The sequence below is a fragment of the Budorcas taxicolor genome, chromosome 6 (assembly GCF_023091745.1).
Source record: "Budorcas taxicolor isolate Tak-1 chromosome 6, Takin1.1, whole genome shotgun sequence".
In the NCBI taxonomy this organism is placed as follows: Eukaryota; Metazoa; Chordata; class Mammalia; order Artiodactyla; family Bovidae; genus Budorcas; species Budorcas taxicolor.
This window is the reverse complement of record NC_068915.1, coordinates 115,621,555-115,689,735: the sequence shown is the minus strand read 5'-3', so window position 1 is coordinate 115,689,735 and position 68,181 is coordinate 115,621,555. Positions and strand designations below refer to the sequence as shown.

The 68,181-nt window shown below is 58.7% G+C and overlaps 2 protein-coding genes across 4 annotated transcripts; one reads left to right on the top strand and one right to left on the bottom strand.

Annotated features, from left to right (window-relative positions):
- The first annotated feature begins 23,989 nt into the window (after nucleotides 1–23,989).
- On the top strand, nucleotides 23,990–59,507 carry SH3BP2 (SH3 domain binding protein 2). Of its 3 annotated transcripts, none has more exons than XM_052641850.1 (13): nucleotides 23,990–24,082; nucleotides 49,329–49,468; nucleotides 50,583–50,685; nucleotides 52,277–52,394; nucleotides 52,598–52,668; nucleotides 53,890–53,978; nucleotides 54,207–54,275; nucleotides 55,721–56,363; nucleotides 57,381–57,504; nucleotides 57,712–57,767; nucleotides 58,008–58,089; nucleotides 58,555–58,614; nucleotides 58,942–59,507. In XM_052641850.1, exons 2-13 carry the CDS (start codon nucleotides 49,333–49,335, stop codon nucleotides 59,077–59,079), a joined length of 1,689 nt encoding a protein of 562 aa, XP_052497810.1. In that variant the 5' UTR covers nucleotides 23,990–24,082; nucleotides 49,329–49,332; the 3' UTR covers nucleotides 59,080–59,507. The 3 variants fall into 3 exon arrangements, with proteins under 3 accessions (XP_052497810.1, XP_052497811.1, XP_052497809.1); XM_052641851.1 differs by lacking the exon at nucleotides 23,990–24,082 and adding an exon at nucleotides 24,488–24,510; XM_052641849.1 differs by lacking the exon at nucleotides 23,990–24,082 and adding an exon at nucleotides 41,689–41,778.
- On the bottom strand, nucleotides 27,167–36,137 carry LOC128049565 (uncharacterized). The gene is made up of 4 exons (XM_052641792.1): nucleotides 36,005–36,137; nucleotides 29,915–30,031; nucleotides 29,623–29,815; nucleotides 27,167–27,509 (listed from the first exon to the last, which is right to left on the bottom strand). The coding sequence occupies exons 1-4, from the start codon at nucleotides 36,135–36,137 to the stop codon at nucleotides 27,167–27,169; spliced, it is 786 nt and encodes a 261-aa protein (XP_052497752.1).
- Nucleotides 59,508–68,181: the final 8,674 nt, after the last annotated feature.

The following is a 68,181-nucleotide window of genomic DNA, read 5'->3' as shown; positions in this document are numbered from 1 at the left end:
TAAAACTGACACTTGCCCATGGTCGAAATGAATTTGGGCATTTACTTTAGACAGTAAATCTCTTCCCAGCAAGGGTGCTGAACACTCAGGTATCACCAGAAAGGAATGAGTCACTTGGTGGGTCCCCAAGTTCACATGCCGTTTTGTAGTCCATATCATTTAGTCCCGGTTGCTCCCTGCACCCAGCTACTTTTCTTAGACATGGGTCCATCTCTTTGGTTTAAGACTGAGTATTGAGCTCCCGTATCCACCATGAAGTCAACCGGTTTCCCCTCCACATTTATAGTTACCCAGGACTCGGGGAGGGGCGTCAAGCCCTGACCCCCCAGTCACTATCCTCACCCGCGTAGAGGATATGACGGTCAGGAGAGGGAGTCTCGTTCTTGGGATTTTGGGGCCCCTCTTTTAGGTTTTTCCTGGGGCTTTTATCTTTCCAATGCCCAATCTCCTTACAAAACGCACATTGGTTTTTTTCAAGCTTGCACCTTGCAGGTTTTTCCTCAGTCTTTGAGTCTAGCTTTTTCCCTTTTTGGAACCTATTTTTGTTTTCAATTCCAGCGAAAAATATCTGAGCCAGCTCTTTTTGGTTCTTACGGTTTTCTTCAGCTCTAAATTCTCTTTCTTCCCTTCTAATGTGGTCCTCTCTCTCCTCTGGGGTCTCTCTATGATTGAAAACTCTCTCTGCTGCCCTCACTAGATCTTGCAGGGACTGGTCACCCAGCCTCTCTATCTTTTGTAACTTTCTCCTAGTATCGGGGGCTGCCTGATTCACAAATGCTAGCATAACTGCTGCTCGAGACTCATCTGCCTGTGGGTCCATCGGAGTATACTGTCTAAAAGCTTCCATTATCCTTTCAAGGAAGGCTGCCGGGCTCTCATTTGGCTCTTGCCTCACTGAATTTACCTTGGCCAAATTAGTTGGCTTTCTGGCGGCCGCTCTAAGGTCAGCCATGAGAGTCTGACGGTACACTCAGAGACGCTCCCCACCTTCAGCACGTTCGAAGAAGTCCCAGTTGGGTCGCACCAAGGGGAAACCCTCTTCAATGAGGTGAGGCTGTATTGTGGGCCTCCCATCCATCCCTGGCACATTTTTCCGGGCATCTGACAGGATCCGTTCGCACTCTTCTGTAGTAAAAAGTACCTGTAACAGTTGCTGACAATCATCCCAAGTGGGATTGTGAGTAAAGAGGATAGATTCTAAAAGATCAATAAGACCCTGTGGTTTCTCAGAGAAAGAGGGAGTTTGAGTCTTCCAATTGTACAAATCACTAGTGGCAAAGGGCCACTACTGATATGTCCGTTCCCCACCCTCTCTGGCTGGCCCCGCCCGGACCGGAAACACGTGAACAGTGGAGGAGGGAATTTCCGGGCCTTCTTCTTCCGCTGCGCTGGCCATTTCCCTTGCTCTTCCCCGAGTTCCCTGGGCGGGGCCCCCTTCCCTAGGAGGAGCGGAGGGCTCGGCCCTCCTCTGGGCTTCTCCCGATGAAACTTGTGGAACCTGTGGAAGCAAGGGCGGATGTGGATCCGCGTACGGGGGTGCGAACAACTCGGTTTCCAGGTCAATCAGATTAGGATACAGAGAAGAAGATTCCTGGAACACCGGCTTAGGTCGTTTTTCGTCCTGTTTTTCTTTTTCTTCAGAAGCCTTCATGACTAGCACCTGTGGGTTTAGCGAGGTTGGAGTCGGGGAAGAGGGACGGGGAGGTTTAGGAGGTTTAGAAAAGCGAGAACAAAGGGTTTAAGCCATTCCAGCGGGTTCCTCACTAGATCCTGCCAGACCAGAATGTAGGGAGTCTGATCTGGGTGCCCAGCAGGACTAGGGGTAAGCACCCTCTCTTTAACTGCCTGGATAATTTGGGGATTGAGGGTTCCCTCTTGTGGCCATCCGACATCAAAGGTGGGCCACTCGGCGGAACAGAAAGTCACCAGTTTGCTCTTCTTCACCAGTAACGAAAGATTCTGAGCTCTAGACTTGAAATCAGAGAAATGGTCAGTCATCAGAGACAGCGGAGTAGAAGTAGATTGCCCCATGGGTACAGAGAACACGGACAATGACAACAAGACTGACACGGACAGTGCCGGCACACAGAGTCACAAAAATGACACAACAAACAGATTCCAACTCTCAATATTACTTTCAGTCTCCTTTATAGCACTAGAGACCCCTTCTCTACTTGCAAGTGTCTTACCGTCAGGACATCCTCAGTGCCAGCTGCCCTCCTGGTTCGCTACCGGGGACCTGGCCTTACGCTGGACTTGCCTCTGCACTTTACACCTAGATGCCTCCCCAGTACGATACTGGGCCCCGGACTTAATCTAGGCCTCTGCACTGCTAGCACCGGTGCTCAGAGCTCTCAACTCCTAACGAGATTATTCCCTTCTACCAGGGGAGTTGTCCTCCCTGGTAGGCTGGAGATCCTGGACGAGCCCCCAAATGTTATGCTCCGAGCCCGTATCTCCAATCCAACCGCGAGAGTGAACAAGTCCACCACAGTAATGCAAAAGCAAGAAGGGAAGTTTATTTCTCGCGCGCTAGGGCTCAAGCCTCACCCGACGCAGCGGAATCAGTCGAGAGCCCCGAACAAAGGAGTATGGCGGCTTACATACAGGCAGTTCTTTGTCTCAGTTACAGGAGTAGCTGGCGTTACATGATTGGCCAGGCAGGATGAGCGCATATCCTGTCTCTTTCTGGTAAACATGACTCAGGTCCTAGAGCCCATCGTTTGGTCCCTAACAGATAGGTTTGAATAAGCATGTTAAAATCTTCCTCAAGAGCTTCCCTGGTGGCTGAGTGGTAACGAATCCCCCTGCCAAGCAGGAGGCATGGGTTTGATCTGTGTCCAGGAAGATCTCACATGCCTGGGAGCAACTGAGCCCGTGTATCACAACTCTGGGGCTCCTCTGGGGGCTCAGACAGGAAAGACTCCGCCTGCAGTGCAGGAGACCCGGGTTCGAGCCCTGGGTTGGGAAGGTCCCCTGGAGAAGGAAATGGCAACCCACTCCAGTATTCTTGCCTGGAGAATTCCATGGGCAGAGGAGCCTGGCTGGCTGCAGTCCATGGGGTCGCAAAGAGTCAGACATGACTGAGTGACTAAGACTTTCTGCCGGGGTCCAGCCCCGGTGGATCCAGGGAATTCGAAGGTGGGGACGGCGTCTTTGGAGATAACTTACTTAATTACAGATAGAGAGGGATTAGAAGATTAGCAGAGAAAGAGAGGCTGAATAACTTGGTTCACATGGATTACCAATCACCACCTACGCAGGCCGCAGGCGTCTTTCCATTTTCCCGAAGGAGAGGAGGCACTGAGGCGCCCCCCGGTCTGATCTTAGAAGCCCAGGCAAAATTAATAGGCTTGGTGGGTACCCATGCACTAGATGGGAATTCGGCCAGAAGACAGTAGGAGAGAAAAAGCGGCTGAATAACTTGGTTTACGTGGGATACCAATAAAATTCCAAGACAAGGAATTTGCACCATCTACGTTGGGCCACCAGCGCCACTTGAATATCGGAAGGTGCCCCTCCTTGGGCTCCTTCTCGCGTGGGCTTGAATACCGGGGCAAGTAAGTAGACTTGGAGGGCACCCACGCTCCAGATGGGAATTCAGCCAGAAAAACGGGGAGCAGAAAACAACGACATGAGGGAATCAGTCTTTCCGGAAACTGATCCGATTTCTTTATTTTGGGGTTTGCTTATATACCTTTTGTTACATATAGGGATGAATACAGAGTCACGCGGGGGTCAGCAGTCCTGACCTTTATCAAAATCAGGTGCTTCACATTAAATGTATAAAAAAGGTCTTAGGGATATTACATCATCTTCTAGCCATGAGTGAGACCTGCTGACATTTTATGATCCTTTCTTTCTGATAACCAAAAAACTTATTTCTTCCAAAGGTGTTCTTTCTTAAACCAGGCACCACCCTCCAAATAAAGTTACATTCCTATAGGGTGAGGGTGTAGTGAGTTACAATCAAGAAAGGAATTTATTTAACCCAAGGTTAACATGATTAATCTTAAAGGTTAATGCTTCTTTCTCCTATATGCTTAAAGGTTAATACTTACTTCTTCCTATATGCTAGTTATATTCATTATAAGGGTAGGGAACATGGAGATTTAGCAGCAAACATCAGCCCAACAAATGAAAATCCTTTCACCAATGCTCCCCTTAAGATCTATTTAGTCTTAAGATAGTGATAAAGTTACATTGTTACATAGCAAGGACACAGTGATTTATAACAAAGTACAGTGATCTATTACAAAAGAGAAAATCCATTAACTCAAAAAGTCTAGTATTGCTAACATCAAAAACTACTATATTTCCTTTACTATATTCCAAATACATTGATTAATATATTCCCAGGTGCCTAAGGATATGGAGGCCTGGCGGCAATCATTGACTCAACAAGAAGAAAAAGCCCTATGCTAATTAAGACTCTCAAAATACTCCAAAACTCTCTGTGCTGTTTATGGTTGAGAGATAGCAAACAATCATGTGGCAGGAGTATGGATAATCCTGTCACACAAGCTAGTCTGTCAGCAGAGAGGTTTGACCTGAGACATCCTTGTCCCACCCAGAGCAGGGAATTAGCAGCAATATTGACACAACAAATGAAAAACCCTTCACTAATATAATTCCTAACCAACCCACTATACTAATAATTTCTAACTCCCCAAAAGAATTTGCCTTTAGTAAGTCTAAAACATCTCAGTGCCTCTCAGGTTGGGAGGCTGTAAACAATCACATGTGGCCTGACAAACCTATACAGGTGGGCTAGGTAACCTTCAGAGGAGTCCGTAAGCTGAAACACTCTTGTCACGCCCAGGAATTTTTATTGCCTTGGAGCTGCACGTTTACTCCTTCTCCGAGAGAAACGGTTATGGGGGAGAGCCCCCCGTAAAGTCAGAGGTGTAGGTGAGAGCATAAAACAGACTCTGGTTTTGGGGTTAGATGCTCGGGAACAGGGGGTTTCCTGAGGCTTGATCACGCCTTTGCGTATCCCAAGCCTCCTTTCTCATGACCTTTGCCATGGGCGGAGCTCCTCACGCTGGCCCCAGGCAACTTTCCACAACTATTAAGCCTGTGCTCTAGAGCCTGGGAGCTGCCACTACTCACCTGGAGCCCGTGCTCCCCAACAAGAGAAGCTATCACAGTGAGAAACCCATGGGCCACACCTAGAAAAGCAGCTCTGAGCACAGCAAGGAAGACCAGCACAGCCTAAAATGTCTTCTCTGGTGGCTCAGAGGTTAAAGCATCTGCCTGGAATGCAGGAGACCCAGGTTCAATCCCTGGATCGGGAAGATCCCCTGGAGAAGGCAATGGAAACCCACTCCAGTACTCTTGCCTGGAGAATCCAATCGAGGGAGGAGCCTGGTAGTCTACAGTCCATGGGGTCGCAAAGATTCGGACACGACTGAGCGACTTTACTTACTTACTTCACTTAAGTATTTAAAAGAAATCTTCAGCACAGGAGGAGGGAGTGGATGAGATGTATGGAGAGAGTAACGTGGAAATTTACAATGCCATATGTAAAACAGATAGCCGATGGGAATTTGCTGTATGACTCAGGGAACTCAAACAGGGGCTCTGTGACAATCTAGAAGGGTGGGGTGGGGAAGGCAATGGGAGGGAGGCTCAGGAGGGAGGGGACATGGGCAGACCCCTGGCTGAGTCTTGTTGATGTTTGACGGAAAGCAACAACATTCTGTAAAGTGGCCAAAAAAAAAAATCTCCAGCAAACCCAAGGGTCCTCAGTTACTCTCTTGTTTAGTCGCTCGGTCCGATTCTTCTTGCGATTCCATGGACTGCAGCGCATCAGGCTACCCTGTCCTTCGGTATCTCCTGGAGTTTGCTCAGATTCATGTCCACTGAGTGAGTCAGCGACGCTATCTAACCATCTTATCCTCTGCCGCCCTATACTTTTGCCTTCAATCTTAGTTACTTTCAGAAATTCTTAACTATGACTTGCAATTCAGCCTTAGGCCAGAGGACATACGTAATCTGGTGTTTAAGGCAGATCCTGTCAGGTTCAGAGGAGGAAGATACGCAGGAGTGGAGTCTGAGGCAGAGGAATGTGGAAAGCCATCTTGTCTTTCTTTTATTCACAGGTAATTTAATTGTGGCATTTTATAGAAAGTCCATTTTAAATTCTTGAGAATGCCCGGAAACCTCAAAATACCAGTCAAGTTAGGCATCCAATTCTGTCTAGACTCTTTCCGAACCATGGCAATCTGACACAGTTTTAAGAGAGTTAAGTTTGGGGAGCTGGAAAGTTCTTCATAACAGCAATGATGTGTAACCAAGCACATCATACCGGGCCTTCCAGGGACAGACCCGCCCTCGCCTTCTCCACCCGCCTCCTGTTTGTAGAAGAAAGAACTGTAGTCTCCTAGGCCTTCCCCCAACCCCATCCCAAAGAACAGATGTAATCACAGAAGTGGGAAAACGTAGAGAGAGAGGAAAACAGTCAAGCAAAACAAAATAGTAATAGTTTAGCCATTCAAGTCAAAGACCTTGAGTTCCTTCTCAAACACTATAGATAACGTCCTGAGCCGTGTCCTCTGGGCGGTTTTGCAGATACTGAAACCCAGCCGGTGGAAGAAGTAACTAACCTGTGTGCTGCCCACAAACAGAGCCCCGGAGCAGCAGAAACCAGAAGGGGGATGATGTTGACCCTCGATGACCTCACGACCAACCAATCAGAGCCGTGTGCACCAGTTTATGACACAACCCGCCTCCCTCAGTCTTCAAAAATCTCCTGACCTTATTACTGACTGAAGAATTTCACTACTTTTTAAATAGCACTGAGGCTCGTACCTCCACGTCAGTCTCACGGGGGTGAAGGATTTCCTGTGTGATTTGATGGCACGAGCGTTAGTTTTGTTCTGATCAGTGGGCTTAGGTATAGTTACTGTGATTGTTTGTGGAATCTCCCAGCAAAGGTTCCAGCCTCTTGCCAGAAGTTAGGGGTCTGTTCTTTTAAATCCCCTCTAGGGTGTTTCCTTTGGGCTAATTTCACCTGATGCTTGAGCTTCACCAAAAAGCACATAGACTATCTGATACAGATCTGAGAAACCAGGTTAGTAGGTTTGAATAAGCATGTTAAAATCTTCCTCAGGGGTTTCCCTGGTGGCTGAGTGGTAAAGAATCCCCCTGCCAATTCAGGAGACACTGGTTCAATCCCTGGTCCGGGAAGATCCTACATCCCTCGGAGCAACTGAGCCCACGCACCACAACTCTGGGGCTGCCCTGCTGGCTCAGACAGTGAAAAGGTGAAAGTGAAGCCGTGCAGCCGTGTCCAACTCTTTGGGACCCCATGGACTGTAGCCCACCAAGCTCCTCCATCCATGAGGTTTTCCAAAGAGTGCTGGAGTGCGTCGCCATTTCCTTCTCCACAGACAGTGGAGAGTCCGCCTGCAATGCAGGAGACACCCCGGTCGAAGGATTCTTCTTCCCCTGGAGGAGGGTATGGCAGCCCACTCCAGTATCTTGCCTGGAGAATCCCATGGACAGAGGAGCCAGGCAGGCTACAGTCCATGGGGTCGAAAAGAGCTGGACATGACTGAGCAAACAAGCACGCTGGGTTTTGCAGCCTCCCCCTGCCCTCTTCCTCCTGCTGGTGGTAAAGTATTCTCACTTCCTCAGGATGAATCTCTTCCCTTGGGATCTGCGTGCATGCCCAGTGGTTTCCAGAGCTCCTTGGTGGATGGCATCACCACTCGATGGACATGAGATGGTCGCAAAGAGTCAGACAGGATTGACTGAGTGACTGAACACCAGTTCAGTTCAGCTCAGTCGTGTTCGACTCTGTGACCCCACGGACTGCAGCTCGCCAGGCCTCCCTGTCCATCACCAACTCCCAGAGCTTGGTCAAAAGAGTCAGTGATGCCATTCAACCATCTCCCACCCTTCTCCTGCCTTCAGTCTTTCCCAGCATCAGGGTTTTTCCAATGAGTCAGCTCTTCCCATCAGGTGGCCAAAGCATTGGAGTTTCAGCTTCACCATCAGTCCTTCCAATGAATATTCAGGACTAATTTCCCTTAGGATGGACTGCTTTGATCTCCTTGCTGTCCAAGGGAGTCTCAAGAGTCTTCTCCAACACCACAGTTCAAAAGCATCAATTCTTCAGTGCTCAGCTTTCTTTATGGGCCAGCTCTCACATCCATACATGATCAATGAAAGAAACCATAGCTTTGATTAGGTGGACCTTTGTCTGCAAAGTAATGTCTCTGCTTTTTAATATGCTATCTAGGTTTGTCATAGCTTTTCTTCCAAGGAGCAAGTGTCTTTTAATTTCGTAGCTGCAGTCACCATCTACGGTGATTTTAGAACCCAAGGAACTGAAGTCTGTCACTGTTTCCATTGTTTCCCCATCTATTTGCCATGTAGTGATGGGACCGGATGCCATGATCTTCGTTTTTTGAATGTTGAGTTTTAAGCCAGCTTTTTCACTCTCCTCTTTCACTTTCATCAAGAGGCTCTTTAGTTCCTCTTTGCTTTCTGCCATAAGGGTGGTGTCATCTGCGTATCTGAGGTTATTGATATTTCTCCCGGCAATCTTGATTCCAGCTTGTGCTTCATCCAGCCCAGCATTTCACATGATGTACTCTGCATATAAGTTAAATAAGCAGGGTGACAATATACAGCCTTGATGTACTCCTTTCCCAATTTGGAACCAGTCTGTTGTTCCATGTCTGGTTCTAACTGTTGCTTCTTGACCTGCATACAGATTTCTCAGGAGGCAGCTAAGGTGGTCTGGTATTCCCGTCTCTAAGAATTTTCCAGTTAGCTGTGATCTACACAGTCAAAGGCTTTGGCATAGTCAATAAAGCAGAAATAGATGCTTTTCTGGAACTCTTGCTTTTTTGATGATCCAGCGGATGTTGGCAGTTTGATCTCTGGTTCCTCTGCCTTTTCTAAATCCTGCTTGAACATCTGCAAGTTCTCAGTTCATGTACTATTGAAGCCTGGCTTGGAGAATTTTGAACATTACTTTACTAGCGTGTGAGGTGAGTGCAAATGTGCGGTAGTTTGAGCATTCTTTGGCATTGTATTTCTTTGGGACTGAATGAAAATTGACCTTTCCAGTCCTGTGGCCACTGCTGAGTTTTCCAAATTTGCTGGCATATTGAGCGCAGCACTGTCACAGCGTCATCTTTCAGGACTTAAAGTCGCTCAGGTGGAATTCCATCGCTGCTTTGTTCGCAGTGATGCTTCCTTAGGCCCACTTGGCTTCGGACTCCAGGATGTCTGGCTCGAGGTGAGTGATCACGCTATCGTGGTTATCTGGGTCATGAAGATCTTTTTTGTACAGTTAATTCTTCTGTGTATTCTTGCCACCTCTTCTTAATATCTTCTGCTTCTGTTAGGTTCATACCATTTCTGTCCTTTATTGTGCTCATCTTTGCATGAAATGTTCCCCTGGTATCTCTAATTTTCTTGAAGAGATCTCTAGTTTTTCCTGTTCTATTGTTTTCCTCTATTTCTTTGCACTGATCACTGAGGAAGGCTTTCTTATTTCTCCCCGTTATTCTTTGGAGCTCTGCATTCAGATGGATATATCTTTCCTTTTTTCCCTTTTACTTCTCTTCTATTCACAGCTATTTGTGAGGCCTCCTCAGACAGCCATTTTGCTTTTTTGCATTTCTTTTTCTTGGGGATGGTCCTGATTACTGCCTCCTGTACAATGTCACGAACCTCCGTCCATGGTTCTTCAGGAACCATGTGTCTATTAGGTCTAATTCCTTGAATCTATTTCTCACTTCCACTGTATAATTGTAAGGGATTTGATTTAGGTCATACCCGAATGGTCTAGTGGTTTTCCCTACTTTCTTCAATTTAAATCTGAATTTGGCAATAAGGAGTTCATGATCTGAGCCACAGTCAGCTCCTGGTCTTGTTTTTGCTGGCTATGTAGAGCTTCTCCATCTTTGGCTGCAAAGAATATAATCAATCTGATTTCGGTGTTGACCATCTGGTGATGTCCATGTGTAGGGTCTTCTCTTGTGTTGTTGGAAGAGGGTGTTTGCTATGACCAGTGCGTTCTCTTGGCAAAACTGTTAGCCACTCACTAGCATACGAAATTACCCAGCCTATAAAAACTAACCCTGCCTCACTTCAGGACCTCACTGGCCCTCTGCGATGCCCCACAGTCTGTCTGTGGGGTGTGCGTCTCCCTGACTTGAATGAATCCACTTCTTACCCATCACTTTTGTCTCTCACTGAATTCTTTCTGCGATGAGGCATCAGGAACCTGAGCTTCACTGGGTCCTGACACCAGGTTCTGTTGGTTGTGGCTGGGTTCTCATCCCAATCTGAGGTAAACGTTTCGCTCCTGGCTTCCACTCTCCCGCCGTCAGCTCCAGAGAAGGGGGTCTAACAAGGCCACCTTCGCCTTGTCCAGCGGGTGGTTCCCAGGTAAGCAGGGGAAGGGAGGACGCGGAGATCGCCCGACGGCTGTGTCTGAGCAGCGGCGCGCCCCCTGAGAGGCAGGCAAGAGAGGCGATGCCGGCTGCGGAAGGGCCCAGGTCCCCTGCAGAAGGGCCCCGCGGAAGATGCCCCTGCGGAAGCGCAGGGTGAGGGGCGGTGGCAGCTGGCGGCGGCCGCTCCGCCCACATGCGGCCTGTGACCTCGCCCCTCACCCAGTCCCTCGCGGGGGTACAGGCCCTGGGAGCGCCCTCGGGCCGCCCGACCTCTGGACGCGCCGCCGCCACGCCCGGGGCCCACCGGCGACCCACGTGGAGGAACAGTCTCTGACCAGGGGCCCACAGTTCGTTTCTTGACTTGAGTGATCAAAAATGCGAATTCTGTGGGACCCCTATTTAGTTCCAGGTGAGCACGGGCGCCCCAGGGCAGAGCTCAGGGGCATCTGACAGCTACGCAGGGGTCCCGGCACAGCGGACGAGACCCTGGGCCCCGGGCCCGCCTCCAGAGACGCTCTCCGGCCCAGGGCGGCCGGGGCGGCGGCGGCGGCCGGGCGCGGGCGGGGGCCCTCCCGTGAGTGCCCGCAAGGGGGCGGTGTGGGCTAGCGCTTCCAGGGCCGCAGGCGGCCGGCCGCAGCCTGGGGCAGAACCCAGAGGGCGTCGGAACAGCCCTCCCCACGTCCGGGGCAGCTCCCCACTCCTGGCTGCTCCTGGGCACACGGCATCCACCCCTGCTGGCCCCCAACCCCTCCTTACGTTGCTCGCTACCTTGTTCATCTCCAAGGTCATCTCAGAGGCAGGGACGTCACCCTGCTTCCCCTTCCTGGGCACTTCCGTCCTGTGGTTGTAAAGTGGGGTCCAATCCAGAGTCTGCCGTGGCCCTAAGGAGGTGTCCCCACACCTCAGGCTCCCTCCCTGGGCTGGGCTCACAGAGGGTCTTTGGACTGGGGGACCCTCAGGAGCAGGGCAGCCCAGTGTCCGTTTACAGGACGCTGAGACCCCAGGTGTGTCCCAACCACCCACCCTCAGAGCCCAGAACACTGGGAACCGGGTCTGCCCTCCAGGCAGGATGTCACGGGGTTTCTTGAGGGAATCTGATCATCTAGAGATCCTGCCAGGTCATCGTGTGCTAAACCTCACAGTGCAGGACCCGCCCCTCCTGCCTGAGCACTAGGCCAGTTCAACTGGACCCAGACGTCGGAAGGAGCCTTGCGTGAAGATCAGGACAAACAAACAGGAAAAAGGGGACTGGGAGGAAACAGAGACGGCTGGGAGAAGAAGGCTTAGAAAAACTGGAACTGTTCACCTCAGATTGGGAATTGAACCCACGTGGCAGGGACTTGAACCTGGACAACACCCACAGAACCTGCTGTCAGGACCTAGTGAAGCTCAGGTTCTTGGTGTCTCATCACAGAAAGAATTCAGTGAGAGACAAAGTGATAGGTAAGAAGTGGATTTATTCAGATTCAGAGAGAAGCACGCTCCACAGACAGAGTGTGGGCCCTTGCTGAGGGTGAGTGAGACGGTGAAGCTTGGCCTGATTAGTTTTTATCAGTTCAGTTCAGTCGCTCAGTTGTGTCCAACTCTTTGCGACCCTGTGACTGCAGCATGCCAGGCCTCCCTGTCCATCACCATCTCCTGGAGCCTGCTCAAATTCATGTCCATCAAGTTGGTGACGCCATCCAATCATCTCACCCTTGTCATCCCCCTCTCCTCCCGCCTTCAATCTTTCCCAGCATCAGGGTCTTTTCAAGGGAGTCAGCTCTTCACATCAGGTGACCAAAGTATTGGCGTTACAGCTTCACCATCAGTCCTTCCAATGAATATTCAGGACTGATTTCCCTTAGGATGGACTGCTTTGATCTCCTTGCTGTCCAAGGGACTCTCAAGAGTCTTCTCCAACACCACAATTCAAAAGCATCAATTCTTTGGTGCTCAGCTTTCTTTATGGTCCAACTCTCACATCCATACATGACTACTGGAAAAACCATAGCTTTGACCATACCGACCTTTGTCAGCAAAGTAATGTGTCTGCTTTTTAATATGCTATCTAGGTTGCTCATAGCTTTTCTTCCAAGGAGCAAGCATCTTTTAATTTCCTGGAAGCAGTCACCATCCGCAGTGATTTTGAAGCCCAAGAAAGTAAAGTCTGTCACTGTTTCCATTGTTTCCCCATCTATTTGTCATGAAATGATGGGACCGGATGCCATGACCTTAGTTTTTTGAATGTTGAGCTTTAAGCCAATTTTTCACTCTCCTGTTTCACCTTCATCAAGAGGCTCTTTAGTTCCTCTTTGCTTTCTGCCATAACGGTGGTGTCATCTGCGTATCTGAGGTTATTGATATTTCTCCCAGCAATCTTGATTCCAGCTGGCACTTCATCCATCTGGGCATTTCAAATGATGTACTCTGCATATAAGTTAAATAAGCTGGGTGACAATATACAACCTTGATGTACTACTTTCCCAGTTTGGAACCAGTCTATTGTTCCATGTCTGGTTCTAACTGTTGCTCCTTGACCTGCATACAGATTTCTCAGGAGGCAGGTCAGGTGGTCTGGTATCCCCATCTGTTTAAGAATTTTCCAGTTTTTTGATCCACACAGTCAAAGGCTTTGGCGTAGTTTTTAGTTTTTATAGACCGGGTAATTTCATCTACTAATGAGTGGGGGGATTATTTCAGTTATTTTGGGGAAGGAGTGGAGATTTCCAGGAACTGGGCCGCCGCCCGCTCCGTGGTCTTACGACAGTGCCTTGGAACTGTCATGGCGCCTCTCTGTGTGTCATTTAGCTTGCTGATCGAGGTTCAAGTTCTAATCAAAGTGGACTTTCTGCAGTCTTGGACCCACTTGATTCTAATCGGTTCATGTTGTCCTTGGGCTATGCCATTCTCTCAGAAGCTGTGCCCGGCCCCTTGCCCTCTTGTTACAAAACCTTCATTAATATCCTCAGGAAGGAAAGAGAAAATTATGTATTCATGAAGCAAAAACCAGCTGCTTTGAAGAAGGAATGTTACAGAATACAAGAGCTCTTGGGAATTAAAAAGACCATCATAGAAATTGAAAATTCAGTAGAAGAGTTGGAAGATAAGGTTGAGGAAATCTTGGAGAAAGTAGAGCAAAGAGTTGGAGGGGATAGTTAAAAATAAGAAAAAAACAAGAGAAGAAAGCACCATATTAGAGAACTTACCTAACAGACCCGAGGCTCCCCTGGTAGCTCAGCTGGTAAAGAATCTTCCTGCAGTGCTGGAGACCTGGGTTCAGTCCGTGGGTTGGGAAGATCCCCTGGAGGAGGGCATGGGAACCCACTCCAGGGTTCTTGCCTGGAGAATCCCACAGACGGGGGAGCCTGGCGGGCTGCAGTCCAAAAGGGTCGGACATGACTGAGCAAGTAAGCACGACACAGCTCGGAGACCTGACATCTACTCGAAAGGAATTCTAGAAAGAGAACTGGAAGGAAGAAAATCATCTAAGAAACAGTGGGACAGAGATCACAGAAATTTGGGAATTCCCTGGCAGTCCAGTGTTTAAGATTCCATGTTTTCATTGCCGAGGGCCTGGATTCAATCGCTGGTTGGGAAACTAAGATCCCACAAGTTGTGAGGTCAAAAAGAAAGAAAGAAAAAAAAAAAAAAGGCGTTTTCACAGAAATTAAACCTGAGTCTCCAGACTGAAAGGAGCTACTGAATGCCCAGATCCGAACATGAAAATAGATGCATAGTAGACGCACAGCCAAGTAGAATTTCAGAACCCTGGACGCAAAGAGGAAAGGCTTCCCTGGCAGTCCAGTGGCTAAGCCTCCACACTCCCAGTTCAGAGGGCTGGGTTTCTATCCCCGGTCAGGGACCTAGATGCCACGCACCACAGCTAAAGGTCCCTCAGGCCACAGTGAAGGCAAAAGACCTTGTATGCTGCCAGTAAGGCCTAGCGCAGCCAAATAAGTAAATATCAAACCCCAAAAACCACCACACAGGGGTCCAGAGAGAAGCAACAGGTGACATACAAGGGACCAGCATCAGAATGACTTCAGCCTTCCCACAGCTGGAGAGCGGTGGATAAAACCTCTCAGTGTGCTGTGCTCAGACTCTTGGCAGCCCTATTCTCCTCCCAGCAAGAACACCGGCGTGGGCTGCCATGCCCTCCTCCAGGGGATCTTCCCAACCCAGGGATCAAACTCAGGTCTCCCACATTGCAAGTGGATTTTTTTACCAGCTGAGCCACAAGGGAAGCCCAAGAATACCGGAGTGGGTAGCCTGTCCCTTCTCCAAGGGATCTTCCTGACCCAGGAATTGAGCGGGGCCTGCTGCACTGCAAGCGGATTCTTTACCAGCTGAGCCGCCAGGGAAGCCCGATGATAGAGGGTGGAGGTGGACCGGCGGGCTCTGTGCAGCTAGGATTCTACATCCATCCAGAGGGAGGGGAGCTTTGCCAGTTGCGGTGCCCATGGTGCCCTACACCGGCAGTCATGCCACCCAAGGGCCGTCTGAGCCGTGGCCCAGCGTACCACAGACGAGGTGGCAGCCTTGGCAAGGTGACCCGGCCTGGAGGTGACTGACCCGTGGAGGCTGCGGCGCAGGCTCCTGGAGCCTCTTCTGCTCCTGGGCCTCTGCTGGTGGGGACGTCCATGTCTCCGTGAAGGCTGGCAGCCATGCAGCCCGGATTTAGGCAGCCCACCAGTCCATCTCCAAAGCCGAGGTAGCCTGTTATCAGAAACGTGTGGATGAGGCTTCCGAGGAGATCAACGAACCCTCATCCAGTATGACCGGACCCTACTGGTTGCTGATCCCTGTTGCTTCCAATTCAAAAAGTCTGGGGGTCCTGGTGCTTATGCCCGCTACCAGAAATCCCACTGACAAGACATCACGAGATTCAGGGTTCACCTTTATAATACAAAATGTTGTGGGATTTAAGGTTTCAAGGGAAAAAAAAGAGTGAGGGGAGAAGAGAGATACTTTCAGAATGATAAGGCCTCAAACAATTCACATTCCTGCACCCTTTCTGGGGGCTTCCCAGGCGGCTCAGCGGTAAACAATCTGCCTGCCAACGCAGGAGACACAGGAGACACGGGTTCAATCCTCAAGTCGGGAAGATCCCCTGGAGAAGGAAATGACAACCCACTCTTGTCTGGGAAACCCATGGACAGAGGAGACTGGTGGCGAGTCCACGGGATCACAGAAGAGTCGGACGCGATTTAGCGACTAAATAACCCTTTCTGAGGAAGTTACTTGATGAGCTCCACCAAACAGGGGGAGGAAAGCAAGAAAGAGGAAGGCGTGGGAAGCAGGAAACAGGGGATCCTGTAGCTGAGAACAGCAGGGGGACCTCGGGGCGTTGGTGAGGCCGCCCCAGAGCTCGGCTGAGCCCCAGCGAGAAAGCAGAGTCTGTGTCAAGGCGATAGATACTGTCACTCAATCTACCTGATACACAGATGTCTTGGGGGAGACGTGGACATGGGGTTGAATTGGGAGTTGAATTGGTATTGAGAATTAAGCAAAAACAAAAACCAAAAAAAAACGACGTTAGCTCCGGGGGAAAGGAGAAGTTGAGCAAGAAAGGAAAAGTTATAAGTTGTGTGGCTCAGACAAGAGCACTGTTCATGCAGTGTCATCATGATGTCAGCCACGACCATCACTCTGAACAAAATGATACTGGAGGTCAGGAAGTCCTGATGCAAGTGCTGGATTGGGGATACAGAGGTGAAACCCAAAAAGTGAATTAAAAGTTGTGATGGAAAACGAAGGGAGATGGACTGCTATGTTTTGTAGGAAGGTTTGTCAAGCTAACTCTTTACATTACATGCATGTCAGTATAAATCTGATAACGAATAGAATCAAAATTTAAAACACACACCCTAGGGAATTCCCTGGTGATCCAGAGGTTAGTGTTCCATGCTTCCATTGCTCAGGGGCCCAGGTTTCATCTCCTGGTGGGGAATGAAACCCTATAAGCCAGGTGGCCTCAAACAGCAAGAACAACAACCCCACATAAATGAGTCACATGCTGATTTTATCTTGTAGTAAATCAGCAGGATGTGAATTTGTGCTCAGTGTGGACTCATTTTTGTGCACCCCTGGAAAGACTGAATACAAATTATTTTTTGTTGTTGTTGTTTAGATGCTAAGTCGCGTCCAACTCTTTTGCGATCCCATGGACTGTAGCCCACCAGGCTCCTCTGTCCTTGGAATTTCCCAGGCAAGAATACTGGAGTGGGTTGCCATTTCCTTCTCCGGGGGATTTTCCTGATCCAGGGATCGAACCTGTGTCTCCTGCATTGGCAGACGGATTGTTTACCACTGAGCCACCAGAGAATCAAATACATGAATGTGTAGGAAAAAAATGCTGCTTTTACTTGCTGTTGGACATTGAAGTGCCATGAAAGAGTTTTATCTTCAAAAAGCAAAAAATGGTATCGTTTCCCATTTGTATTCATTTAATTACTAGTGAAGTTGCTGTTCAGTCACTCACTCATGTCTGACCCTTTGCGACCCCATGGACTGCAGCACACCAGGCTTCCCTATCCGTCGCCATCTCCCGGAGCTTGCTCAAACTCATGTCCATTGAGTCAGTGATGCCATCCAACCATCTCCTCCTCTGTCGTCCCCTTTTCCCGCCTTCAACCTTTCCCAGCATCAGGGTCTTTTCCAAGGAGTCCGTTCTTCACATCAGGTGGCCAAAGTATTGGAGCTTCAGCTTCAGCATCAATGGTTCCAGTGAATATTCAGGACCGATTTCCTTTAGGATGGACTGGTTGGGTCTCCTTGCAGTCCAAGGGACTCTCAAGAGTCTTCTCCAACACCTCTAGTGAAGCAGAACATGTTTAAACATGTTCTTACTGGTCACATATAGTTCTTTTTGTATGAATTGCTACTTGTGCCCGTTTTCAACTCACGGTAGAAACTTGTAAATAACCCCCTTGTTAATGCATGCATTTTCCCCCCGATTCCTTCCCAGTTTGTAGTTTTCCGTTCAATTTTGTTTATGATGTTTTTGGCAGTCACCTTCTGGGGTATGTCACTATATCTACTGGTTCTTGCCTTTATGTACTCAAAAGCTGATTATTTCACCTTTGGTTCTGTACCTAGAAATCCTGTACCATCTCCATAGTATATAACCATCTACGTTTTCATTTTAATATGTTTTGGGGTTTTTTTTCCTTTGTGTTTCAAGCCTGTAGTCTCACTGAAACTTATGCTGGCATAAGACGTGCAGCAGGGTCTCTTTCTCCAATGATTAGTCAGGTATTCCAGCACTGTTGACAAATGAGCTGAGATAAGCAGGCACAACTTTGCCCTTAATTTTTTGAAACAGGAAACAGAAAAAAAAAAAAAAAAAGGCAAGCCGTGTGTTTCTGAGTGACTCCATGGGAGCGGCACACAGGCTCTGCAGCCAGATGGCTTCGCAAGAGCGAAAGGTTAAGGATGCGCCCCCCAAGCTGGGCCCGGTGCAGCCCCGCCTCACAGGCCGATCCCAGCTTCCTGGTGAGGCAGAGACCTCCCGGACCCCCTTGGGCTGCACCTCCTCCCCCGACCCCAGGCCAGCCTGGCTGGGCACTGCTCAAAAGCTTGCTGTGGGTGGACCCTGTTCATCCCAAGGTCAGCAGTCAGAGGCGGGGTGCTGCAGGTAAGGCTCAGAAGCAGGCTGGACAGAGCCATCCTCAGCTACGGCCGTGGTGCTGGTCCGGGTTCCTGCCCCAAGGCTCCCGCTCAGCCCAGGGGAGGGGGGTGGACAGGAGCACAGGAGGGCATTGTGGTGTCAGCATGCATTTCACAAAATGGGCTGATGGGCCAGACGGAGGCACATTTAATAGGGAAGTGACCCAGAGGCAGCACCTGGGGGACTTCAAGTGGCCTAATGTAGCTTGGGGGACCCTCAGGAGTGGCAGTCGAAGCTAAAGTCCACTCCCGAGGATGGACAAGTGGAAGTGGGGAGAGAGTGGTACCCTGGGGTGCTGGGCTGGGCAGGGGCCTGCAGGTCTAGGGACATCCCCCCCGAACCGAGAGAGAGGCCCAGCCAGGTGCAGGTTCTGGGAACCTGGCAGGCAAATCCCTCCCTGGCTCCTGCCCAGGGAGCCTGGTCTCGCCTGCAGGGACAGGCCTAGGAGGGCCGAGTCCTCCCAGGGGTGCCCCCTCCTGGGATCCGCCCAAGCTTCCCCTCCCTCCTCCCACCTCTGGTCCAGGGGTCTTCACATCCACAGCAGCCACCTCACTGCCTCTCATCTCAGCCCATCAGCCCAGTGTCCACTGCTGGCCGGGGAAGGGCCAGCTAGCCCCCTCCTTGGGCTGGTCACAGGAGGCCCCAGGGGTGGGGTGGGGGTGACGTGAGGCCTTCGCATACTGAGGGCCACAGCTTCCCCTTCCCAAACCTCACGCGGGCTTCCCCTTCCCGACCCCAGCGCCTTCCTGGAGGTCACGTGGCCCGGGGGTGGGGGTAGGGGCCGGGCAAGGGCTGCCAGGACCCGAGGCTTTGGGAAGGAGCCGAGCAGAGAAAGGTTCTGTGTACAAACACCCGCCTCCTCCCCACCTCCAGGGCGGAAGCAGACCCAGAATAGAACAGGTCGCTTTCAAGTTCCAAATCAGGCACCGGGGGCTGCGGGCAGGCGTGTTTGGATGTAAAAATAGAAACACCCGTGTGTGCGTGGGCCGGCCTCCTCCACCCACGGTGTGGGGGGTGGGTGCTGGTGTTCTGAAATAGATCTTGCTAATGGGACTGCCTGACCCCGTTGGGGAGAAAATTTACCCAAACAGACCCCTCTGAGAGCGGAGGCTGCCGCTGATCCGGGCAGGGGGTACTGATGGGGACCTTCGTCAAGGTTCAGCCCAGCAGGCAGCAGGATGAGGAGCACTGGCCGGCCCTCGAGCTGGCGTCACAGCCCATGACTCATTTTCCTCCTGCCCCAGGCTGTGTGCAGGCTGTGCCTCTGCCCGGAAGATCCCTCCCAGGTCATCAGGCCCAGCTCAGGACCCCTCTGACCAACGGGCAGCGGACGCTGACCCACGCTCTCAGGCCAGGCCTGCACTGGGCAGGAGGGCAGGGTGGTCGGCAAGGGGATGCAGGCCCTGCCCTCTCAGGGCTCACAGTGGGCCACCCGGCTGGAAGCCCACAGCTTGGCCCCCACCCACCGAGGGCAGCCCCCAAGCAGGATCCTGTGCTGGGGCCCAGCACTGACCGAGAGGGCCCAGTCTAGGGGGATGCAGGGCCTCTGTGAGAGAGTACAGGAGTTCTGTGCAGTGTGGTGGATGGGCACCCGGGCAGGCAGCAGTGTGGGGGACCCAGAGGCCTCCTGGGGCGGGGAGCCTGAGCTGAGTCTCAGGAGTGATGCGGGGTGGGGCAGGGGGCACAGAGGGGAGACCAGCTCAGGAGCTCTCGCTCAGAGTCCGGAGGAGTCGCCTCATCTCTAGCCCGGCTCTCCGGCATCCTGGGAGCCACCCGCCACTGCCCCCCTCTCTGGTCCTGGCGCCCACTCTGCCGCTCCCCCTTGGTTCCAACAAAGGCACAGGACCCCCACCTCCTGCACAGGGCAGGGCAGTGCCACAGAGCATTGGGGCTGGGGCTGGGGTTCAGAGGGAGCCAACAGAGGTCCAGTGGCATAGACGCAGCCCTGGCCCTGGCCCTGACCCTGGCCTGGAGCGGCCTGCCAAGGGGTTCAGAGCCTCCCCCCCCACCCCACAGCCAGCCTGGAGAGGAGCGGCTGGGAACACCCTGAGTGTCGGCCCTGGGGCCGGGATGGGCCAGAAGGCTGAAGCTTCCAGGGGCCTCTGGACACGGGGGCCAGCTGGGCAGCTCTGCCTAAACCTGCCGCTTCCTTGGGGCTGCCCCTTGAGACCTTGGTCTGTTCTTTCACCAGCCTCTTAGCGAGCATCTATTCCGTGCCCGGAAGGCACCAGTGCCCTGGGGACGCAGCCACAGCAAGTACAAAGATGCGTGGGTACAAAGCGGGGTGGGGGGAAGGGGCAGGAGGGCAGAGGACAGCCTTACAGAAGTGAGGGGTGTCTAAGGGCATGATAGGGAAACACAGGAGTCTGGGGTCGCAGCAATCCAGGAGTAGGTAGCAGGAAGCCCAGAGGCCCTGAGACGGGGCGTGCCTCGAGTGGGAAACAGTGAGGGAAGGGCGGAACGGTATGGGCGTGTGCCCCTGGGGAGGGCTCAGGGTCCAGCACGGAGAGGTGGCATGAGCGGACATGGGGTTACACGCTGCTGGTGTGACCGCAGACACTGCCAGGCAGGGGCCGGGAAGATGAGGGGAGGGCAAGGCGCAGGATTCGGGGTGCATTTTGCAGATAGAGCTGCCAGGACTGCCAGACAGACGGCTGGCCAGCATGGCTCAGTGGTCACTGAGAAGGAGAAGCTGGGAAATGAGGTACTTACGGATCTGTTAAGCCTGTGATGTTTAGAGGCACCAGGGAGAGCCGGTGAGTGGGCCGTGGGCCGTGAGCCTGGGTGTGCAGTCGGCACAGAGGCCAGTGGTGACTCTGGGCCTGCTCGGGGCTCACCAGGTGCTATGTACAACCCGGGGCTTTTGGGAAGGCGATGAGCCCTAGACTGGCAACAGTCCGTGCCCTTCCCATCAGGGTCTTAGCAGGGTCCTATCTCCCCACCCCCAGCCACCTCTGAATGTGCTGGGCTCTGGCACTGCCCAGCAACTCAGTACCCTAGTGGTGGGCGTGGCAGGCGGCAGGTCCAGCTCTTGGGCCATTGTCCCGAGAATCTGGTTCAAGGGTCACCTGTGTGCCTTTAGGCTGGACTTGCTCTGCAGAGACCCTCCACACCTCAGCCAGGGGTCCTTGCCTCACCTCTGCTCACCTGCCTGCATGCCCTCCCCCAGAGATGAGACCCTCCTCCTCACCCACACCAGACCTGCCAGCTCCAGTGGGAACCCCTGGGTGCCTAGCTCTCCTTGCCTCTGCCCCCCGTAGTCTGCAGTTCCTGACTTGACAGACTGCACCGAGCTGCCCCCGCGTCCTAACCAGGGTCTCCTCCCCACTCGGGGGCTGGGGCTGGGCTGGGGAGGTGGGCAAGAACCAGGCGATGTGACTTGTCAGGTTCTCTCCATGAGGCAGCTGAGCTCGCATTCCCATTTGAAGTGGACTTGCATCATTGGGTGCTAACCCTCTGGGGCACCTGGTCCGTCCGCACTGTCTGCAGTGACGCTGACAGTGAGGCCTCTTCGTCCTGGTCTGCCCTGTCTCCCTGGAGCTTGGCATCTGAAGCCAGCCCCCACCTGCCCTGCGCTGTGACCGGGCTCTGGCTGGAGGCACTGACGTCCGGCTTCGCTCCACTGTCCCAGGCTCTGTTCCCCTCCCCAGCCAACCGCCCCGAGACACGGCGGCACGGTGGAGTCTGCTCGTGTGTCCCTCTTCCCTCCCATGGGCCACAGGCTGCGGAATTCCCAGCAGCATCTCGGGTACCCAGGGTTCCCCGCGCAGGGTCTGCTGGACCAGGCACCAGGGAGCACGTGCGTCCAGCCTCGACGCAGTGAGCACTCTGTCAGGGACTGCCCGGCCTCTTCCACCGAAAGCCCTGTTCCAGGAGTGAGGGACCACGTGGGGTGCTAGCGGTGAGCCCGGCCACTTCCATGGCAGCCTCTGTGGGCCGGGACGGACAGGCAAGCAGGGTCTTTGGGGCCCGAGTCCAGCCCTGAGGGTGGGCCAGGCTGAGCGAGTATCTGTCAACCCTGGGGCCTGAAGGGCTAGGGTGTGGGAAGTTCTGCTTGCCCCCATCTTCCACCAGAACTCCCTGGTCACCTCTCCAGTAGACGGGCCCCTCCTGGTCTCACAGAAGAAACTGAGGCCCTGCTGACTGGACACTCCCCCTGCCTCCAGCTGCTCCTCTTGGGGGTATGTCCTTCTCCAGTGCCCCCCTCGGTCCTGGTCCTTCCCCAGTGGGCACAGCCGCTTGGTTCCGGCCTTTCCCACTTCCCCCCACTCAGTTATCTCCTCTGACTCCGAGCGTGCTCTGCAGCCAAGGTCGGTCTTCCTGGGGCCCGGGACCCGTTCGCTGCTCTGGGACAAGTGGACACTGACAGGGCCCACGTTCTGTCCAGCTGCCAGCTCTGCGCACCCCCACAGCCTGGGTATGCCTCCTCCAGGCTCCGAGGGACCTCGGCCTCAGTATGACCACATCCAGTGCCTGGCTGTCCCCTGCCCTGCCTGGTTCGGAGTATCTGGCCCAGTCCCTGCCATGGCTGCCTTGCTGGACACTGGCCCTTGGTGCCCAGCGCAGCACAGAGGGGCAGGCCCGGGCCTCCCCTGTGGACAGGGTTCAGCCTCTGCGGCCTGGCCTTCTGTTCTCCGCTCCAGTCCCTTTACCCCATAGCCAGGCCCTGTCCTTCCCCTGCCCACAATTTCCTAAGCTCTGGGACCAGGGACCCCACCCACTCCACCTCAACGTGTCTGAGCCATGCACCCCCGCCCTGCCTGGGAAGGCTCTAGCCCCCCTAAGCCTGCTGGCCTTGCTCCCTCTCCCAAGAACACATTCACTCTCTCTCTACCCCCTATACTGCCCCTTCGGGCTCCTCTCAGGAAGTCATCTCCTCCCAGAAAGCCCCTTTCCCTACAAGATCTGACAAGCCCCCTTTCACCTAGGCCCTCTCCCCTTAAACAGGGTAAACTTGGTCTAAAACTGGGTTTGTGTCTCGTGGTTGTGGGGAAGGGCCTTGCTTGGGAGCCTCCCAGGAGGTAAAACATGAAGTACATTTACTGTTTTCTGGGCCTCCCAATCCTGGAACAAGACCCCTGGATCCTGGGAGTCCAGACCCGCTACAAGATCTGTGACCCAGCTTGGAAGTGGCTGAAAAGTGCCCTTCGAGACTCTTCTGGAACAAGGGCAAGATTCCAGAGGTTCGGTTCCCAGCAAGCCCTTTTCTGCCCGGTGGGCGAGGGGGCTGGGGGTAGGGGATCATGACGGGGCCCTGCCCCTCCTCCTGCAGGATCAGGATCAGTGGGTTCGGGGGAGGGGGCAGCGCCGTCCCCAGTGGAGCCATGAGGGGCCCCTGGGCAGGACACACACGTGCATTTACTGCGCATCTGTTGTGTGAGGTGTGGGGATGGCGTCCACACCCGCAGCCAACCCCGCAGCCTTCTCGCCTCGGGACCAGAAGTGGGGAAAGATGGGGGTTTCCCGGGCTCTGAGGTCGTGACCCAAACCCTGCACCCAACCCTGCACCCAACCTTGAACCCCGAGACCCGCTAGCTGCGCGCGGAGACCTCCAGACGGCAAAAGGAGTCGGTGGGGTGGGCCCGGAGAGCCAGCGGAGGAGGGGCCGAGATCGCGGGGAGGGGAGTGAAGGCGGGCGGTAGACCTGCCCGGAGTCTGGGGAGGTGGCGCTGGGTGAGGGTAGGACCAGGTAGAGGGGCGGGGCCTGGAGGACAGGGACGGGGCGGGGCCAGAGCAAAGGGGCACGAGTCATGGGCGGGGCCATGTCGAAGGGGCGGGCACGAGCCGGGGCGGGGCCAGACAGAAGGGGCGGGGCCGAGAGGACAGGGACCGGACGAGGAGCCTGAGGGGGCGGGGCGGGGCGCCGGGGCGGGGCCAGACAGAAGGGGCGGGCAGAGTTCCTGGCCCGACCGGGCTTGTGGCTACCTGCCCGGCGGGCGGGAGCTCCTGGCGGCCGAGCCGGGAGCCGCCGCAGGCACGCAGGGCCCGCGGGCTGGGAGCAGAGCCTCGGCAGGTAAGGCACGGCGGCGGGGCGCAGGCGGGCGGGGCGCGATCGCGTCTCCCGGGCTGGCTGGAGACTCCGGGACCGGGGTTCTCGCCAGAGAGCGGGCGGGGGCCGGTCAGTTCCAGCGCGCGCCAGGCCCGGCGGCCGGCGCCACGCTCCCCGAGGAAGCACGCGAGTTCGGGGTGCGCAGGGTGCGCTCTGCAGGCCTAGGAGCGGGGGCCGGGGCGTCGCGTCTGCTCCGCGTCACCCTCGTTCCTCTGGGCCCCCGCTTCCTCAGACCCCAGGGGTTCGCGGACCGCCGCAGGTCCCTATTACAGGAGCCACCAGACTCGGCTTCTGGAGGCCCCGGGCGGCGAGTTTACGAACTTTTCGTTCCCTTGGCCCGCGCAGCGCAGAGTGGAGAAAAGCTGCCCGCTGGAGCTGACTCACACTGAAGTGTGAGTGACTGATAGCCCCGTGGCTCTGGGGTGTCTGCGAGTTGTATTCTGGGGAACAGCGAGTGTCAGAGAGCGGGGGGTTGAGGACAGCCTTCCTTCCACATGTGGGCCGGGCCCCTCCCAGCAGCCCGGCTCTCTCCTGCTGCTCTGGGCCTCGCCTGCCCCTGGTGAAGGGTTGGCAGTGGCTCCCACCGGAGGTGTTGCTGGGCCTGGGCCCTGCAGCAGCGTGCAGGCCCGGAGCCCACTCCTTCCATCCTGTTGGAGCCCCAGTGCCTCACATCCTCTCTCTCTGCCTCAGTCTGCCCATCTGTCAACACCCGTGACGTCTGTGCCAGCTGGCCAGGTGGCCATGCTGAGTAAAGAGACACTCCTAAAGGGCCCTGGCCTCAGACAAGAGCTCTGTATGGACGAGGGGCATGTGATCTTGCTAATGAGGCTGGAACCAGGCCCCAGCAGAAAGGGGGCTCAGGAAATGTTATCTGCTGTGATGAAGATGATAAAATGTGTAGAAGTTTTTCAGGACAGTCTGACAGCCAAGGGGGCAGGGCAAGTCCTGGAGACAGGGTAGGTTTCTAGAATTATGTTTAGCCCTGCAGTGAATGAGTGGCCCAGGCTACTGAGACTCGAGGAGGGGGCTGGGATCCGTTACCTCCTGGCTCTCATCCCACCGTGTCCAGCACTGCAGGCAGGCCGGGGGCCAGCATGGGGGCTCCAGGATGAGAGCTCTGTCAAATTCCCCTCCGTTCCACTCTATTAGTTGGCTCTGTGCCCTGTGTTGGGGTGCACCCTGGCCAGAGGAGTAGATGGCCCGTACTGACCCCTGTTAGCCATCTGGAAAAAGGGGCACTGACAGAGGGTCTGCCCTTTTTGGGGAGCCCCTCAGGCCTGCAGAGTCAGAGAGGAGCCCACCAAGGAGGCCAGCTTGGGAGAGATAGGAGGGTAGGCGACTCCAAACCTCCCTTGGCCCTTTCTGTTCACGTGGACAGAAGAAAGTGAGGTGCTGAGTCAGCCCCCAATGTCCTTCCCCCAACATGGAACCCCGCAAGCTTGCAGGCCTGCATGTGGGAGGCCTGGGGGGCACAGAGAGACACACAGAGGGGCTGGGTCCTGGCTGGCAATCCGGCTGCCACTCTTTACCAGCTGTGTGGTCTTGGCCAGGAGGCTTCAACCTGCTGAGCCTCGGCTTCCTCGTCTGTAAAAGGTGGGTAGTGAACCGCTTTCTATTGCACAGGTGGCTGTGAAGGTCCAGGGGCTGGTGGTGGCACATGGTTGGTGTCCAGCAACTGTGGGCCAGTGAGGGTGCTGTCCGCAGCCCTCTGGGCTAGAGGGCAGGGATAGCCGGGCAGTGGCTGCTTGGGAGGGGTGGGGCCTGGAGAGGCCGAGGGCAAAGGGCAGGCTCCAGGTCCCTGCTGCTTGGGTCTCGTGGCAAAGGCCCAAGTCTCTTAGGAGTGGCCAGGATCAGGGAGCCACGTGGGTCCTCCTGGTTCCCGTCCTTGATGCTCTACTGGAGACTGCGAGGGTCAATGAGTGGCAGGCCCTGCCCTCCCCTTATTGGCTGGCTCGTTAGGTGGCCTCAGTAAGGCCTGGGCATGCACATACGTGGTTCTCTAGGCAGCGCCAGGCAGCCTGGCCAAGGGAGGTGAGTGGCAGGTGGCCGGTGAAGAAAGTATTTGCCGTCAGAAGGAGGACTGTCTGAGTCATGAGGGCAGCCGTGAAGGTAGGAACAGACCGAGCCAGAGGCTGGTAGTGCTGGGGGTGGCAGATCAGTTTGACCGGAGCGGCTGGTGTGTGTCGGACGTGGTGAGAGTATGGATGAGGGGGTGGATGACCGTGCAGAGGGGCCCGGGGGGCAGGTAGAGGGGTGGTCAACACTCTGAAATCCTACCCACAGGCAGGTGGCCTGTCGTCAGAAGGCCTCTGACTCTCCAGTGGCCCTGACCAGTCGTCCAAGGGTGGTGACAGTCCCACACGTGGGCCGCCTAAGCCCCAGAGGCGGGGGCTGAGGGGTGGGGAGCGTTCTGGACTCTAGCTTCAGACAGGCAGGCCCAGCAGTGCCGCTCTGCCTGGCCACCCTGCTCCCCACGCTGGGCCTGCCTCAGAGGGCAGGCAGGACGATACCAGGAGAAATGGGGCTGCCTCCTGGCGCAGCCAGGAGACCTGCGCCTCCTTTGTGAATGACACTTCCTGACTTGGGTGCTAGAAGGCCCCAGCTCTGGGCCACACGGATGGACTAGGACTCGGGGGCTGGGCTCCTGAGCTGCCTGCCAACTCCAGGCACCATGGGAGTGAAGTGCTCAGATGTGGGGAGGGGGCCCCACGGGACTTGAGTCTCCCCACCGTCCCCCTTCTCCCTGGACAGCAGAGATTCTGAGCTTCCGGCTCTGGGGCCACCTGTAGGTTGACCCCTGCCTGTCCCCCCAGGTCAGGAACCACGCTGAGACCTGGCGCTTCTCTCACCCCTGGCCCCAGGCCTCACTGATCCTTGGCCCCTGTAGGCTAGCCACAGTGGGACCCAGCGCCCCTTGCCCTAGAAAGGTGTGGGCCCCGTCACCAAGGTGATGGCCTGAGGGGTTGGCATGGCACCCTCGTGGTGTCCATACCTCTTCCGCTGAGGCCACGTTCCGATTCCAAGAAGTGCCCTTTGCTTCCTTGTGAATCAGATGTTTATTGTGTGCTGGCTGAGCCCAGGGTTGGGGCGGCCCACTGCTAAGCACGCCCGTCCCAGGCCGCCGGGTGGGGTGTGGGTGTCTTGCCTGCTGGAGCCTGCAGAGGGAGGGCGGGCCCTGCCCCGAGTCTCCAGGCTGACGGGTAACCGCCCTGAGTGCTGGGACCAGGGTGGGCTCCCCCCACAGCCGGGGGCTGAGCCAGCCCCTGGGAAGACCTCGCCGAGGCGGCTTCTCCAAGCCAGCATGTCTCCTTCCAGGAGGCAGACGAGGAGGGCGTGGAGCAGCAGCGTGTGCGTGTCTTGTTTGAGTGCCTCTCTGGACTTGAGCTCCTTCCTGGGGAAAGGGAGGGAAAGCAGTTTTAACTCCGGGAGTCCTGGGGAACTTAAGTGAGACGCTGCAGAGGAGCCTGTCCTGGGAGATGTAGCCCAGACCCAGGCTGGGGCCTCCCCCGACCCCCGGCCCTGTGCAGACGCTGCAGCTCCGTGGGCGGGGGCGCCCATCCACCGCCTCCCAGTCTCCCCAACTCTGTGTCGTAATCCAGCCTCGCTCCTCTGCAGCATTAGAGACCCCCGCGGTGGCCCCTGCCCGCTGCCCCCAGCCGGGGAGGAGCCAGCCTAACCCCTGCCCCTCACTGCTGGCTGCCCGCCCCCCAGCAAGGTGACGGGAGGTCAGGGGCTGACCTCAGGGCCTGGGATGCCAGGGTAGACCCTGGCTTGACCCCGAAGCCTGAGGAGCCAGGGCGGCAACCACAGTCCCCCGAGGGCCCCACTCCGAGTCCTAACCCTGGGGCAGGAGGGCAGGGGCGGGGTGGGCCCCCCTCGGAAAGCCGCTGTCCCCCGGGCCTCCCATTCATGCTAGGTGCCTTGTGTACCCAGCCCGGCCCTGGGCCAGGCATGGACTGGGAGCAGCTCGGCCCGTCTGGGGGCCCCCGCTGCTGCCTCCCTGGCCCCCACCTCCCAGAGCTGGGTGCAGGCCCGCAGCCCGTGCGCTGCTCTCCGTGTTCCCCTGTCTGCCTTTCCTGCTCAGTCCGCTCCTGGCGAAGGACAGGGCCCCGCCTGAGTGCCCGTGCCCAGCAATGCCCCCGTGGACCTGCCGCAGCCGCAGAGGAGGGAAGTCCCCGGCAGAGCAGGCCTGCAGCCCAGGCATGTGTAGCTCCTGCTGGGCATCAGAGACACGGGTGCCCCGTCACCCCGAGAGGCCTGTGCTGCCGGGCAGGGGAGCTTCCGATCGGATCGCAGCAGGCAGCGGTGCGGGGGTCTTGCTGGGGCCCCTCTGCATTTCCACCTCAGCCTCTGGCTCTGGGCTCCGGCTCCTGTGCCCTCCACTGTCATCACTCGAGCCGCCTGGATGCAGGGTCCCCCGGGGGGTTCACACCGGGAGACTGAGCTGAGGGATCGGGGCCCCCCGCCCCAAGTGAAAGGCGTTCTTTTTCCTGTGGCTGTCCCTCCCTGGAGACATACATTGGGACCAGCGTTGGGGTCAGGCTGAGCTCCCCTGAGCTACCAGCCACAGGGGGACCTGGTCTTTGTGTCCCAGAGAGCCAGCCCCCGAGACGGGGCCCTGTAGGAGAGTGGTGGAGAAGGATCCAGATCACCGGACCCAGGAGCCCTGCATGGACAGGTGCAGGGGAAGGAGGCGAGCCAGGAGACTCACCCTGCCCCCTCCTCCCTCACTCCAGCTGCTTCCTCTGCTCCTGTTTGAGGTCAGAAAAGGAAGACGTTTTTCCCAGGGGTGCAAGCAGCTGGCACTGAGCCGCCGGGTCCCCTGATGGCCAGGCAGCCACCGGGCTGGGGGCGGGGCCCCGGCTGGCAGGTCTGTGATTCCCCGGCGGGTTTGACCGCGGTGGGCAGAGAGGGAATGGCTGTGCCCCCTCTCCTCCGCACAGGACGAGAGGCTTGAAGGTGCTGGGAGTGTAGGGCGGCCGTCGGAGGCTGGGTGGGATCCATGCTGTGAGCTCAATGCGGTAGAGGGGCCCAGGAACCCCGCAGTCCATGGCCAGCCCCCCCGGCCTCCCTGCTGGCCCACCCAGCTGTTGTCGGAGGCCAGGGCGCCTGCGGGGAGAGCCTCAGCCTGCAGTGGGAGGGGTCACCACCGTGTACCCCGCCCTGTCTCGGGAGCCTGTGGGTGATGCGCTACACTCCACGAGCCCCTTACCCCAACCCCCTACCTCCTGACTTCTCTAGAATCCCCCCCACTCCGGGGGACCCTGGCCCGACACTTTGCTGCCTGGCGGGCTCCAGGACTGGGCACCCCCTCCTGGCTCCTGGCCTCACAGGGGAGCTGCTCGGGGACGGGGGCGGGAGACCCGGGACCCCACCTCATCTGGCTCCAGACCCTGAGCTGCAGGTGCAGAGGAGGCGTCCCCGAGCTGGGGGCAGGGTGAGGGAGAGCCCCAGGCTGGCTGCAGGCCCGGTTCTGGCCCTCCTGGGGCCTCAGTTCCACTCACTCTGGCGTCCACTTGTACAAAATTGGAGCAAGGGACGGAGTCCCTCCCCGAGCTCCCCGGCCGTCCTGGGGTTCCTGGCACGGGCCTGCGGAGCTTTGCCAGCAGGGACGCGAGCTCTCCGAGACTAGCCGTCTGTCATCTTGAGAATGTGAGCAGGAGGGTGAAGCGCTGTGGTCAGCAGCGGCTGGGCCCGCTGGGGAAGGAAGAGGATTGAGAAAGAGACACCCGCTCACCCCCCACCCTAGCAGGCCCTGCCCCGGGCCCGAGGTTCCCCGAGCAGCCGGGCACCCACGGGCAGCTGTTCCAGGCCAAGGCCTTGGGAAGCAGGCGGGGCAGCCGCACGCTGGCGGTCTCCACACTGATTCACCCGCGGCCTGGAGGACCCCCGGGGCCCCTCCCCAGGGCCGGGCTCAGGGCTGCCTGTGGGGAGGGCGCAGGCACCGTCCTCGCAGTGGGCAGTCCCTGAGAACCACATAGGAGGTGTCACTGGGGCACCTGAGGTAGGGCCTTTGTGGGGTGGGAGCAGGAAGACGCAGGCAGGAGGAGCCAGGCCCAGGGCTGCTCTGTGTCTGCAGCGCTCAGTCTGGGTCTTGAGACCTCCCTCCCACACACGCACAAGTACCCCCCCTGCGGCAGTGGCCGTAAGGAGGCCTGGGCAAAAGCAGGACGCACCGGAGAGCTCGGTGTGCGGTGGGGGCGGACGTCTGGTGGACCCGGGTAAGTCGACCCACACTGAGAGGCCCCGGGGCCAGGGGAAGCGGATGTGGTGGGCCTGGGCCTGGGCCTGGGGGAGCACCGCCCCCCCCCCACTGCCCAGTCCTCTCTGCTGGCTCTTCTGGCCACAGAGGAGTGACCCCCATGGCTGTCTCCCCAGGGAGGGAGAGGGTGTCCCTGTGGCACCACGGAGCCATGCCCCTCCCTCACCCAGGACAGGCTGCCCCAGGCGGTGGCAGGTCCCCAGCCATGAGGAGGCTCGGGGCCAGCCCTCGGGAGCTCTGCTGACCGTCAGGAGCCACCTCACCTCTGGGAGCCTCAGTTAGGCCGAGGGTTGGAGGAGAGTGTTTGTCTCGTGCGTGGTGGCCCTGCAGGCAGACGACAGGGCTGGACGGGCACTTGGCCTGTGGGGGTCTGAGGAGCTCTCCAGGGCTGCTGGACCCGAGGTAGGGGTCCGCGGGGGCGGGTCGCTGGACAGAGAGCTCAGGCCACGTTGCCCAAGGCTGTGGTGGCTGGGGGCCTTGCCTGGAGCTGCCCACCCCTCGAGGCAGGGCAAAGTCTGGAGTCCCCAGGGAGCAGAAGCCTGCTCCTCCAGCCCTGAGGTCCCCTGAGGGCACTGTTCCCTGGCCTGACTGGGCCGTCGGGGTGTCCTAGGGTGACCTGACAGCAGGGTGGGGACAGCGGGCGGCGGTCAGGGCAGGCCGTCCTGCTGGAGCACCAGCAGGGTGAGGGCCTTGAACCCGAGACTCGCCTGCCGGCTGTGGCTGGGACCGCGCTCGGAGTGAGGGGCTGGCGTCCAGGATCCCGCAGGACCCCTGGCTTGGGGAGGGACAGTGTGCAGGAGGGAGACCCCCCTCCTCGCCCCTGCACCCTCCTGTCCTGTCTGTCAAGGCTGCTGGAGGGGGAGGGGCAGGGACCGGGCCCCTTTCCCGCCAACCCGGGCCCCCGGCCAGACCCTCCCTGCACTGGGCCTCCGAACAATGGGGCAGTGTCAGCACTCCTGGGAACCGCCCGGCCAGCCAGGCCCCCTGCTGGCCCAGGCCAAGGGGCTCAGAGGGAGGCCAGCGGTGAGTCATCCGCCCCTCGCCCAGCCCAGGGTTCCTGGGCCGGGGGGACCAGCACTCTCGGTTCCCCAGCCTCCGCCCCGGGGTCCCGGCCGGCTCCTCCTTCCCTCTTCAGCCTCTCCCTTCCCTCTCTGGCTCCCTCCATCTGAACATGTTGGCCGTCTCCCTGCCTCGGTCCCGGGCAGAGACCCAGCCTGGCAGTGGCTCTCGCCTGCCCCATCATGAGCTGCTCCCCTCTCCCAGCCTGTGAGGGACCCCGGGAAGAAGCTAGTGAGAGGGCCCAACCTAAAAATTGGCTGAGGAATACAAGGTGGACCCCAAGAAGAAGCGAGGCAACAAAATAAAACACTCTTCAAGAGACTGAGGGTTAACCGACAACATCAAAGAGTGGAAAAAAAAAGTATGAAAAATATTAGCATTAGGGATAACAGGATAAAAATAAATGGGTTAAAGCTGTGCTGAAGAGCGAAGGAGGCGGGAAGGGCCCTGTGGTGTGGACTTGGCCTTAATGGTTCCGGCCTGTGGCAGGGTGGGCGGGAAGACAAAACCTTGCTGGATGGATGGTGAGCCAGGTTCCTGGGTGGGTGACTGGTCCAGAGACCACCCCCCCACCCAGAGGAGCTTGAAGAGGACCCGAGGTGAGGGCCGCACCTCACGCCCCGGACCCTGACTCCCTGACCTGTGGCGATGCTGCGAGGTACCCAGGAGCTGTGTGGGTCCTGTGGCCCGGGGGAGCCTACCGAGGCACGAGACAGCCTAAAGAGATCAGAGAAGCAACGGACGCTACTGGCGTCAAGGCCAGCGTCCCCCTTGGTCTAGCATGGGATGCCCCGGCAGGTGGTTCCCAGCGTGGAGGGCTCGTACACTGCCCTGGCCTGGCACTGGCCGACAGGAACTGTCCCTGCGACGAGCCTGTTTCATGGCTGATCTGAAGCCTCCGGCCTTGGCTCCTGCAAGGAGCCGTGGGGCCCATCTCTCTCCTTGGCCCCCACCAAGCATGCACTTCCTGGCCGCTGTGTCCTCATTGAGTTCCCCTGTTATCATCTCGCCCTGGGCTGAGTGGGGTGCCTTCCACCCCGAGGCTCTGGGCCCAGCACTGGGCCCAACACTGGGCCAGGTGGCTCTGGGGGAGCCTGGGAGAGTTGCTGCTTTCAGTCCTCAGTTCAGTTCAGTTGAGTTGCTCAGTCGCGTCCGACTCTTTGCGACCCCATGGACTGCAGCATACCAGGCCTCCCTGTCCATCACCAACTCCCAGAGTTTATTCAAACTCATGTCCATTGAGTTGGTGATGCCATCCAACCATCTCATCCTCTGTCATCCCCTTCTCCCCCTGCCTTCAATCTTTCCCAGCATCAGGGTCTTTTCCAATGAGTCAGCTCTTCACATCAGGTGGCCAAAGTATTGGAGCTTCAGCTTCAACATCAGTCCTTCCAATGGATATTCAGGACTGATCTTTAGGATGGACTGGTTGGATCTCCTTGCAGTCCAAGGGACTCTCAAGAGTCTTCTCTAACACCACAATTCAAAAGCATCAATTCTTTGGCGTGCAGCCTTTTTTATAGTCCAACTCTGACATCCATACATGACCACTGGAAAAATCATAGCCTTGACTAGATGGACCTTTGTTGGCAAAGTAATGTCTCTCCTTTTTAACATGCTGTTTAGGTTGGTCATAACTTTTCTTCCAAGGAGTAAGTGTCTTTGAATTTCATGGCTGCAATCACCATCTGCAGTAATTTTGGAGCCCCCCCAAAATAAAGTCTGACACTGTTTCCACTGTTTCTCCATCTTTTTGCCATGAAGTGATGGGACCGGATGCCATGATCTTAGTTTTCTGAATGTTGAGCTTTAAGCCAACTTTTTCACTCTCCTCTTTCACTTTCATCAAGAGGCTCTTTAGTTCTTCTTCACTTTTTGCCATAAGGGTGGTGTCATCTGCATATCTGAGGTTATTGGCATTTCTCCCAGCAATCTTGATTCCAGCTTGTGCTTCTTCCAGCCCAGCGTTTCTCATGATGTCCTCTGCATATAAGTTAAATAAGCAGGGTGACAATATACAGCCTTGGCGCACTCCTTTTCCTATTTGGAACCAGTCTGTTGTTCCATGTCCAGTTCTAACTGTTGCTTCCTGACCTGCATGCAGATTTCTCAAGAGGCAGGTCAGGTGGTCTGGTATTCCCATCTCTTCCAAAATTCTCCACAGTTTATTGTGATCCACACAGTCAGAGGCTTTGGCATAGTCAATAAAGCAGAAATAGATGTTTTTCTGGAACTCTCTTGCTTTTCGATGATCCAGCGGATGTTGGTAATTTGATCTCTGGTTCGTCTGCCTTTTCTAAAACCAGCTTGAACATCTGGAAGTTCACAGTTCACGTATTGCTGAAGCCTGGCTTGGAGAAGTTTGAGCGTCACTTTGCTAGCGTGTGAGAGGAGTGCAACTATGCAGTAGTTTGAGCATCCTTTGGCACATTTGGTCCTCAGGGTGCTCTTATCAGCAAGCCCGTTTGGGGGAGGAGTGAAGTGACTTGCACCAGGTTGCCGGTACAAAGAAGCAAAGCTGGAGGTGGTGCCCTGGCCTGGCTGCTCACCCTGGGGCAGGTCTGAGACCTGCTCCACGCTCAGCTGGGCACGTGGCCCTCATGCATGTTCTGGACCGGACTGGCTTCCTCTAACGGTGTGTGTCTCCTCTCGCCCCAGCCCCAGGCCCTTTGCACAAGCTCTCTCCTATCTGAGACACTTTCCGTGTGACCTTGCTTGGCTGCGGCATGTGGATGCTGGCTGACGTGTCGCTGTGTCTGGGTGGAAGTGTTGTCACAAGGGTGTGAGTCAGAGGTGGCCACCTCCCCAGCAGTTGGGCACCCCAGACGGAGGGCAAGGCCAGCGTGGACCCCGGGTGAAGGGTGTGGTGTGTGCTCGCAGGTGACAATGCCCTGACTGTCTCCTCCTGCCCCGTTAGTGGTGGCAGTGGCGAGCAGGCCCCAGGGTGGGGCCTGTGCTCTGGGACAGTCTCCTGAGCGGATCCCCTGGGCTCTGGAGGGGCGCGTAAAACAGAAACAGACCCTGACATCAGGAGGGCAGGCTGGCAGGCGCCTGCACCCCCGCGCTGTGTGCCCCAGCCTTCGGCCCGGAGCCCAGGGCCTCCTCCAGCTGCGCTCCAGGCTGTGGGAGCTCTGTCCGTCCGTCTGTCCGGAGAGCAGGCCCCGGGCCCCTCGCCTTCCTCACACCCCTTGGAGCCAGGCTTGGCAGGAAGTGTGGGGTGGGTGAGGTGGCCTGCGAGGGTGGTGGTGGCGCAGCGGCCGCTGCTGCAGCCCACTCAGCCTCAGCTTCCCCATCGGGAGCGGGAGACAAGCGGCGGGGAATGAGTGGGCCCTGGGGGCTGACACCTTGGCGCTGGGGGGACGTTCCCGGAGGCTGCTCCCTGCCGTGATCCACTGGTTTGGCCCTCTGTCACAAGAGGTTGCCTTTGAGATCCCCCTGCCCCCGGCCTTGGCGAGTCGGGATGTGTCCCCAACGGAGGTGCCTGTGACCTACGCATGTGTCTCCAAGAGGGTCTGGCTGGTGGTCGCCTGTGCCCTGGAGGCCTGGGGCCGGTGACCGGGACCAGGCCCTCCGCCGAGGGCAGGACCAAGCTCTGTCTGGTGCACCAAGAAGTGACCCAAGGAGCATGCACGTAGTTTCTGGGAAGAGGGTCGGGTAGGCTGGGCTTGGGGAAGTCCCTGGGTTCCTCATTCACTGGGGGTCGGCCTCACTCTGATCTCAGAGCAGGTCTGTCCCCTTCTGAGTGACCCAGCAGAGGGGCTTGGAATGTTCCAGCCCCAACCCTGGAGGGTCAGTGGCAGTGTCGGGCAGCTTGGTCTGCCTGGGGCTCAGCCCACCGGGTACTCGCGGCGGGAGGGGGATGGTCTAAGTCCCACACCTGCTCTGCCCGTGAGGGCTGCTGGCCTTGCTTTGTGGATCAGTGAGGCTGGGAGCGGTCAAGAGTATGGCCGAGGTCACTCTGGGGGTGTCTGGGCCTTGCTCAGTGGGCGGCAGACCCCCTGCGCTAGGCATCCATCCTTGCAGCCAGACAACCCCCTCCCCGACCCAGAGATGAGGAAATGGCGATGTTTGGGATGAGGCGAGTGGTTTACTTCAGTAAATGAGCTCCATGGTTGGACCCCACGTGGAGTCGGGAGTGTCTGGCCGGTGGGTGAGATCTCATGCTGCAAGAGGTGCCTGGTGTCCCCTTTGTGCTGGGGACACTGCAGCGGACGGACGCACGGAATGACTGCCGTCCACATCCCCTGCCCTCAACCCCGAGCTATGTCGAGGGTGAGGCAGACAGGCAACAGATGCTGCGGTCAGTGCAGCTGGTGGGGACACGGAGCCTCTCCTAGGAGTCCTGCTCGTGGGCAGAGCACGTGTAGGTGGGCAGGGGCTGTGTGTGTGGGCAATGGGTCTGGACTCGGGGCTGCGGAGGAAGGCGTGGAGCCTGGGGAGACGGGAGGAGATGTTGTTCTCGGCCAAGCCATGCGCTGGACAAAGGTGGCGTTTCCATGCTTGGGGCCGTGGCTCAGAATGGGGCCAGCAGCAGTGGGCAGAGAGTGTGCTGGAGGGGTGCAGGCCTGTAGGGGCATCCTGGGAGGGCATGGTCTGGCTCCGAGCAGGGCGGTTTGGGAGGACGTTCTCCTTTCCCGAGGTGCCTGTGACAGTGGGGTGGTCGGCAGAACCCCTGGAGCCCCCCTCTTCCCCAGCCATGCCGGGTGATCCTTGGGACAGCCTCTCGCAGGCGCCGATGGCCGGCTGTTCTCACGAGGAAGCAGGCTGAGGGTGGGCTGCGAGGTTAGGGTGGAGCCTGGCCTGTCCCCAAGGAAGCCTGGGCATCACCACCGCTGTCCTTACTCCCAGGGTCCCGTGGTGGAGCGGCCCTGTCCTGCCGGGGGTGGGGGGGCATGGGGTGCCCGCGCCTGCTGTGTGCACAGCAGTGAACATCCGTGGGCGATGGGGCAGGAACGTGGGGGTGGACCCGGCCACACGTCAGCACTTTGGAGAGTTTTTTTTATCAAGCAATTAAAAAGTGGAAACTTGCCAGTGTCATGATGAACTGAAGTGTGAATCCTGGAACGCCTCTGCTGGGTTGTGGTTTGAGACGAGAGAGTGACGGTGCCAAGCCGTGCTTCCCCCAGCCCCTGGCCCCCCACCACGGCCTATTGTGCGGACTTGGTCCAGAAGTCGGGGTCCCTGGGCCTGGCACCCCTGCCCAGCCGTCCCCCCACCCGTCCACGTGCTGCTCCTTCCTGGGGATCCCTGCCCTCTCCGGGGCTCTGATGAGGGTGCCTAGCACCTGATGCGGGGCCCGTGGGCGGCCTTGCTCTTTTCTGAGTGGTCATGGCTCTCTTTGGGGGCCCCCAGCTCTGCCACCGCAGGCTCATCCAGCCCTCGACCCTGGCCCTTGGGAGATGCTGCCTGTTCTGGGAATATTTGCTAGAGGCAGAGGCCAGGCCTGGAGAGGCAACCCCGGCCGGCTTTGTGGTGGGGGGCACACAGGGGCACGTGGGCTCCCTTGAGTCGTCTGTGGGGACAGAGCTCAAGGCGAAGGTCCCGAAACCACACTCCTGCCCCTGTTTGGCCACCGCCCTCGGAAGCCCCGGCTCCGTGTGGGCAGCTGTGCATGCCAGCCTTTCTGCACTTCCCCAATTCCCTCTGTCCCCGCCCACAGCAACGGCTGGACTGCCTCGCAACCCCACCCTGGGCAGCCCTAACAAGCCCTGGGGGGCCTCTTAAACCCCGGCAAGTATGGCCTTCTGGGGGTGCTGGCCTGGTCTCTGTTTTGCAGTGAGCAGACCCCAGGGCTCACCCAGTGCTGGCCAACGGCTCACTTGCCAGGCAGAGGTCCTGGGGCCACAGGGCTTTGCGGCAGCCACTGGGCCTCAGTTCTCACTGGGGGTCAGCATAGTCCCTCGCTCTGGCCCTGGGGGACCGCCCCAGTGTGCGCTGGCATAACCACGTGGGGGTGTGGCCGCATGTGTAGACCCAACAGTGAGCCCACCTGACCGTGCATTCTTCGGCCCCTCGGTCCCTTTGGTGGGCCAGGCACTGGGCGTGGGGCATGGAGGGGGACCCAGGCCCATGGGGAATGCTGGGGCCACACGTGTGACACCCTGATGCGCAAGGCTGGGCCACTGACTTGGAGACTGCAGAGAAGGGGCTGACGTTCTAGAAGTTCCCTCTCTCAAAGGTGTGGGGGCCTTTCGGAGAGGAAATGGTTTCCAGCGGAGGAGATTGCAGTCTGAGAATGGGGCGCGGTGGTCCTTGTGACAGGCCCACAGCTGAGGGCCCAGGGCAGCGAGCAGGGGCCAGAATCCGCCCGCTCAGCCAGGGGCCAGCCTGACCTCTGCTCCGCGGTGGGGATGGCTAGGCAGAGCCAAGGAGGGGCTGGCCGGGAGGTGGGCCCCGCAGATCTGGGGAGTGTGGGCCGGGTCTGGCCTCTGAGCTGGTGCACGACGGGCATGGGAGGTGGTGAGCCAGGACCGCAGGAGGCCATGGACGTCCAGGGAGGCCGCTCAGATGTACCCCGTCTGGCCTCATGCCCAGGGGCCCCTCAGAGAGCCAGCCTCACTCTGCAGGGCACGCCCTGGGCTTCTAGCCAACTGTGACTTACTTCATGTAGGAAAGGACCTCAGCTTGTCCCCGTGTGAGATAGTTTCTCACGGCCACCCTAACGGACTGGGGGCTGAGAAACACAGAAATGTGTTCTCAGGGTCCTGGAGGCCAGACTCCAAAGTCAAGGTGTCAGCAGCACCCCGCTCCCTCGCGGGGCTCCAGGGCGAATCCTTGCTTCCTTCTCTGTCTTCCAGCTTCCTGGGGGCTGCCTACGGGCCTGGGCTCCCTTGGTTTATGGACACACCGCCCCAGCCTCTGCCTGTCCCTCCTCTGTCTTCTCTCTCTCTCTCCCTCGAAGGCACAGCGTGAGGGATGACTCGCATATATTGTGAGAGGATTGCCACAGTAGATCCAGCCAGCATCTGTCTTCTTATACCGCTACAGTGAAAAGAAACGGAAGAAACAAGCGTTTTCTTGTGATGAGAACTCGCAGGATGTGTTCTCTTTCCAGCTTTCCTGTGTATCGCACGGCAGTGTTGGCAGGCCACCCTGCCGTCCATCGCTTCCCTAGGATTTATTGATCTTACGACCGGAAGTTTGAGCCTTTTGGCCGCCTTCCTCCAGTTCCCTCTCTTTCCACTCTCTGCCTCTGGTGACACAAACCTGACTTCTTCCTCGAGTTCTTCCTCTCTCGTCTGTTATAAGGACACTTGCTGTTTCATTTAGGGCCCGTCTGGCTAAACCAGGGTGAGATCCTTAGTCACGTATGCGAAGATCCTTCCCCAGTTAAGGTCAATCACAGTTCCCAGGGACTAAGACTTGGACATATGTCTCTGGAGGCCCCCATTCAGCCCATGACACGGGGTGACCCTGCCCCTACACCACCCACTCCCTCTGCCCAGCTGGGTGGCACCCTGGCCCGAGTTCCCGGGACTCCTCGCATCCCTGCACCGGAAGGCAGATTATAGTGCCAGGCGGAGAGAAGAATGGGCTCAGAGAGGAGGGGAAGGGCTCGGGGGCCGTGGTCCTGGAGGGTGGGGACCAAGTAGGTAGGGCCCTAGGCTGGCTGTGGGTGGCCCCGAGCCCTTCGCAGGGACTGATGCAAAGCATCTTATTTTGAGAGCTTGAGGTTTTCACCAGTGGAGGTGCCAGTCACCCTGCCCTGGGCACAGGGCCCTCCCTGAGCCTGCAGGCTCTCCTTGGCACAAAGGTGGCAGGCGGGCACCAGGCTGGGCACAGGGGCCCTGGGAGACCGAGGTTGCCAGGGCTGTGGTTCCAGTCCCCACACCTCTGTTCCCTGGCCGTCGGCTCGGGCAGCGCCCTGCTCTGTCAGGCCCCGCATCCCTGTGGTCAGCGCGGGTGAGTGGGCTGTGACCACCAGGGTGGGACAGGCTTCAAGGCCTGCGGCAGGGGTGGTGCTGCGTCGGCCTGTGCCTCGCTCCAGAGCAGGCCGAGGACCCTGGAGCCTGCAAGGCTCTCTTTCGCAGGCTGACGCCCGGCCCCTGCCCAGCAGCTGGCTAGTCCCACCCACCCTGGTAAGTGTCTGGCTCGGTGGGTGGTCCCCAAGCCTGGAATTTAGAGGCAGCCACCCTGGGAGGCTGGGGGAAGAGCTGCAACTTGGGGAAGGTGGGGTGGGAACCAGAGCTTCCCAGAGTTGGGAACCCAGCCCCACCCATCTTACTGCTTGGATGATGGTTATTCTGAGTCTAGTGGGGCGGGGTGGGGGCGGTTCCTGCTACTGGAGGAGGGGCTCTGAACGCCCTGTTTCAGGAACATGAAGTGAAATGAAGTGAAAGTCCCTCAGTCGTGTCTAACTCTTTGCGACCCCATGGACCATACAGTCCACGGAATTCTCCAGGCCAGAATACTGGAGTTCTAGCCATTCCCTTCTCCAGGGATCTTCCCAACCCAGGGATCGAACCCAGGTCTCCCGCATTGCTGGCGGATTCTTCACCAGCTGAGCCACCAAATAAAAGCACCGTTATTTGCTGCAAGGATGAATTGCTGCCTGGGGAGATGGGACGTCACTGGGAGAAACTGGTAGAAACTGGGAGGCCTGGAGTGGGGAAAGATGGGAGGTCACTGGGAGAAGCCGGGAGGCCTGGAGCGGGGAGAGGTGGGAGGTCACTGGGAGAAACCAGGAGGCCTGGAGTGGGGGCCTTGGGAATCCTGGCCTCGGCCTCCGCGAGGCAATAGGGTGGGGGAAGGGACCAGGGTGATCTGACCTCCGTGGAGACCCCGCGGCTCCTGAAGGTGTGGTCCTCTGCCTGCTCCCACCTCTGCCTGCACAGGACAGAGGCTGGCTGGGGCCCCCTCCCCACTCTGGGCAGGCTGTGAGGGTGGACGGGAGGAGGCCCCCCTTAACCTCCCTGCCACCCCTTGCCCCTGGGCTGTGGTCAGCTGTCTGCCGTAGGCGCAGTCTGCCCACGGACCCTGGCGGGCACGGAGGCTGACGCTGGCAGGGGAGGCCAGGGTGCCCCCTGAGGAGAGTGACGATGCACAGACCCAAGTTCCCCATCCAGGAGACAGCGGGGCGGGGCGGGGGTGTGTGTCTGAGGCCCGAGCTGGACACCCAGATGTGTGTGCGACCAGGTGCCGGCAGGCCGGCTGTAGGTGCTTGCCCTGGGACAGCTGCTGGGCTGGACAGGATGAGCCTCTGCAGTGTCTGAGGACCCGCCGGTCCCCTCAGACCCTGCAGCCGCATGGCCCCAAAGTGCTCCATCCCCCAGCTGGTGCTGGGAGTGGGGGCGGGGGACGGACCTTGAGACTGGAGCTTAGGGGAGGGGAGGGGAGGCAGTGGGCATGGGGCTCAGTGCCCAGCAGCTTGGGCTGGACTCCTCGCTCCCAGCTTCCTGGGTGGGGGAGGGAGCCCAGCTTAGAGGGGCAGAGCAGGCCTGGGGTGCGTGGGTGGGCTGCATTGTGAGTGGGACCCGGGCAAGGGCCAGGCAGTGATGGAGCACGCTTGGCCACTTGGGGTGTAAGTGCTTTCTAGCAAGCCAGGTGTTTGCTGGGGAGCTGCGAGTGTGCCCCGTTGGGGTGTGTGAGCCCAGCTGTGTCACAGAGGCTGTGCCTGGCGTGGGCGTAGGAGGGGCAGAGAGGCCTGGGGAACATGGAGGGAAGGCTGGTATCCCATCCGTTCTTCATCCCTTGGGGTCAGAGGACAGAGAGGCAGCCACTTCGACACGTGAGTCTCCTGGTGTGAGAGGCGCGGGCCCCTGTATCACAGTGGCCTCCGGAGGCGGAGCTGCATGGCAGAGTCTGTGTTCTGGCCCGTGGGGTGCCCCGGGAAGGTCGTGACTTTGTGTGCGGCTGTCTTTGGGGCCAGGGAAGCCGGGCTTGATGCCCTGGAATTTGGGGCTCCCGATTGGCTGGGAAGAAGCCCAATCTGCAGAGGTGGCCTTGGGGTGGGGACAGGACCCTGCCAAGGGGCTTCCTCCCCGAGGCGGGGGGTGGTCACAGCTGGCCTCATCCTGGGGCCTGCCCACAGTGGGCACAGCTGAAAGCCAGCAGGCCAGGCAGCACTGGGCCTCACAGGAAGTGCTGGCTACCTGGGGCTGCCCAGGGCCCCGGCAGCAGGAAGTCCTCGGCGGGGAGGAGCCCCAGCGGCCATACGGCCCAGACACAGGCAGCGGGCGGCTGTCAGCAGGCGCGAGCAGGCGCCTCACCTGCCTGGGGATGCTGGCCGAAGCCCCACCCCATGGCCCCTGAGCTGCATGGCCTTCCTGGACCCCAGGACACCTGCCCCGAGGCCGTCAGCAGGCAGGAAGAGAGCCATGTGCTGGCTCAGCGCCACCAGGTCAGTGGGGCGGCCCCGGCCCAGGGGACTTGGGAGCTTGTGCTGGCCCAGCACCTGTAGAGCTGCTCTGGGGGGCCCGCGTGCGAGCCCGCACCCACCCTCCTTGGGGCGGCGGCGGCGGGATGCACAGGACCCTGGCCCCGAGCCCCAGGAGGAGAGGCAAGGCCAGGGGTGGACGGGACAGCTGGTGGGAGCCCAGGGCCTGCGCCGCTCGGCCGGCAGCCTGCAGAAGGCCCCGGGTCAGCGTGGGCCTTCCAGCGGACATCGTGCCCTGCCCGGGGGGTGTGGACACTGGGTCCTGGGTGCACATGCTGTGAGTGTGATGGTGTGTGTGAGTGTGCCTGGACTGGAGGAATGCAGAGCCGTGTGAGCCCCGTCGCCTGCCGGCCCCCCCACTCCCGTCCTGGAGCGCCATGCCCCGTGCAGGAGTGCCTGGCAGGGGGCTCAAGAGCCTCGGGGTCTCAGGGACCCCACCCCGGGTCGTGCTTCCTCCCTTCCCCTGGCGCAGCTGCTCGCCGGCCTTCGTGGAAGATGGTTTTTTCTTTTGGTTTCCATTCTTTTATGGAGAAAGATTCAGGGAAGAGGAAGGGGGAGGAGCAATTGAAAGGGGAGACTGAACCCAGAGGGGCTGGGCCCTGCCCCTCAGGCGCCACCTAGCGCCTGCTGTGTGCCCGGGTGGGGGCGGCAGGGTCGTGTGGCTTGGGAGTTACTCAGCACCTCTGACCCTCGCTGTCTTCACCAGTGGGCACGACGCTGGTTCACACGTCAGGGGGTGCTGGGGTGGGGTGGTGACGTGGGCGATCCCTGAGAAGCAGGGGGCCTGGCACACAGTGACCTGGGGGAGGAGCAGCGCTGTGCGGTTTAAGGAGCGGTCAGGCCTGGCGCTGGACGGGTGCAGGGCTGTGGGGAGGTGCTGGTGGCTCTCATCTGCACCCAGGCTGCCTTGCCCAGGGCACAGGGTCCCCCACGGAGGGTCCTCTCAGCCCCTGGAGGCTGTGTGTGTGAGCACACCACGTGGGAGTCGGTGCGTGTCTGTGAGTATGTTTGAGTGCAAACTGGTGTGTGTGAGGGTGAACACACGTAAGAATGAACGTGAGCATGCACACGTGTGGATGAGTGTGTGCCTATGTGTGAGTGTGAGCAGCTGAGCGAGTCTCTGTGTGCACTGGAGGGCATGTGTGGACATGGCATGTATGAGCATGTACAGGTAGGTGTGTGTGAGTGTGCATCTTCAGGCATGCATGTATAAGCACGCACGTGTGCCTGTGGCGAGTGAGTGTGTGCGTAGTTGTGAGTGTGCGAATGACCACCCTGGGGACCCGGTCTCTTCCCCCCTGGGACCCTGGGAGCCCAGGCCTCCCCTCTCTGCGGCGCTCGCAGCTGGGCAGCCGGTGACCACTGACGGGAACCGCTAGCGCCGCGGTCGCACGAGGCGCCGGCTCCCTCGCCACAGCCAGGGCCGCAGGTTTGCAGGTGTTAGGGGAGCCGAGCGAGCCCTGCTCTCATGCACTGGTTCACACGGTGCACACGTGTGTGCACACAGGCCGAAGAGCACGCACAGAACCTTCTCGCCCGCGCCGCGTGGCTCACGCATGCATCTTGCCTGGGCGTGCAGTCCATGACAGCGGCTGGGTGTGTGGGCCTCTGCAGGGGATGGCCACATGCCCTGGGGACTCACACCCCAGGGGGAGGGGGAGCCACAGAGCCTGCACTTCCTGGAGCCCAGTGGGGCCGTCTTTGCGAGGAGGAGCGGTTTTCACCTGCCTGCTCTGCTCCAGTGCTGCAGCCTCGGGCCTCGGTCCCACAGACCAGTCTCAGCTTTCAGAGAAGGTGGGGGTGAGCACGGAGCAGAGACCAGAGAGCTACCTGGCGCTGGGCTCCTGGGCAGGTCCCAGCGTGGCGGGGCAGGGCCGGGGGCCCAGAGGATGCAGGGGCCTCAGGACAAGCCGGCCCTGCCACGGTCCACCCTCTGGAGGGGAGCAGCGGAACGGGGGTGTCTGTCGCTGAGGCAGGGATGCTCCCAGGGGAGGTGACGGTGGAGCACAGGCAGGCCTGCTGCCGGGCCAACCGGTGGACACCAGGAGCAGAGGGGTCCTCGGCCAGGTGAGACCAAGCCCTTCCCAGGCCTGTGCCGCCTGGCCGCCGAGCTCACCAGGGTGGGACTGCGGGGCCGCCCCAGCTTCTTCCCCTCCAGGTGCGGAGCCAGAAGGAGGGGTGGGCCTCGTCAGTCCTCAGCTCTGCCTCCAGCGCCCCCGCCCCAACAGAGATTCCAGGTCTCCTTACAGACTCGGGGGGAGGAGGCGCTGGAGTGGGCTGGGGGCTCCGTGTCCGCTTGCTGCGGCTTCCAGGCCACCTGCAGTCCCCACCACCCAGGGCAGCAGCATTTTGCTCCTCCCGTGGGACAGCCTGGTGCCCCTTCTGTGCCCGGGTGCCCCCTCTTAGGTCGGGGAGGACCCCTGAAGAAGGGAAAGCTGAGCTAGCTCCTGTCTTGTTTTTGGATTGTTGCTGGTGGAGAGAAATACGACGGAGTTTTGTGTGCCCATCTGCTGTCCTGCCGCCTTGCTGAGCTTGTTTACTATTTCTAACATTCTTTAGTGGATCCCTGGGGTTTTTCCTGACCACCTAATCTCTGAACAGTTTTGCTTTTTCTTTTCCAATCCACATAGCTCTTATTTCTTCTTCCTGCAAACTCTTATTTCTTCTTCCTGGAAACTCTGGCTCAATGGTGAACAAAACTCTGGCTCAATGGTGAATAAAAATGTCCTTCCCTTGTTCCTCCCTGGAGAGGAAGCTTTCGGTCACTCACCACTGATCGTGATGTTAGCTCAGGGTTTTTCATTGATGTTCTTCACCAGGTTGAGGAAATTTCCTCCTACTCCTAGTTTGTTGAATGTTCTTAAAAAAAAAAAAAAGTTGCCTGCGCCGGGTGTTAGGTGTGGCACACGGGATGTTTAGTGTTTGTTGCTGCACGCGGGATTTCTTTCCTTGCGGCCTTCGAACTCTCAGTTGGGGCATGTGGGATCTAGTTCCCTGACCAGGGATCTAACCTTGACTCCTTGTACTGAGAGTGCAGAGGATTAGCCACTGGACCACCAGGGAAATCCCTATTGAGTGTTCTTATCCTGGAGAATGGCCAGATTTTGTTAAATGCTTTTTCTGCATCCATTGAGACAGTTGGAGCTTCCCTGGTAGCTCAGCTGGTAAAGAATGAGCCTGCAATGCAGGAGACCCCGATCGATTCCTGGGCCCAAAGATCCCCTGTAGAAGGGATAGGCTACCCACTCCAATATTCTTGGGCCTCCCTGGTGGCTCAGAATCTGCCTGTAGTACAGGAGAACTGGGTTTGATCCCTGCATTGGGAAGATCTCCTGGAGGAGGGCATGGGAACCCGCTCCAGTATTCTTGCCTGGAGAATCCCCATGGACAGAAGAGCCTGGCGGGCTACAGTCCATGGGGTCACAAAGAGTCAGACATGACTGAGCGACTAAACACAGCACGTTGAGACGGTTGTGTGGTTTTTGTACTTTATTAGATATATGAGAGAAGGCAATGGCAACCCACTCCAGTCCTCTTGCCAGGAAAATCCCATGGATGGAGGAGCCTGGTAGGCTGCAGTCCATGGGGTCACGAAGAGTCGGACACGACTGAGCGACTTCCCTTTCACTTTTCACTTTCATGCATTGGAGAAGGAAATGGCAACCCACTCCAGTGTTCTTGCCTGGAGAATCCCAGGGATGGGGGAGCCTGGTGGGCTGCCATCTATGGAGTCGCACAGAGTCGGACACTACTGAAGCGACTCAGCAGCAGCAGCAGCAGCAGCAGGAGCAGCAGCAGATTGATATATTGTTGTTGTTCAGTTGCTCAGTCGTGTCCAACTCTTTGAGACCCCATGGACATGCCAGGCTTCCCTGTCCTTCACCATCTCCCAGAGCCTGCTCCAACACATGTCCATCAAGTCGGTGATGCCATCCAATCACCTCATCCTCTGTCGTCCCCTTCTCCCGCCTTCAATCTTTCCCACCATCAGAGTCTTTTCCAATGAGTCGATTCTTCGCATCAGGTGGCCAAAGTATTGGAGTTTCAGCTTGTGCATGAGTCTTTCCAATGAATATTCAGGACTGATTTCCTTTAGGATGGATTGGTTTGCTCTCCTTGCAGTCCAAGGAACTCTCAAGAGTCTCTTCCAACACCACAATTTAAAAGCATCAATTTTTTGGCGCTCAGCCTTCTTAATGGTCCAGCTCTCACATCTAGACATGACTACTGAAAAAACCATAGCTTTGATTAGAAGGAGCTTATCGGCAAAGTAATGTCTCTGCTTTTTAATACGCTGTAGGTTTGTTATAGCTTTTCTTCCAAGGAGCAAGTGTCTTTTAATTTCATGGCTGCAGTCACCATCTGCAGTGATTTTGGAGCCCAAGAAAATAAAATCTCTCACTGTTTCCATTGTTTGCCCATCTATTTGCCATGAAGTGATGGGACCGGATGCCATGATCTTCGTTTTTTGAGTGTTGAGTTTTAAGCCGGCTTTTTCACCCTGCTCTTTCACCTTCCTCAAGAGGCTCTTTGCTTTCCGCCCTAAGGGTGGTGTGATCTGCATATCTGAGGTTATTGATATTTCTCCCAGCAATCTTGATTCCAGCTTGTGTTTCATCCAGCCTGGCATTTTACATGATGTACTCTGCATAGAAGTTAAATTAGCAGGGTGATATAATGTATTACATGCTTTGAATTTTGCTTTTGGAGGGTTTTTTTGGCCTCAACACCAGCTTTCGAGATCTTAATTCCCCCACCAGGGGTTGAACCCAGGCCCTGGCAATGAAAGCGCTGTCTTAAGAACTGGACCACCAAGGAATTTTCTACATTCTTTGAATTTTGACTGTTAAATCAAGCTTGCATTCCTAGGTTAAATCCCACTAGGCGTGGTCTAGAATTCATTGTGTGTGGTGCTGGATTCACCTTGCTAGTGTTTCGGTGAGGAACTTTACACTCATAAGGGATATTGGTCTGTAGTTTTCTTGTGAGGTCTTTGGTTTTGGTATCAAGGTAATGCTGGCCTTTTAGAATGAGTGCCTTCCTCTGGATTTTGGCAGTTTATGAAGGACTGGTGTCCGTTTGGACCAACTCTTGAGGGTTGAGTTAGCTCAGTTGTAAGAGGAAGCAGTGGAAACCCAGTGGACAGAGGCCTGAAGGTCGGAGCGTGGTGGATTTGAGTAATGCCGGCCCTGGGCCTGGCTGGTGCAGGCACATGGGAGGTGGGGGGCAGGAGGAGAGCCCATGAGAGAGGTCCACAGGGGCCGGATCCGGAAGGGCTGGTGGGATGTGAGCAGAGCAGCGATGGGCATTGGGTGTGTGTTAGAGAATGTGCCGAGGGGAGGGTGATGGAGGAAAGAGACTGGAGGCCCAAAGGGAAGCGAGGAGAGGAAGTGGTGGCACTCAGAGGTGGTGGAGAGGGGCACAGGCAGGGGGGCTGGGGTGGAGGCAGCCTGGGGGGCTGGGAATGCTGTTGGGAGGCGTTGGCAAGGGCACTGTGAATGGGCACGGAGTGAAGGGAGGCTGCTGGGAGAGGCCAGGGCTGGCTGCACTGGCCTGACATGGGAGTCGGTAACTAGGGGCAGGCAGCCAGGTGGGAGCAGGGCTGAAGCTAGACCTGCCCTCTGCTGCCCGTGGCGCATGTTAATCGGCAGTAGAGGAGGCAGAATGGTGGGAAGGCCATCAAGGGCCTCTGCCAGCCTAGGGGGTCTCCTGGGAGAGTGCCCACCGCCTTCCAAGGAGGTGGGAGTTGCCCAGGACCAGACCCCTGACTCCTGCGGGGAATCCCGGGTCAGACCAGCGCCGCAGCCTTCCCCGGAGCGGGCACTCTCGCCCACCAGCCCCGCCTGAGCCGAGAGGCCGGGCGGCCCTCGCCCCGACTGACCAGAACCCCTCAGGGTGGGGTCCGGGGAGAAAAAGGCATTTTCCCGAGGGCTCCGCCGCGCGGAGCCGGGTGGGGCGAGGGCCTTCTAGCCGCGGGGCCGTGAAGCCGGCTGCCCGTTCACCTCTGAGGCTTCCTGACTCCGGGCGGCCCCCTCGGGCGTCCTCCTCGCGCCAGTGCACCTCCTCGCTCGGGGCGGCCGGGGGAGAAACGGAGGGCCGGGCGGGGCGGCGCCTCACCTGCCGCGGGCCGCGCGAGGGGAGGAGCCGGGGGCGGGGCGGTCCGGGTGGGGGCGGGGATACCCGGACGAGCTCCGGGCTGGGGGCGGGGCGAGGGGAGGAGTCGGGGGCGGAGCGACCCGGACTGTGGCGGGGCGAGGGCGGGGCGAGGGCGGGGCCGGGCGGGGCCGGGCGGGGCGAGGGCGGGGCCGGGCGGGGCGGCCGGCCTGGGCGCCCGGCCGGGGGCGCGGCGGCATGGCGGGCGCCGGGCTGCGGCCGTGGGCCTGGGCCCGCCGGGAGGCTGGCTCTGGGGCCGAGGCGGCCGCCGGGGTGCGCGGCCCGGGGCCGTGTCGGTGCGCACAGGGGAAGCGGGTGCAGGCTGCCCCCCCGATCCCAGCTGGGCCCGCCGCGTGGACATCGTGAGTACCGAGCGGGACCGAGCCGGCGCTTCCGGCGAGAACAAAGGCGGGCTGGCGGGCGGGGGCCGGCCCCCCGCGGGTCTAGGGGCTCCGGGCGGGGCGGGGGCCCGTCTGTCTGCCGGCACCTCCTGGGGCAGGCACCAGCGCGGGGCCCTCTTCTCCCTACCCCCGCGGTGCTCTGTCCTGTGCCGGCCGGGCGGGCACGGGGGTGGCGCGCTTTTGTCATAGCCTCCGCTGCTGCGGGACGCAGGACCGAGGGCTGGCTTTGTGTGCAGGGGAAGCTGGAGGGGCAGCCCTCGGGACCTGGGCAGAGGCCGAGGCCGGGGCCCCAGGGAGGAGTAGGCGTCCGGGCAGACGGGAGGCAGCCAACGTTTGGTGGAGCACTCAGGTTTGCCGAGAGCAGTGGTTTTCTCTGGGTGTGTGTGTGTGTCTGAGGATGGGGCAGCAGTTCCAGTAAGACTGGGCTTCTGGGTCTGACCCTGACTCCTCCAGCTTCACTGTGGACCCAGGAGGGACCAGGTGCAGGTGGGAGGGGGCCAGGCACTGGAGATAACAGCACAGGGTCGGGGCTGCAGTTCAGAGGGACCAGGAGTAGAGGGTGGGCTGGAATGTGACTGGGCATTGAGGTGCCTCACAGAGGAGGGCATCTCAATCTTCGATTTGAGGGACGAGTAGGAGTTCTCCATGTGAGGAGGGATAGCAGTCATTCCAGGCGCAGGCTGGAAGTGTGAGACTGGAAGAGCCTGCCGGATTTCTGGGAGAGCGGCTGGAACAGGAGGAAGAGGCTGTGGAGTGGGGTCCTGGGATGGAGGGTCCTGTGTTAACCCCTAGGCAGGCAGCCTGTCCCCAGTGACTGCACTATGTGGTCCCTTCCTGAGTGATGCCCCAGGCTGACGGGGTGTATCCCAGCCAAGCCAATACACGGTTGTCGTGGCCACGGCCGGCAATAGTGTGTTCCCATCCCCAGCTAAGACACGTCCCCTTCCCTTTGTATTGTAGCTTCATGGCGGCCGAAGAGATGCACTGGCCTGTGCCTATGAAGGCCATCGGTGCGCAGAACTTGCTCACCATGCCTGGGGGTGTGGCCAAGGCCGGCTACCTGCACAAGAAGGGCGGGACCCAGCTGCAGCTACTCAAATGTGAGTCTCCTGTGTGGGGGTGGGGGGCATGAAGGGAGGCCCCGGGGATAGGGCTGAGCCTTCTTGGGCCTCTGTGGCAGGTAACCCGCCTTCCTGAGCCTCTGCTTCCTTCCTTGCCATGGGCCCTCTGGAGTTTCCCGTCTGTTTCTGCTCATGCACTCCCGTGCCCTGAACTTGTCCTTTTTAGCCCCCAGGGCTGTGGGAGGGTCTGTGGTGATGCAGCTGGGGGAGACTGGAGGGCATCGGACACACAATGCTGACCAGCTGGCCAGGAGCTATGGGCCCTTGTTGGTCTGGTAGGTCTGGCTTCTGGATGGTGCCCTCACCGTATCAGTTTGGTGTTCAGTGAATCAGTCACTCTGTCCGAAGTGAACCCATGTGCCAAGCCAACACCCATCTGGGTGCTGGGTCTCTGGAGAGCTTCATGAGACCGGGGCTCTGGTCCCTAGGACAGCAGACTGGGAGAGGGGGAGCCCCCAGGCCCGGGAGGTGCCGGGCTTTGAGACACTGAAGGCCCAAGAGCATCAGGGCCTTGTCTGTCCCTCTGACCAGCTGTGAGGTCCCATGGGGTTGCTCGAGCTCTGCCCTCTGCCAGGGACTCCCTGACCCTGTGCTGCCTGGTTGAGGTGCCCCAGGCTGACTGGTTCGGTGTCTCCCTTCTCCTCTTCTGAACTGGAGGCTCCAACGAGGGCCTGCAGCTGAGCTGCTCCCGGGCCTAGGAGGAGCTGCTCAGGGATGGGGCTCTCACCATCACTACCTGGGGTCAGCTCCATGTTGGGCGATGGGGGTGGGGCGCTCTTGTTGGCAGCATCTCTGGGGTTTTTTGCCCCCACCCTCGTTCCACCACCTCCCAGCAGCTGGGCAGCACCAGCAAGGTGGCTCTGGCTTCCCTGGCTGCTGGCCCTGTCTCTGCCCTTCCTTGAGCCAGCTTTAGTCCTTGTTCCTAGGCGCCACACAGTCCCCTGAATCTCCCCCTGCCCCCGGAGGGACCTGCATGCCCATCGACCTGCTGCCCGTGTAGACTCTGGCCTGGAGCCACCCTGGGCCTCTGGGCATGGTCCCCAGAGTGGGGCCTGCCCAGGACTGAGGCTCACCCGCCCCGCCCCGCCCGCAGGGCCCCTGCGCTTTGTGGTCATCCACAAACGCTGCATCTACTACTTCAAGAGCAGCACATCCGCCTCGCCGCAGGGCGCCTTCTCGCTGAGCGGCTACAACCGGTAAGTGCCCTGCTGACCGTGCTGCCGGCTGCCGGGGCCAGCGGCTCCCGCCGGCTCCCACTAAGGTGGGCCCAGGCCTTCCTGTTTGCGACCCCAGCCCTTTGGACCAGCCCCACCTCTGCCAGTCCCTCCTCTCCTGAAAGCCAGCCCTCAGGGTTGGCCAAGGGCCTGGGGCGAGGCGAGGGCCTCCTCCAGGGTTGGAACTCTCCAGAGTCTCCCTCAAGCCCTCCTTCTTCCCCACGCCTCGCCCTCTCCCCCACTGCCACCTCCTTTTGGCCGGGAGCCCAGCCTGCTGGCCCAGGCTGTGCGCTGGGGCTTTAATCAGCCACGAGCCTGCCCCCCAGGGGCTTTGTGACTAATGGTCCGCTGGGCCGTGGACCAGGTGCCCGGATGGGATGGGGCGTGTTGGCGTGTGCGGGCCTGCCCTCAGCCTCGGAGACCTGCGTTGCAGGGTGTGATTCCTGGCTCTAGGTCTTGGGGTCACACCACCCAGGCCTTGGGGTCACTACATTCTGGTCTCCTGAGGAGGACCTAGCCTTGTCTGCCTGGGGGAACCCACGGGTCCCATGGTGTCAGTGGCAGGACGGGGACCCTTGGGAAGTGATTCTGGGCCTTTGTGCACATCCTGGCTTCCAGCCCAGTGGCAGGTCTGCAGGCGGAAGACAGGGGAGGCTCCAGGGCCCTGTGGCTGCCAGTGGGCACGGGGGCTGTGGAGCTCTGGGGTCCTCTGAAGAGGGACATTTTTTTTCCTGCACCTGGAATATTTTTTATGGTATGAATCTTTTTTTATACAACTTTAAATACATTTTTTACACATTCTGATATTTAGTCCTCACAACAGTTCTGTATGATAATCAGGGATGACGTTGCTGTCCCCGTTTCACAGATGAAGTAGCTGAGACTCCAGAAGGTTAAGGGGCTCGGCCAGGTTGGCCAGGAAATAGCCAGAAACTCAAGTGCTCTTCTTTCTGTTTGTCTCTCTGTGCCGTAATGACAGGAGCTAGAGGGACATTTGTTTTCCCCAGACATACCGCCTGGAGCCTGGTGGGGGTGCCGCCTTGCCCCAGGGTATGGTCCAGGCCCCCTGATGGCACCTGCCTGGGTGCCCAGCCTGACCGCATGCCCCGGGCAGACGTGATCGTTCCCTGAACCCCACGTCTCGGCTGCAGGAACAGCCATGGTCACTTTTCTGAAGTGCTCTGGGGCACGCTGCCTGGGAACGGGTGGGGCTGAGGCTGACCCGAGCCCTGTGAGGGTCCCCCAGCAGGCAGGCCAGGGGTTAGGCGGGGCCCCAGGCATCCAAGTAAAGTCTCGCTGCGGGGCGCAGCGAGGGTGGCATGTCCTTGACTCGGAGCCCTGCCCCACTGCTTCCTGGACGCCCTCCTGGATTGGCACTGTCTCTCACTGTGCACCCTTGCCCACATGCTTCCCTCTGCTGCCAGCACCCAGGCCCCCGGCATGGGGGCGGGAGGAGGATGGCCATGTTCCTGGGGACGTGGTGCTGGGGGCCAAGGCCTGTCCAGGGGCCGGTCTGTCCTCAGGCGGTCCCTGTGGGCGGGGAGCAGATGGTGACCACTGGCACTGCTCTCAGGGTGATGCGGGCGGCTGAGGAGACGACGTCCAACAACGTCTTCCCCTTCAAGATCATCCACATCAGCAAGAAGCACCGCACGTGGTTCTTCTCCGCCTCCTCTGAGGATGAGCGCAAGGTGCTGGGGGCGAGGAACAGGCACGGCCCCCATGCAGGCCCTTGCACTCAGGGTGGCGGTCTCAGGAGGAACCCTGGGTGGGCCGGCGGAGGGCCGCAGCACCAGAAGAGCCGGCCTTGGGGGTTGATGCAGACCGGCCCGAGTGGGGAGGGCAGGGCAGGTGAACGCGGGTCCTGCCCGCTGAGGCCCTGGCTCACCTGCAGAGCTGGATGGCCTTGCTGCGCAAGGAGATTGGCCACTTCCAGGAGAAGAAGGAGCTGCCTCTGGACGCCAGGTGGGCGGGGCCGGGGGCGGGGTGGGCGGGGCCGGGGCCTGGGGGTGGGCGGGGTGTCCCTCGGCTGGGCCAGGACTGTGAGCTGGCCCACAAACCCCCTGGGGGCCGGGCCCAGGGTCTCCTCCTTGAAGGCTCTTCTCCAGGTGCCACCTGGGCTGCGTGTGGGGTGTGCTCCCGAGTGTGTAAGCCTGAGTGTGCGTGCGCCCTGTCAGGGGCGTCTGTGCTTTTACCTGTCCAGCCAGGAGGCCCGGATTTGTAGTGGCTTAGTCCTTTGGGTTCCCAGCCCCCTTCACGGGGGAGTGAGTCCCCAGGGTGGTGGGCCAGCCCGTCCGGGTCTTGCTGACTGCATGGGGAGGCTGGCTCAGCAGGCAGACGGTCTCTCTGTGTGGGAACAGCATCTGCCCGATCCTTTCAGAGATGAGGATTCCAGCAGGCCCCTGCCAGAGCCTCAAGGGCCGGTGCATCGGCGGCCTGAGGCCTGGCACCAGGCTGGGCAGTCAGGGGGTGCGCCTGTGGAAGAACCACAGTGGGGCTGAGAAGGCAGTCGCCGCCCGCTCCAGTCTCCTGTCGTCTGGGCGTCTGCGTGCGCCTCCCATCTGCGTGTCTGCGTGTCTGCGTGCGCCTCCCGTCTGCGTGTCTGCGTGCGCCTCCCGTCTGCGTGTCTGCGTGTCTGCGTGCGCCTCCCGTCTGCGTGTCTGCGTGTCTGCGTGCGCCTCCCGTCTGCGTGTCTGCGTGCGCCTCCCGTCTGCGTGTCTGCGTGCGCCTCCCGTCTGCGTGTCTGCGTGCGCCTCCCGTCTGCGTGTCTGCGTGTCTGCGTGCGCCTCCCGTCTGCGTGTCTGCGTGCGCCTCCCGTCTGCGTGTCTGCGTGTCTGCGTGCGCCTCCCGTCTGCGTGTCTGCGTGCGCCTCCCGTCTGCGTGTCTGCGTGCGCCTCCCGTCTGCGTGTCTGCGTGCGCCTCCCGTCTGCGTGTCTGCGTGCGCCTCCCGTCTGCGTGTCTGCGTGCGCCTCCCGTCTGCGTGTCTGCGTGCGCCTCCCGTCTGCGTGCGCCTCCCGTCTGCGTGTCTGCGTGTCCAGCTCTTTTCTGTGTCCACACGTCTCTGCGCATGTTTTTCGTGTGTTCTGTGTCTGCATTCCCACTCCTGCGTTGGCGTCTGTCTGCGTGTCCGCGTGTGTGAGTGCGGGAGGCCCCCTGCCCTGTCCTCACTGTCTGCCCCACTCTCAGTGACTCCAACTCGGACACGGATAGCTTCTACGGCGCCATCGAGCGGCCGGTGGACATCAGCCTGTCTCCGCACCCCACAGACAGCGAAGGTAAGATGCGTCCAGGGGCCCAGCCCGCAGCTCTGCACAGCTGGCTGCTGCCCAGGAGGAAGGCATAGCTGACTGGCCTGCCTGCTCTGCCCCTTGGGTTTTCCCAGGCAGCCTGAGTGTCCTGGGTATGGGCTCCCTATCCTGGCCCCTGCCTCCCTGAGCGGGTGGGATTCGGAGGGCCCTGCCCGGCAGCCTCGGACCTGACGCCCCGCCCCGTCTGCCCCGCAGACTACGAGCATGACGACGAGGACGACTCATACTTGGAGCCCGACTCCCCCGAGCCCGGGAGGCCCGAGGGTAGGTGGGCCGGGCCTGAGGCTTGGGTAGCGCTTGGGGTGGGGAACGGGGCCTGGGGGCTGGACGGAGCCCCCCAATCTGGGAGTGGTCGTCCGGGTACGGCTCTGTGTGGGCTCTGGCCTGACGGTCTCCACCACCGGCCTCAGTTTTCCTCCTTCGGCTCAAGGGTTTGGAGGATCAGACCAGGAGAGGTTGACTCTGGTCTCTGATCTCCTCCAGTTATCCTGGGGTGGGAGAGGGGCGGTTCAGGGATAAGCTGGCGGAGCCGGGGACGGAAAGACTAGCCCTCTGTGAGCACCTCTGGTGGCCACGTGGTCACTCACCACCCCATCCAGCCTCTCCTCCCAAAGCCAGGGCGATGGGCTTGTACCTGCATCACTGGGAACACGAGGAGGGGTGTGGGAGGACCACGCCCCTGTCCTGCCCTCTGTCTTGTCACTTCTCTCTGTCCCCTGCCTTCTGTCTCCCTGCTCACTAGTCCTTCCCCCACCCTGTTCTCCTCCCCCAGCTCCTCTTGCCCTTCTCGCTTTCATTATCCCCGGGGACCTGGCCCAGTTCTTCCAGCCCGGCCTACCTGTTCCTTGACCTGTTCTCCAATGACCTTGACTTTTGCTTTCCTTAGTCTCCTCAGGGCCTCCTCTTAGCTCTTGTTGTTGTTGAGTCTCTTAAGTCATGTCTGACTCTTTGCGACCCCATGGACGAGGCTTCCCTGTCCATCACCATCTCTTGGAGCTTGTTCAAACTCCTGTCCATCAAGTTGGTGATGCCATCCAACCATCTCATCCTCTGTCATCCCCTTCTCCTCCTGCCTTCAATCCTTCCCAGCATCAGGGTCTTTTCCAATGAGTCAACTGTCCACATCAGGTGGCCAAAGTACTGGAGTTTCCGCTTCAGTATCTGTCCTTCCAGTGAATATTCAGGGTTGATTTTCTTTAGGATGGACTGGTTGGATCTCCTTGCAGTCTAAGGGACTCTCGAGAGTCTTCCCCAACAGCACAGTTCGAAAGCATCAAGTCCACTCAGCGTTCACTAAATCTCTTGTAGCAGCTTGAACGTGTCATGAGCAGACCCAACCTGTCACCCCCCCGCCAGCTCCCGCCCTTCCTCCTCGCCTGTCAGTGGGAGTCCCAGCCGCCCTCTGAGCCCAATCCTGGGAGGCTTCCTGGTCTCCTCTCTCTCTTTTGCCTTCCCCTCTGGGAACGTGATGTGGCACCTGGGCTTCGGGAAGTTTTGCCCAGGCTTCAGAGGGCATCTGGGGTGGGCCCAGTGGCGTGAGGCGGGGCAGACCCAGAAGGAAGGCCACACCAGGAGTGCCAGGCATGGGGGGCGTGGGGCGGCCAGGCTGCAGGGCAGAGGCCCTGGCTGTCCACTGCCCCCCAAGGGGGTGCAGCTGCAGCCTCCAGCGGGGGACGCCCACTTACCATGTGGCTCTCTTTGCTCTGCAGATGCCCTGATCCACCCGCCGGCCTACCCTCCGCCCCCTGTGCCCACGCCCAGGAAGCCAGTCTTCTCTGAGGTGCCCCGTGCCCACTCCTTCACCTCCAAGGGTCCAGGCCCCCTGCTGCCACCCCCGCCCCCTAAGCGCGGCCTCCCGGACACCGGCCCGGCCCCCGAGGACTCCAGGCGGGAGCCGCCGGCCCTGCGGTGGGTGGAGCCCGGTTCCAGGGTGCCCACCGTCTCCCGGAGGATGAGTGACCCCCCACCCAACATCTTGCCCCCCGGGCCCAGCCTCCGGAAAGCCCCTTGCTTCCCCGAGAACAGCAGCCCCAGCCTGGAGCCCCGGATCCCCGTACACGGGGTCAACCCCTCCAGCACAGCCACAGCTGCCTCCTGGAACTGTGACAAGCTCAAGTCCTTCCACCTGTCCCCCCGGGGGCCGCCCGCCCCCGAGCCTCCGCCTGTGCCAGCCAACAAGCCCAAGTTCCTGAAGATGGTAGAAGAGAGTCCCCCGGGGGAGGTGGCCAGGCCTGGACCCCGTGTGCCCCCCGTGGCTCCCCGGCCGCCTCCGCTGAAGCTGCCCGTGCCCGAGGCTGCAGACCGGCCTCCCGTCCTGCCCCGGCCAGAGAAGCCGGCGCTCCCGCACCTCCAGTGAGTCTGTGTGGCACAGGACACCCCCTGGCCTGGGACACCCCTCCTTGGCATGTTTACCCTCTGGTGACCCCGTTTCCCTGCCCCTGGCTCTCAGCCCATGTGGGTGCCAGGTGGCCCTGGCATGTGAGGAGCAAGGCTCCTCGATTGCCCTCCTGCCTAGACTGACCGGCTGCCCCTGAGGCCTGCTCCAGACCATGTGGGCCTCTTTGCCGGGCAGTGCCGGGAAACACGTGTCGTGGCAGCCCTAGGCCGTGGGGCCCTTGGCGGTGAAGGCTCTGGGTCCACGGGGCGACCCCCGAGTGTATGCTCCCCCCCGGCTCTCCTTGGGCGCCCTTTACTGTGTCTTGCGCCCCGCAGGGCTCTGTCAGCACCGTGCCCGTCAGGACGTCCCTGGTGGTTCTGTCTTGTGAGGGGTCGCAGAGTCGCAGGCCGGGTCCCTGTGTCAGGCTCTGGGCCTGGCCCTGAGCGCCACAGGGCTGCCTGGGCCATAGCCAAGCGTCCACAGCACAGCCGCACACACAGCCTGGCGGCCCATCCAGGGTGGCCTCCCTGAATCCTCCCTGGAGCCCTGGAGGCTAAGGAGCATGTGGCCACTCGTGAGGGCGTGTCCCTTTGGCTCGGGCTGTTGGCATCTGTTCTTGTGGCTGTCGGGCAAGCGTGGTTTGGCTGAGGCCACAGGGGTGGTCCGTGGCAGGGAGACTGCCCTCAGACTGGGGCCTTTTCCCGCAGCATCCAGAGCTCAGGATGCCCCGGGCCAACGATCCCAGCTCAGGCTTCCAGGCCTCAGGCAATTTCTGCTGCCCCAGGGCGGTCAGCACGGATACCCGCCACCCCCCCACCGCCCCCGTCCTGGAGCTTCACGGTCACAAGCCTTTGACGGCTGCCGGGGCTTCAGGCGCCAGACCCCCTGGTTTCCGAGGCTCGGTGTGGTCACTCAGAGGGCGAGAGGGGGTCACCGAGGGGAGCGGGGCATTGCCCCACGTCTGACCGGCCTCCCTCTTGTCTCGCTCCCAGGCGATCACCCCCTGACGGGCAGAGTTTCAGGAGCTTCTCCTTTGAAAAACCCCGGAAACCCGTGCAGACTGACACGTCGCAGGCGGACACTGGCGGGGAGGGCTCCGACGATGACTATGAGAAGGCGAGGCTGGGTTGGGGGGTGCCCACATCTCAGTCGTCGGGGGAGGTGGGGGGTTGCCGGAAAGCTGGGGGCTCTGGGGCTAGAGGGTCGAACCTGGTGCAAACACCTGGCTCTCAGCACAGCCTGGCAGCCAGCGGGGAGGAGGGGGCCCCCACCCCCAGTCTCGGGCCATGACCCTGATCCTGACCCTTGACCCTGACCACTCAGGTGCCACTGCCCAGCTCAGTCTTCATCAACACCACAGAGTCCTTCGAGGTGGAGAGGTCAGTGTGCAGTCCGCCTTTCTCCACGGCCTCGTGTTGGCAGACCTGAGGTTCTCTGCTGGGGCCCGCCGCCCCCACCTCAGGTCTTCCTGCTTTTCTGTTCCCCCCCTCCGACTCCCGGGCTCTGTGCATCTGTCCCCGTGGCCCCCGGTGCTCTCGGAATGGGGGAGGTGGGTGGGCTGGAGGGTCCCTGAGAGCTGCTCGTGGGCGGCTCCCCTCCACGCAGCCGTGTCGTCGTAGGCTCTTCAAGGCCACGAGCCCCCGGGGGGTGCCCCAGGACGGTCTCTACTGCATCCGGAACTCCTCCACCAAGTCGGGGAAGGTAGGCACCCAGGGAGGTGGGCCTGGGGGGTCACATCACCGTCGGGAGTGATGCCCGCCCCCCAGCACGGGCACGAGGCAGGAGGGAAAGGGTGGGGTTCCTGTTCCTGCACCTTGAAGGGGGGCTTCTTGAGGGTGGTGAGCCTGGTGGGACGCCTGCTGGCTCTGCCCAGGCCCCTCCAAGGGTGACTTGGGTGGCCGCCCTGAGCCTCGGTGGCCCCGTGACTATCAGTGTGGACCAGACACGCGGTGCTGCCACTGATGCCTCACCCGACTCTAAGGGCGGGAGCCCTGGGGTGAGGGTGCCCCCGGCGACCCTGCTCTCCGCGTGTGGGGCCGTCCTCCCCCGCGGACACAGCCTTGACTCTGCTGCCCACCGGCTCTGTGTCTGAGGGGCCCGCTCGGGGTCTAAGGTCATTGTCTTCCTGAGATGAGCAGGCCCTGTGCTGCGCGCTTCTCCCTGCAGGTTCTGGTCGTGTGGGATGAGGCCTCCAGCAAGGTGAGGAACTACCGCGTCTTCGAGAAGGTGAGCAGGTGGCCCCGCGGAGGGCCCCGGGCAGGAGGGGGAGCCTGCTCTGGGGCCTGGCTGGGGTCCCAGGAGTCTCCCTGGTGGAGCGCAGGCAGTGGGCACTCAGAGGCCCGTGCCTCCAGACACCCCTCCCCCCCCCCCCAGTCCCGGCCCAGCTCTGTCCCCCACGGGCCCCAGAGGAGATGGGGTGACCCACCCCCGACCCTAGGCTTATCTGCAGACCTTGCCGGCACCCCCTGGGCGGGCGTTGCTGCCGAGCACCCCGTTTCACAGGGCAGGCAAACGGGCCAGCGCCCCCCTTGACCCTGCCCCCCTCCACCCCAGGACTTGAAGTTCTACCTGGAGGGCGAGGTCCTGTTTGTGAGCGTGGGCAGCCTAGTGGAACACTACCACACCCACGTGCTGCCCGGCCACCAGAGCCTGCTGCTGCGGCACCCCTACGGCTACGCCAGGCCCAGGTGACAGCTGTGCTGCTTGGCACTGCGCAGAGGCGACCCCGTCAGCCCTGGCCCCAGGCCACGCAGGAGGAGGCTGGCCCACATGGGAGGCTGGGCCTCCCCAGCGGACATCTCAGAGGAATCTCAAGGCCAGGCTCCGCCCAGCAGGCTGGGTCCTGGGGCCAGGCCAGGCCCTGGGCCCCAGAGGATGGGGTGGGGCTCTCCCATCTCACCCTGCACACTGCCCAGGGGCCCAGGACCGAGCCCGGGCTGGACTTCATGGACAGGAATGGAGGTCCCCCAGCACACCCACCCTGCACTGGGCTGGGAGGTCGGCAGGGCTGGCGTATTTGGGGTGGGGGGACGGGGGCTGGACCCCCCAGGAACGTTACAACACAGGCTCCGTGTGGGGCCGGTGCTGAGCAATAAAGCACAGATGACCGTTGCACCGTGGCCAGGGCTAACTGAGTACCCACTTCAGAGTCTAAGCAGTGACCTCGGCAGGTCAGCTCGCCCTAAATGGTGGTCTTGTCTTCTAGGTGCAGGTTGCTAAATGGCTTGCTCTTGGGTGCACAGCTGGTCACAGGACAGGACCCCAGAGTCAGACAGTCTGTGTTCAAAGCCTGTATGTGAAGGGTCAGGTTCTGCTGCCATGAGTCCTGTCCAGGGCAGTGAGGCTGCAGAGCTGAAGGCCCCACATGTCTCTAGTTGAGTCATTCGCTGGATTAACCAGCAGTTGGGAGACAGCCGGGTGGGAGGCTCTCCCAGCGTCCACTGTCTTCGGCAGTAGGGTCTGCAGGGGCTGGGAGCTTGGAACCCAGCTGGGGGTTCCAGGAAGGCTTCCTGGAGGAAGTGATGGCTACAGTGCAGTGGGAAGAGTGGGCCCCCTGCAGGCCAAGGATGGGTGGGGACAATGGAACCAGATGCCCAGGTGCTTCAGTCCGTACTCAGCGCAGGCCCAGCCCTGAGTACCTCCGTGCTTCCTGTTGTGGATTCCAGCAGGCTGGTCTCCCTGGTGTGACCATCTGGGGTGACTTTCTTTTTTTTTTCCCATAAAAACAAGCTCAGCTGGTGTCGGCTGTCAGGGAACCCAGGGCTGTTTGATCCTCCACACAGCCCTCTTTTGCTAGGAAAGAGGAATTTGCTGTGTAAAACCCAGGCCATGAGAGCACTTGCGCCCACTGGCACTGACTAAAGGTCCCAGGAGAAAGCCGTTCACGCGTCCCCTCCTCTGCCCTGGGGCACATCCTGGGTGAGGAGGCGGTCAAAGGAGCAGAGAGGCCCGGGCACAGATGTCAGCTCTCTGGTGGGGAAGAGTGCGGCTGTCTGCTTCCAGAAACCGAGTGTCCAGCACCAGCTCTGCAGATGTTTCCCACTTTAGCCCCTCGGGATGGGGGTGGGGAGGCGGTCATGGCCTCTGGGTGACCTGGGGGTCACTCAGGGTCACCCCCACTCGGGTCTGGGGCTCGGGAGTCCTGGTCTTCCTCCCGCAGCATCTGCAGGGAACGAGCAGTTTGCCCTCCTTCACCCGCTCTGCCCTGAACCCCAGGAGGCACACCATTCCCACGTGGCCACCGCTTCAAGTGGGGAATCGAGTCAGAGATGCAGTTTCCAGCAGGGCTCGGGGTCTGCTGTGCTGGGGACCGCCACGGGATGCACTGCTTTTAGCTGGCGTGCAGCTGCTTGGGAGCCAGCTCGAGTTTGAAGAGCCTGAGCTGGAAGGTGTGGGGGTTCTGTGCTGGCCGCCTGGACAGATGGGGCCTGTTGCTGCCGGAGGCCCAGCACAGAGCCTGCTGGGACAGCTGCCCAGCTCTGTGGACCACGCAAGCTCAGGGCCTCAGTTGCTAGAGTGTGTGGGTGGGGGGCAGTGGATGGGGCACCAGATGTGGTCCTCTGACGTGGAGGTGGGGGCGTCCCAGACCTGCTAGAAGGTTCTGTTCCCCACGTTGGCTGGAGGCTGGTTAGCACCAAGCACTTCCTGTACTCGAGGTGCTAAGCTGCACACTTGACTTAAGCTGCTGCTCCCCCAGCTCCAGGCAGACCGTTTCACAGGTGAGAAAACCAAGGCGCAGAGCGGCTTGGGTTTGCGTCCCAGCTGTGTGATCTGTCCTTTGCTGCTGAGCCCAGACCCTGGCGTCTACCCAGCAGCCTCGGATAGGCATTGTGGGTGTCTGGTTAATCTGCACCCCCCAGGGTTCCAGACCTGCCTTCACCCAGCGAGGGGGACACAGCTGGGGGGGTGGCGGAGGACAAGACCGACCCACCTCGCTTCTCTGCCCTCCCAGCCCCAGTTTGTGGGTAGGCCCGCCGGGAGGCCCACCCGAGGGGTCGTGCTGCCTCTCACGTTACAGACAGGGACGGTGAGGCTCAGAGAGGCTCTGCTGACCTGCCCAGCCCGTCGGTTGAGCAGAGGTGGTTCAGTCCCCGCCCTTGGGAAGAGGCCCCAGCTGCTTTGAGGGCTCCTCCAAGCCAAGCACTGAGCCTGGTTTTACTGTTCCTGCAGTTGATCAGAAAGAGCGCAGAGAGCCCCTGTACCTTCCCTTAATAGTGACTTTTTTGTTGCAAAAACCTGCTTTTAGAACCAGAGGAGACCTGACAAAACAAACCGGGATTGCTCCCTGCCCCCACCCCAACTCTGGGTCACATGGCGTGGACGTCCCTGCTGACCTGGGTGGAGGGTGCTTCCAGCAGCCCCCCCTGAGCACCAGGGGCCTCGGCTTGGGGCCAAAGGGCTTCTTGCCCAGTGGCACTGGGCTGGCCTCTGGAGGGGATGGCAGGGCCACCCAGGGAACATTAGGAGAGGGAGCTGGCGATGGACAAACCTACGTCCCTAGAGGAGGGGCAGTGAGGGGAGGACCGAAGCCCACTTCTGGCTGTGACCTCACAGCAGGGAGCCCCTGGCCAGGCAGCCTGCACACACATTAGGCTCCCTGTCAGGGCCCCAGAGGTGGTTGCTGGTGGTCAGGCTACCAGCACTCTATGGGGAGGGAGAGTCATGGGGCATAGAGAGCCCTGACCCATCTGCTGCCCTCAGAAACCTCCGAGGCTGCCTGATGGCTGCCCCTGCGTCACCCTCCAGCTGCATCCTGGCCACACCCTGAGCTACTCAGAGCTGAGGTGCCTCCTTTTCCCTTTGCTTTCCTGTGGAATAAAACGCATTCAGAAAAAGGGAACCACGCAGAGACGTACAGCGTAGCATTGCTATGAGGGGGCCAGCCCCCCATGCCCTCCCCAGCTCAGCACCACGCCTCCCGTCTCCCTGGCTGTGGGGGGCTCCTGCTGTACTGCGAAGCCTGCATCTGTCTCCATGCTTTCCTGTTTGTGCACCTACATGAGTGGAGTCATGCCCACGCAAGCTTTGGCACCTGGCTTCTGCGTGTCGTGTCTTCCAGGTTTATCCCGGTTGCTGTGCATAGGTGTAGTTACTTGCAGAAAACTGTTCTGTTGATGGTATCGTAGTTCATGGATCCATTTTACTGTTTGTGGACGTTTAGTTTGCAGTTTGGGACAATCACCGATAGTGCTGCTAGCAACAGTCTTAACTGTGTTTCTGACCCATGTGTGCACGAGTTTCTCCGGGGTGTGTACTCAGGACCCTTGGGGCATCAGGGCCTTCCACTGTTTCCCAAGAATTCTGCAGTAAAAGATCAGTGGTTCCACATCCTTGTTAACACTCGTAATTGTCAGACTTTTCTCCATCTTTGCCAATTTGGTGGGTGTATAATTATGGCTTTAATTTGCATTTAGCTAGTTACTACCGGACTTCCCTGGTGGCTTAGATGGTAAAGCATCTGCCTACAATGTGGGAGACCTGGGTTCAATCTCTGGGTCGGGAAGATCCCCTGGAGAAGGAAATGGCAACCCCCTCCAGTATTCTTGCCTGGAAAATCCCATGAACGGAGGAACCTGGTAGGCTACAGTCCATGGGATTGCAAAGAGTCGGATACGACTGAGCAACTTCACTCACTCATTGGATGTGAGCTTGAGCAAACTCTGGGAGATAGTGAAGGACAGGGAAGCCTGGTGTGCTACACTTCATGGGGTTACCAAGACTCTGATAGGACTTAGTGACTAAACAATTACTGATGAGGCTGAGCACATTTTCACATATTTATTACCCATTTTGATTTTGTCTCCTGTGAAGTATCTATTGAAGTCTTCTGCCCATTTTCCTGTTTGTCTTTTTCTATTAATCTATAAGAATTATTTATGTAGCCTTGATACTGTCAGTAACGTGTCATGTGTATCTTTCCAACTCTATAATTGGTTTTCGGACATAGTGTGGGGTAAGGATTCACTTTCACACCTCCCCACGGAGGGCTACCCCACCTTTCCCTGCATTGTTTACGTATAATCTGTCCCTTCCCTAGGCATCTGCAAACCCCTTGCCGTCTGTCTGTACACGTGTAGGTCTGTGACTGGCCTCTGTCCTGCTCCCGTTTGTTTCTGTGCCAATACCAGGCTGTCTTAATTGCTGTTGTGTGGTTAGTGCTGATGGGTCTCCTTGGTGGCTCAGTGGTAAAGAAGCTGTCTGCCAACGTGGGAGACGCGGGTTTGATCCCTGGGTCCAGAACATCCCCTGGAGAAGAAAAGGGTGACTCACTCCAGTATTCTTGCCTGAGAAACCCCATGGACAGAGGAGACCAGTGGGCTGGAGTTTATGGGGTCACAAGAGTCAGACTCAACCCACTGACTAAACAGCAACAACAATTAGTCCTCGTATCTGGTAAAGTCAGTCCATGTTTTCCTTTGAATGTGTCTTGGCTGTTCCGGCTCTTAGTGTTTCCAGGTAAGTTTTTTCTCTCATGTAAGTTTTAAAATCATCTAGTCGGTTCCATTAATGACAACTCGGTTGGTATTTTGACTGGGAGTTCATTACAGCTATTTGTCCTTTGCGGTCTTGCTCAGCTTTTGTGAGGTTTGATTCATAGGTATTTCGTATTCCCTTTATCATATGTGGTTTTAATTTTTTGTTATGTAACGGTGGCACATAGGACACACTTTGTCTTTTAACTGCATTTGTGATTTGTCCATTTGTGTTTAACGTGATTAAATCTGTTGTCGTATCGTTCTGTCTGTGCTGGTGTTTTTCTTTTTCTCTTGTTTTTTCTTGCTTTTGGACTGAGCAACCTTTTCTTTTTTTCTTTTCAAGCGTGCCATTTCCCTCTTCTAGATTGAAAGTGTCACAGTCTATTTCTGTTCTTAACTAAGTTTAGAGCAGTTGGTACCTTCCCTGTCCTGCACAACACAAGGAGTTCAGGGGACTTTTTTGGTTGTACTCTGTGGCATGCAAGATACAAGTTCCCTGACCAGGGATCGAACTCATGCCGCCTACAGTGGAGCCATGGAATACTAACCACTGGACTGCCAGAGAACTGCCTTCGGGTGGCTTAATTTCATTGCTCTCATTGTTTGGTATTGATACTCGTTGTTTGTGTCTAATATTGTATTGTTGTTGTTGTTTTTTAAGCTCCTACATAGAGACTTCCCTGATGCCTCAGTGGGTAAAGAATCTGCCTACAATGTGGGAGACCTGGGTTCGATCCCTGGGTTGGAAAGATCCCCTGGAGAAGGGAGAGACTGCCCGTGCCAGTATTCTGGCCTGGAGAATTTCATGGACTGTATAGTCCATGGGTGTGCAAAGAATCGGACACGAGTGAGCAATTTTCACAAGACAGTATCACTCACAAGATACACATCACCTCCCTTATTCTTTTTTTTTTTGGAAAAGGAAAGTGTACTTTCATCTCATTTAAACTTTTTATGGCTATAAAATGTACGTAAGTTCAGCATTTTAACTGTTTAAAGCATACAGTTCCGTGGCATCCAGTACATTCACGTTGTGGATTGTCACCACCATCCATCCACTGAACCCTTCTCATCCTGTAAGACTGAAACTCTGTATCTGTTAAATAGGAGCTCCCATTTCCCCCTCCTCCAGCCCCTGGCAACACTGCTTTCTGTCTTACGAATCTGACTGCTCAAGTCCCGCACTCCACTGTTCTGGCCTAGGGAATTCCATGGACTGTATGCTCCATCTCCATGGGGCTGCAGCGTTGGACATGACTGACTTTCACTGGCCACTGGCAGGGCCCTCATACAAGTGGAATCATAATTTGTGTTTTTGTGACTGACTGGTTTCACTCAGCATTATGTCTTTTAAGATTCATCCATATTGTAGCCTATGGCAGAATTTCCTTTTTAAGGCTGAATATTATTCCATTGTTATGGACAGACCACATTTTGTTTATCAGTCTGTCAAAGACACTTGAGTTGCTTCCTCCTTTTGTTTATGGTTAATAATGCTGCTATGAACATGCATGTACAAATGTTAGTCTCATATATACCACGAAGTGGAACTGCTATGGTATATGGTAATTCTTTAACTTTTGGAAGAACCACCATACCATTTTCCCCACTGATTGCACCATTTTACATTTCCACCAGCAATGCACAAGCGTTCCAATTTCTCCACTCCTTGTCAATACTTATTTTCTTTTTTTAAAATAAAATGGCAATCCTAATGGATGTTAAATGGTATCTCATGGTGGTTTTGACTTGCAATTTTTTAAAATGTTTAGTGATGTTGAGCATCTTTTCATGTGCTTATTGGCCATCTATATATCTTTGGAGAAATATAGATTCAAGTCCTTTGCCCATTCCTTAACTGGCTTGTATACTTTTTGGGTGTTAATGTGTAGATAGTGTTTCTTATATGCAGTTTTCTTAAGACTGGGTTCTTCAGAAGCAAAACTTTGAAGAGGAATCTTGTGCAAGTGATTTATTGAGGGAATGTTCTCAGGATAAGCCAAATGGGGGAATTAGGACAGTGCCAAGGAAAAAACAAGGGAAAGAGGTGGTTCAGCTGGAGACTAGCTTAACCTGGACCTAAGGGAATCTCTGGAGTATGACTGTTCTACAAAGTTGGTTTTGCTTTGAAGGGACCAGCCTTTTGTACCCCAGGTCAGCCAGTTATTGTCCAGATAGGGAGATAACTTCCCGGGTGAGGCAGCACTCTGGAGAAAGGGGGTCCGTGGCAATTAGCAGCTCACACTCACACCACCTGGAGAGTGGACCACTTGTAGCACGCACCCAGAATAGGGATGTGGGCTGGGCACCAATGGCGACTCAGGCCACCCCTTGAAGGGCTCAGATCCACTTGATGTTTCTCACATTCAGTTCAGTCCATTGAGACATGGACTCTTCGTGTTTTCACTGGTCCACGTACCTGGGAGAACTTCCAGACGATGGATAGAGGGATAAACTGAGGCCCCCACTGCTGCAGTTGGCCTCACAGCCACACCGATACCCAATACGTCACTTTTCCACCATGCATTCCAGACTGTTCTCAACTCGCCCTCTGGCTCTGGGAGAGCCCTGTGCTTATCAGGCCGTGTTGCTGCATCTGAGGTTATACTTGTCACCTTTGTTTGACCTGGGTCTTTTTCGTATCTTCTGTGTCGCCACTTAATGTGCTCAGTGGTTGTCCACTCCCCTCCTCCCTTCAGCAAGCCCCCACTGACATCTCCTGTGGCCAGGCCTTTTTGCTGGGTGAAAGGGAAACAAAGTGAGTGATGCAGAATTGTGAGACAAGTCTGCTTCCAGGAGATCAGAGGTCGCCGTCTCTTATCCACGGAGAGTGTCCCTGACTCTTCTGCAGACCAGGCCAAGGAGGACCCTGCTGGGAGGGCAGGCCTGGATTCCATACTATTCCTTCACTGCCCAGCCCTGGGCCTCAACTTACTATGGTTATAAAGGGAGCTAGCCCATATGGCTTCTGTGTTTTCTGGGGACTCCTATGAGACCAACAGGAGGGGCAGTTTGGGGAGGCGCCTCCAGGTCACTGGCAGATAGCCTGGTCTCCCCGATGCCCTGGTTCTGCGAAGGTCCCTGGTGCTCTCGCTCATCCGGCATCAGCACGCCAGGCTCCGGACATCAGGCAGCGGCCGCATCGCCGGAGCCTAATCAGGATCCACAGGCCTCGCTGTCTTGGCCCCACCCTGGCTGCCAGCCGGGCCCCAAACTCTGGGCACAGGGGCAGAGTCTGTCCGCTGGAAGAGTGGGTGAGTCGGGCAGGGAGAGGCCTGGGGCCTCAGGCCGAGAAGGGCCTGGAACGGATCCTTTGGAGCGAGCTCCTGCGCGTCCTGCGAACCTGCCTTCCAAGAGCCTGACCAACGACAAATGAATGAGGCTTCCAAGGGCCTGACCATCGACAATGAATGAGTGGCCGAGCGGCTTCGGTGAGCGGGCGCCGCCGGCACGCCGGCCCGACCTGTTTCAGCGACGAGGCATGTGGGCCTGCGAGCGCCCGTCCCCACGCGCTGGCCCCCGCCCGGTCCGCAGGACCAGGGGCTGGGCGGCCGAAGTCCGACTCTGCCAACAGGCGGCAACCCCGCCCGCTCAGGCCGCGCCCCTCGCCGCCTCGGCCCCGCCCCCGGCGCCGCCCGCGCCCAGCCAATAGCAGCACGGGTTGCTGGGAGGTGCGCCAAGGGCTGGGCCTATGGGGTGGTGCGTTGTTGGGCTGCGGCGCCGCAGGCCGCACCCAGCTCTGGCGGCTGGGGCTGTGAGGAGGGCTGAGGGGGCGGGAGGCCGGGCGGGCCGGGGCAGCGGGCCGGGGTTCGCGCGGCGGACAGGGGGCGGAGCCGGAGCCGGAGTCGCCGGAGCGGACGGGCGGCTGTCGCACTGGGACCTAGGCACCTTCGCGCTGCCCGCCATTCGCCTCTGAGGTGAGGCTGGTGCGCAGCGCGGCGGCGGGCTCGGGGCTGCAGGCCGAGCGGCGGGCCTTCGGCTGCGGCACGGAGGGCGGGGGCCGCCATGGGAGGGGTCCGCGCCTTTCGGCCGTCGGCCTTGAAGGGCGGAGGCGGGCGGGGGGGTGCCTATATCCTGCAGACCCTTGGCCCCAGGGGCTGGTCTGTGGGGACGGCTGGACAGCTTGTCGGTGGGCTGGGTGGTGGGCTTCGGGGGTCCCTGTGGAGAAGGAGGGCGCGGGCTGGACAAGTGGGTCTGCGCGGAGGTCGCGGCGGCCCGGCCCGTGGCCCCGCGGTGCCAACGGCTCCAGGCTTCCTTTTTTTTTTTTTTTTTTTAAGGAAACGACAGCTTCTGCCGAAAGAGAGAAGCCACATCTGCC

Bases quoted from the DNA above. Each gene is read 5' to 3' on its own strand.
- LOC128049565 (XM_052641792.1), bottom strand. From the start codon at position 36,137: ATGGCTGGGGAAGAGGGGGGCTCCAGGGGTTCTGCCGACCACCCCACT. The intron at 30,032-36,004 runs GCCTGCACCCCT...GGCAGCCCTGAG, and splicing joins CTCCCAGGATGCCCCTACAG to CCCGGCCCTGGGGAGGGGCC. The intron at 27,510-29,622 runs GTGAGTGGAACT...CCCTTTCCCCAG, and splicing joins TTGTACAAGTGGACGCCAGA to GAAGGAGCTCAAGTCCAGAG.
- SH3BP2 (XM_052641849.1), top strand. From the start codon at position 41,696: ATGGCCTTCCTGGACCCCAGGACACCTGCCCCGAGGCCGTCAGCAGGC. The intron at 52,669-53,889 runs GTGGGCGGGGCC...CCCCACTCTCAG, and splicing joins GAGCTGCCTCTGGACGCCAG to TGACTCCAACTCGGACACGG. The intron at 53,979-54,206 runs GTAAGATGCGTC...TCTGCCCCGCAG, and splicing joins GCACCCCACAGACAGCGAAG to ACTACGAGCATGACGACGAG.